Raw genomic sequence first — 72,089 nt, 5'->3', positions numbered from 1 at the left:
TAATTAAAGTATATAGTGTACACAGCACCCCCCCAACAGAGGTATTCATTAATAACTGGAGGATTCTTTAAAAAAAACATTTTTTCTATTATGAAAGATAATACTTAACTTTTTTGTATAATTCCTTACATTCTTTACTCTCTGCATGATTTTCATTTGGATTTTTTTTTAAAGATTTTATTTATTTATTTGACAGAGAGAGATCACAAGTAGATGGAGAGGCAGGCAGAGAGAGAGGGAAGCAGGCTTCTTGCTGAGCAGAGAGCCCGACGCGGGACTCGATCCCAGGACCCCGAGATCATGACCTGAGCCGAAGGCAGCGGCTTAACCCACTGAGCCACCCAGGCGCCCTCATTTGGATTTTTGAGTATAGTTGAGATGACACTGCATAAAGGATTGTGAAGCCTACTTTACTTTTTATTTAACAAACATTTTCCCCCAATTGTTATAGACTCATAAGAAAGATAATTTTTAAAGGTACATGTGGTATTCCACTGAGTGGATAGACCATAGTTAAACTACTTCTTTGTTGTCATAATTCCTCTTAAAAATTGTCTGAACTTAGAAAAGTGATTTTAAGTCCTAGAAGTAATAATAACAGCTGACGTGTATGGAATAGTGACTAGATGCCAAGTATTGTAAGTGTCCTGTATGTATTAACTCATTTGATCCTCACAGCAAATCTTACAAGAAGAGTACTGCTGACTTCACTGCTGTTTTGCAGGTAAGGACACTTGGAAGTAGACATGGTGAGTAACCTGCTGGAGTTCCCAGCTAGGAAGCGGGAGAGCAGAATTTGTAAATCTACATGCTCTGACTCCAGAACTTGAGGTCTGGACTTCCATGAGATGGATGGGCAAGGCCAAGGGCTCAGTTCTGAGCTGGAGTCATAGGTTCAGAGTTCAGGGATGAGGGCAGAGTGTTCAGCATGAGACAGGGAGAGAAATTCATGGTTGAAGCAAAAGAAAGTGGATGGGGAGAAAGAACGGAGAGGGGGGGAAAGGGTCAAAGAATGATGTGGGAAAGGCCAAGAGAACTTCCCAATTGTGGGGAAGCATAAAGTAGGACTTTGGAGAACAGGAATATCTACAGTGGGTTTTTAGCAACAGCTTTAATGAGATAAAATTGATGTAAACTGTACATATTTAAATTGCACCATTTGAAAAATTGAAACTATCACCACAATCAAGATGGTGAATGGATCCATCACTCCGAAACTTTCATCATGCCCTTCTATAATCCCCACCACTTAAGCAACCATGGATCTTCTATCACTATAGATTAATTTGCATTTTCTAGAATTTCATGTAAATGAAATCACACAGTATGCACTCTTTTTTCTGTCTGGTATCTTTCAGTATAATTATTTTGAGATTCATCCATGTTTCAAGGCATATCAACACTTTATTCCTTTTAATTTCTTAGACGTATTGCATTATATTGATACATCAAATTTTTTATCACTCACCTGTTGATGAACATTCAAGTTGTTTCCAGTTTGGGATTATTACACATAAAGCTACTCTGAATATCCCTGTGCAGGTCTTTGTATGGGAATATGCTTTCATTCCACTAGTGGAATGGCAGGGTCCTATTTTAGGTTTAACTTTTTAAGAAATTGTTTTCCAAAGTGGTTGTACCAGAAACTCTGAGGATTCCAATCTTTCCACATCCTTGCCAACACATGTGTTGTCAGTCTTTTAAATTTTTAACATTTGAAATGTAGTAATATTTCATTTATTTTGATTGACATTTTTCTAATAAAGTTAGTTGAGTATCTCTTCATGCATTTATTAACCATCCATGTATCTTTCTTGATTAAGTGTCCATTAATATATTTCCCTATTTTTCTTATTATTTTATTGAGTTTTGGGTTATTTATAAATTTGGATATAAGTCCTTTATCAGATATGTGATTTGCAAATGCTTTCTTCCAGCCTGTGGCTTGACTTTTCATTCTATTCACTGTTATCTTTTGAAGCAGAAGTTCTTAACTTTGATGTAGTACAATTTATTATTTTCTTCTATGGATCATTCTTTTGGTGTCATGGCTGAAAAAAATCTTTGCCTAACTCAGGGTCACAAAAGTATTCTCCTATTCTTTCTTCTACAAGTTTTACAATTCTACGTTTAAATTTATGATCCATTTTGAATTCATTTGCACACAGAGCAAGTACGGATCCAGCATCATTGGTTGAAAAATCATCCTTCTCCCACCAAATTGCCTTTGTCTTTTTGTCAAAATCAATTGACCATATATGTGTGAGTCTGTCTCTGAACTCTATTTCATTGATCCATATGGCTATCTTTATACCAGTATCACAATGTCTTGATTACTTTAGATTTATAATACATCTTGAACTAAGGAATTGTAAGTTCTCAGACTTTTTTCTTCTTCAAATTGTTTTGGCTATTCTAGATCCTTGCATTTCCATATGATGTTAGAATCAGCTTTTGTGAATTTCTACAAAAGAAACAAAAAAAGCCAAAGCCTCCTAGAATTTTGACTAGCAGTGTGTTAAACCCATACATCAATTTAGGGAGAATTGGTATTTTAATAATATGGTGTATATCTCTCCACAAAACAGATTTTTAAGTGTTACTGGTGTGCCTTCACTTCAGTACCAGTTTTTCAGTAAAGTCTTAAAGTTATAAATATATGCTCATAAATGTTTTGTGATGTGTGTATATGTGTGTGTGTGTGTTTGGAAACTGTTGAGAAGGCTAAGTTTCATGTTTTGATCAACATGGTAAGGGCCAAAGCAACATGCATGGAGCCAAAAGCATAGGAATATGGGAAGGTGTTCCTAAGAACCCGTAGAAATTTTTCAGTGGAGCTCCACAGGCAGTAAAACAGAAGTTATTATGTTGTGTTAGTATGTCATCATGTTATGGAAAGATATTACTTAGATCTCAAGGGCCAGAAATGCTTCTAGTGACATTGGGGTCATAGACTGAAAACCTCTTCCATGAGAAAGAAAGCCCCCTCACCACGTCACCTCAGATCTGGAATGACAAGTGATAAAAATCTAGCCATCACACTTCAGAAAATCTGTTTTCTGATTTCTCCGCATGAAATGAGGCCTTATAGCATTGGATCGCAACTCAGTTTCCTATCAAGTAATGATACCTGTGCACTTAGGTTTGAAAGCTTGCTAACTATGAAGTAATGGAAGACTTTGTCTTTTTTCCTCCTCCCATTTTTCTTTCCACTTATTTATTTATTTATTTATTTTAGAGAGACGAAGAACATGAGCTGAGGAAGAGGCAGAGAGAGAGGGAGAGAGAACCCTAAGCAGGTTCTCTAATGTGGGCCCAGATCCCATGACCCTGAGATCATCACCTGAGCCAAAACTCAAGTCAGATGCGAAACTGACTGAGCCACCCAGAGACCCCTCCTTCTTTTTAAATTCAGGTCCCTTTCTGATACATCGATTGATATAAAAATCTTGCATTCCCCTAACCATCATCCTTCCAAGATAATGGTATACCCTTGGAGGGTACACTCTTCTCACTTATAATTCACACAGAGTTGCACCAGATAGGAAGTTCACCTGTCTCTACTTGCTTCTCAAGCTATAGAGAAGACTATTTGACTTCTGACAGTTGCTAAATTTTTCCCTGTCTGTACTTTTTTATGTGGCCAGCCTCATTCTCAGCCAGGGTAAACATAGGACAAGAATTCTATTTTATTTTTGGTAATTCCTTTGCCTTGTGAGGAAATTTCTATAGCTACTACCTTCCTTGTGTCCATTAGGAACTGAGCCCCAGAATGAGAAAATTTATCCTCCAGTGAGGAATTTGAACCCAACCTCAAGAGAGGAGCAAAAATGAGCATATAGACACATCAACCACCAAAAAGAGAACTATCCTAGCCTATCTTCATTTTAGTCCCTTTCTTCTAGGAATGGTTTTGGGTACTTGCAAAGGAAAGCTTTCTTCTTGCCCTGAGTCTTGTGCAGAATATCCTTCCTTTAGGACAGGTGCTGTGGCATTCCTTGACAGTCCCCCTGCCAGGATCCAGAGCTTAACCTGAAGCCCACAGTGGAGCTGGATACTTGGAGTGCAGACCTTGGTGCTTTCTGAACCAAAACACATGAGGGAAGGTACTTCGTGGTTAATTCAGGGCTGTTGTCCTGACTTCAACTTATTCAATATTTGTGTCAGTGACTTGCCAGAGAACAGAAAATCATGGAGTTAGATAGTCAACGTGAGAGAAAAAAAACAGTGCTCACCCAATATTTGTTTCCCAGACTCCCTTGAAGTTAAGTTGGGGTCATGTGACTGATTCTGGCCAATGGACGATGAGCTGGGTTCCTCCTCCATCTTCTTGGCTTGGGATCCCTTTGTTTCCATTGGCCCTGCTGCAGGACAGAGGGGCAGCCAGACCCACACTGCACTTCATGGAAATGAGAAAGAAACCTTTTTGTGTTAAGTCACTGAGGTTTACGGTTTGTCTGTTAGGGCAGCTGCCGTTAATTTTGTCAGTGTAGTCCAGATTCCTAATGCGAGTGAGAAGCAGTCTCTTGGTGTAAGGCTGAATCAGGACCAGTCGGGCTGTCAGTCATCAGGTGCTGCTAACTAAACTGCAGGGAGCCAGCAGGGTCACCTTTTTCCTTAGATTTTTCTGAACTAAAAGTGACACTGAGCTCACAGACACCACCCAAACAACTATATCCAGAGGTAGTGGAAGCAGCCTTTCTGTGAGTAGATTAATGATACCTTCAAAAAAAGCATTTCAGGGGCACCTGGGTGGCTCAGTCAGTTAGGCATCTGCCTTCGGCTCAGAGTCCTGGGATGGAGTCCCAAGTGGGTCTCCCTGCTCAGCGGGGAGTCTGCTCCCCCCGATCCTGCTGCCCCTCCCCCTGCTCATGCCATCTCCCTCTTGCTCGTGCTCTCTCTCTCTCTCTCTCAAATAAATAAATAAAATCTTTGAGAAAAAATAAAAAGAAACAGGAGTAATCCTTCTAAACGAGATTCACCATGCTTTGGGGTGCAGATATGGTGGGGTAGAAACCTCTGCTAGTCCCCAGGCAGAGCCCAGATAGGCAGGCATACTGGTTTCCCATTTGCGCCAAGGGGTGGCATCAAAACCTTTCTGCCGGGGCGCCTGGGTGGCTCAGTGGGTTAAGCCGCTGCCTTCGGCTCAGGTCATGATCTCAGGGTCCTGGGATCGAGTCCCACATCGGGCTCTCTGCTCAGCGGGGAGCCTGCTTCCCTCTCTCTCTCTGCCTGCCTCTCTGTCTACTTGTGATCTCTGTCTGTCAAATAAATAAATAAAAATCTTTAAAAAAAAAAACAAACCTTTCTGCCACAGAGAGAAAGTGTGGCACTTGCCTGCTCACCATGGACAACCTCCAGCTCACTGCCAAGGAGGAGAAAGCAGTCTTCCTGCAGCAGAAAGACTGGAGGTGGTGTTTATCTGAAGCAGGGTGACATAATACGGTCTCCCTCAGAAATTACAGTGTGATAGGAATATCAGCGATGCTACCAAAAATAAGTAAACAAGTAAAGCTCCCCCTGGCTCCACACTCACCAAGATTTGCCTCACAGCCATCCCAAAGAACACATTAGGAGACTGTCAGGGTCGGGGTCCTCTTCAAGAGGAACCAATATTCATCTACGGAGAGAATTTGGAAGTTGCAGCTTGACAGGATTGCTCTCTTCTTGGAGCAGCAGTGACCCAATCTCTTTAGAACCAGTTGCTTAGGAAGCAACATGAGCTCTGGGAGAAAAGAACAGCACATTAGTCTCAGAGTGGCAAAGGTGGCAAAGGCATCCTTGTCGAAAAGAAGGAAAAATACTCAGGACGGTAGTCTGCTCACCTTAGAACTCAGGTATTTTAGAATTCTTTCAGTTTTAGGATGCAAAGAACTTTTGACAAGTTAGCCAAAATGATAGCCTGATGTCACAGGATCAAGCACAATTCAGTCAAGACAGCTTTGTGGTTCTGTCTAGCTGCCGAAGTTCATTATTGCTAAAGGAGACCAGTCCTGAAGGGGTCTCAGTGGTGTCAGAACAGTGCCCAGAAGAGCATGCTGCTTTCTGCTGAGCCACACTGGCTGGGTGGCAGGAGGACAGCGGTGGGCATGGCGACAAGAATGTTCAGGGAGAGCCAGGCTTGGCTGTGGCCTGTGGTAATCATCGCAGGCATCCTGACCCAGTCGATCTGCACACAGCCAAGGCAAAAGAATGTCTTATTATGTTGTCCACTGGCCCAGCCTTCTTAGGTGGTGACCAGCGTACCTCCCCTCACTGTGCCACCCCAGGGTTACCTGCTGAGCAGGGTATCAGCTCATCGGTGGGCTAAGAAAGGTGGTTCAGAAGTTGAAAGACAAGAATGGCAACAATAGGAAAGGCGTTCCACCTTGTTTCTTTCCAGAACCAATTTTTGTTTATTTATTAGAATAGATGCAGGTGAAGCTGCCAAAACCTTATAAAATATATTGACAGATGAAGTGATATTCTATCTGGGGTTTGCTTGACAAAAAGCAGGGGTGGCAAATGTTCACAGCAGCAATGTCCACAACCGCCAAACTATGGGAAGAACCTAGATGTCCATCAACAGATGCATAAAGAAGATGTGGTAAAAATATACAATGGAGTACTACGCAGCCATCAAAAGAAACAAAATCTTGCCATTTGCAACAACATGGATGGAACTAGAGGGTATTATGCTGAGTGGAATAAGTCAATCAGAGAAAGACAATTATCATATGATCTCTCTCATATGAGGTATTTGAGAGGCAGAGTGGGGGTGGTTGCGGGGTAAGGAGGGAAGAAATGAAACAAGATAGGGTTGGGAGGGAGACAAACCATAAGAAACTCTTAATCTCAGGAAACCAACTGGGGATTGCTGGGGGTGGGGAGGGGAGGGATAGGGTGGTTGGGTTATGGACATTGGGGAGGGTATGTGCTATGGTGAGTGCTGTGAAGTGTGTAAGTCTGACGATTCACAGACCTGTACCCCTGGGACAAATAATACATTATGTGTTAATAAAAAAATTTTTTAAAAGAAGCAGGGGGTGGAGTAGGGGGGCAGGGGGATGGCTGGGGGAGAGCTGAAGCAGTGATCACTACGAGCTGGTATTTGTGGAAACTGGGTGTATTCTTATAGAACGGCCGTCGGGCTCAAACAAGCCAATGGGTACAAAGCACTCAGCATATAGTAAGTGCTCAGTAAACAGCTGCCATTATCCCCACTTTGCACTTGAGGATGTGATGCTTAGAGAGCTCAGTAACCTGCCTGAGGTCACATAGCTAGGAAGCAGTAGAGCTGGGTCTTCAAATCACACCTCTGTCCTCTCAAAGCCTGTGTTCTTAGCCTCTCTCTTCTCCTTCTATATGTGTCTTTTCCCTCTACCCTTTTACATGTTTCTGTGGTTTACTCCTACTTGGCCCCTTTATTCCCTTGCAAAGTTGCATCGGCTTAATGCCCCCTCCTCTAAGAGCTCTGGGTGGACCCACATCTGGTTATAAAGACAAGTTTCTCAATAATTTAGTCACCTGACATTCGAGTGATGGACACAGAATGAGGTGCTAGGGTTGCGGGGGTCAAAGACCCCGCCGTCCAGGAGATTCCAGTCGCAGACAGGGAGGCTAATCAACAAAGAGGGAGCACCTGCCACATGCCCAGCTCTCTGGCAGGATTCTCGACCGGAGCACCAAGAATGTGGGCCATGCAAGGTCTCTCGCATTCAAAGGAGGAGTCCAGGGTAGCGGTGAGCTGGAGAGAGCAGGATGTGGGGTAGTGGTAGGCGAGCCAGGAAACGTGAGACATTTCGGTAGGTGCTGTTCCTGTGGTAGAGCCCAGGGCAGGTGCTTCAGAAAGCAACGCAGGGACACCTGAACTGAGTCTTCAGGCACAGGAAGCCTGGTGACGATGATGTGCAGTCTGTAGGGTCATGTGCAGCAGACACACTCGAGGCCTGGGGTCGTGCAGTGGGTTGGTACATGGGGCGGGGATATGTCTGGAGCCTAACATGTGAGTACGAAATGGCACAGTCCAGAGCAAGGTCACAGAGAGCTTCGTCTGCAGTTCTGAGGTGCCCAGGCTCTGCCCCGCTGGCCTGTGTGTTTCCCAGGGTGACGGCTAGAAGCTGCCCCAAGGACCCGGTTTTAAATAGGTGGCTTCTGAGGTGAAACGTGACAGGGAAGACAAGGCCTAGGGAGTGGGCAGAGACCGGGGAGGCCTAGGTCAGAAAGGTTAATGAGTGGAGAAGGGGAGTTTCCAGGTGGTGTAGGCCTTGTAGGCCATGGTAAGGACTTGGTTTTCCTCCGTGGAATGGAAGCTGCTGGAGGGTTTTGAGATAAACAATTCTGACTTGCCTACCAAACGCCCAGCACTGTGCTAGGCGTTCACATAAGCTACCTCATTTATCTTGTACATTACCCTGCAAGGTGTGGTATTCTCATCAGTTTGTGGGTGTGGACTTACATGACCTTCTCCAAGGTCAAATAAGCAGTAAGTTGCGGGGGCCAGAAAGATTTAACTTCTGTAAGCCCTGGCTTCAGCCTCTCTAAGGTAGGGATGCCTAAAAACCCTATACAATTATTATGAAATTCAAATGATAGTATACATAATAAACCCAATAAATGTTAGTTCCCTTCTTTGTCCCAAGGTCACACACATAATTAAGAGTAAAGGGAACACTAGGGGTGCCTGGGTGGCTCAGTTGGCTTAGCATCCCACCCTTGATTTCGGCTCAGGTCATGATCTCGGGGTCGTGAGATTAACCCCCACATGGGTTCCACATGGGTTCCACATGGGCTCAGCGTGGAGTCTGCTTGAGACTCTTTCCCTCTGTCCCTCCCCGCACTCATGTGCCCCCTGCCCAGTCTCAAATGCATAAATGAACCTAAAGAAAAGGCACCACTAGATAGGAGAGCTTCACCGAGCAGCACACCCTTCTCTCTCCTTTCCTCCCTCCCGTCTCTGGTTCAGTCTCATCTTTATACTGAGCCTGTCGGACTGCTCTCTAAGGCAATTTCCAGCTGGAAAGTACCTTGTTCCTTCTGCTTTGTCTTGGACGTTTGTTATACCCTCTAAATGGCCCATGGAAGGTTGTGCCCATGTTGGGGAGGGTTCTCAAAGCCCGATGGGTGATTTCGGAGGTTAAATGCCACTGTCACATTCAAGTTTGATTGCATCAGGGGTCTTGCCAGAGGGGCATGGTACAGGGAGTGCTTTGGGGAAGGTCTTGCAGTTCCTGAAGATGAATTTAAAATACAAAACGTCACAGCTCGATGCTGGAGTGATCCTGCCTCAAGAATGTCAGCTTCTTATTTCATAATTACCTTCTGACCTTCGCTGACTCTGACAGTTGTGAATCTTTTAAAAAAGGATTCAAGAATATTACCATTATGCAGTTGCCTGGAAACAGGGCCTAAAATACATCTGGCTTTAATAGAAGAGCTAAAATGAGTTTTCATTTTTTGGCATTGTCTCTCTTTCTCTTTTCCCTCTCCACTCCTCCCCCCATCACCCTTTTTTCATATTAACCACGAATTGCAGTGAAATTCCCCTCTAATCCTTTCTGAACTGTCCAAGGCCAAAATACTTAACAGAGGGAGCATTTTTCCATCACTGGGAGCTTTAGCAACACTGACTCGGCATTCTGAACCCTCATCCTTAGCCCACGTACACGCAGCCGGTATAGAATCCGTGTTATCAAACCCTCACCAGCCTCCCTGAGGAAGCTTTTGCCAGTACTCCTGGGAACACTGGGAGGAGACCGTACTCGTCTGCGACGAGCCATGTTCGACTGCAGGTTGCCAGATGGCTACAAGCACATGTTTCTGACCCATACAAACTTCTGTTCACCCCTCCCCGCCTCCAGGCTCATTCTCGCTTCCCCTTCTACCCGCTCAGCTCACCCCTGCACTGGGCAGTGCCTTTGGCTCAGGTCATGTTCTCAGGGTCCTAGAGTTGAGCCCCAAGTTGGGCTCTCTGCTCAGTGGGGACCCTGCTTCTTCCTCTGTCTCTCTCTCTGCTTGTGCTCTCTCTCACCCTCTGTGAAATAAATAAATAAAATCTTTAAAAAAAAAAAAATCAGGCCCTAACCCCTCACTCTGCCCCACTCAGCACCTTTATCTATCTTCTCTGTGTTATGCTCTCCAAAGCACTTACCATTGAAAAAAACCTTATACGTTCATGTGTTTTCCATTTCTCCCACTGGAAAGTAAACTGTAAGGACAGTGATTTAATTGTTTTGTTTTGTCTTTGCTGAATCCCCAGTACCTAGTAGATGCTTAATGAAAATCTGTTAAATAACCAGGTGGATATTACCTTCTTCCCTTCCTTCCTCTTCCAAGGTCACACACTTTATTAGATCAGAAATCTCTGCCCTTCCAAAGTATAAGGGGGGGAAAAAAAGAAAGAAAAAACTGTAAGGAAACATGAAACATATTTAAAGGACTCCAAGACCAAAAAACAAGTCCAAACCAGGACGAGTAATGTTACTGGGGCCCCTTTAATCGCACCCTTACTCCTTCCTGAGTTTGGAATATATGTTCACTGCACTTGTGTGTGTTCACATGGCTTGTACCCTAAGCACAAAGACACCTGCTTTCCCGAATTTCAGTACCAGTATCTGACTGACTAGTATGTGTGAGGCACCATGCTCTGGGCAGGACGATCCATGGGACATGCTTATAGCTCGGTGGCAGAGACAAAAGCCACCAGCCAATCTCAGTATGCTCTAATATGGTAAATGCTAAGAGGGAACCATTTCCTGGGGGCCCCCATTGGGAGTTCAGAGAGCACATCCCATACAGGTCTAAAAGAGCATGAAGAGTTAGCCAAGCCAAGCAGAGGCAGGAGCGTGCTCCAGGGATCAGGTTAAGCAAATGCCGAGTTACAAAACTGCATGAGGTATCCAGGGAACCACAAGGATTTTGTGTTACTAGACCAGGATCTCAGGATCTCTTCTTGCTATAGGAAGGGGCTTGGACTTCCCTCATGGAATGTGAAAGATCCAATTTGTTGTCAGATTGATCATCCTAGTGGAGGATGGTTCTAATCCAGGCTTGTTGAAGGTTTCTTACAACTATTAAAGCAAGATTTGGTGAGATCTTGGATGACACTCCGGGCTCTTTCCACTTGGGGACTGGAGAGGATGTAGACCCTTCGGGAAGCCTTGCAGCCTGGGGGCCATCTTAAAATCAGGCAGACACCCCAGAGAAGCTGGGCCATCTACTCCAGTCCATGGTCAGTGTACAGGCTCACCCCAGGTCTGGCCAGGCTCCAAAGCCCAGGTACATGAGTTGTAAAGTAACTTGAACATCAAATTCACCGGAGGAGACCCATGTGGACATGTCCGAGCCTTCTAAGTATAAAGTGTTAATCATCTAGGACTCAGCCAGCCCACTTCTCGGGTTCTCTAGACCAGAGTTTGTGAGATGAGAATCCACTCTTCTGCTCATGGCTGTTTCATTCATCCCATACAAAATGAAAAATAAACCAAACTTAAAATCCTCGCAAACATGTAACGATCAGGAGATTGCACATAACAACTTGGGCCCCAGCTTCTCTTGGGGGAAAAAAATCTGAAAACACCAGCCTGTCTTCCTATTTGGCAACAACTGGCTGCAGAGAAACAGCAGCTGCTGCCCACCCCCCACCCCAGGGCTCTGCTCCCCCCCGGACCGGACATGCCTTCATATGCCAGTCCCTACATGGGACTTGCCAGGTGACCAGAAGCATTCCTCATCCAAAATCATAGCCCCGCATCTCCAGTCTGGTTTATCAGATGACCAAATTAGCAAATTATTTCAAGACTAACAAGTTCCAATAAACTCTCTCCTGTTAATTACTCAGTGATAGTATTTGGCTGGATGTGGAAGGCATCTTGGAGAAGAGGGACATAAAAGTACTACAAAAAGGGGCAGAGGAAAGGGCAGTGTCAGGTGAGGAATTAGGGGAGGCCGAGCACCCCTGAAAATCAGAATTCTGCTTACTATTACCCAGCTCCTTAAAGACCACAAGGCTTGAAGGAGCTGCGTAAATGTAAAATGTGAGAGGGGGCGGGGCAGGGCAGGGGGAGGAGCTAGAACGGAATTAACATCTTAGCAGGCTGTGTGAGTTGGGTAGGGAGAGACTCCCTCTCCATTTCAAGCCTCAGGGACAAGTGTTTAAAAGAAAAACATTAATAGCCACGCACTTCTAAATTTTATTACTAATTAGAACTTAACATGCTTGGAAGTTTCGAATGAGGTGTTAAATGCAAAGTATGTTACCTTGGGCAGGGGTGAGCTTTTTCTAGTTCCAAACTACAAAAAAGTGAAGAGTAATGGAATGTCTCACCCAGATGGTTTGGCTCTTTGATATCTACAAACATTTTGAGAACACTTAAAATATTTTTCAACTTTTCTGTGCAGTTGCATTAGGTGATGACTGTTGGCTTACTTATTTCCTGTTTTGCTTTTCCTTTGCTCTCTCTCCAAACAACTTTTGGTTTGGAAGACTCGTGGGTTCAGAGTTGGACTTGCGGCATAAAAAACGTTGTGTAATAATGGAGACACACGTGAGCGCCAACAGGTGGTTTCATAATCTAATGCCTTGTGCTAAGCTCTGTTATCCTGCTGCTTGGCATGTATTCTGGGCTTGAAAATGGGTATTTTGAGGTGTGCCCATGAACCACATCAAGATGAAGCTCCGACCCCCCAAGGACGGGTTCACGGGGGCTCCGGCAGAGCTCCAGGGCCGTGCATGATTCCCACACAAGTGCAACCAGCTGGTTGGCTGAGAGCTGGTGTAACCGTCAGATGAACATTTTCGTTGCTGGTAGAGTAAGAGAAAACCAGAAAAGTCCGCTTTCTAGGGCCACGCTCTCTTTGCCCTGCACAATGAAAAAGAAACCTTGGTACTCGAAAGGTCTGGTCATTGAGCACTACACCGTGCAGGACACACAAGCAGAAGCTGGGAGAGGTGGGAGTCAGGTCAAAGCATGCCCACCCCCCGCTGGGTACACGAGGACTTGATTTTCGGTTTTGTGATACTTGGTAGCAATCTCACAAGAAATAATCATCTTGCCCTTCTGCAGAGTTCAACTGTCTGGCAAAAGTAACGAAGACTTAAAAACACTTGAAAGTTTGTCTCCTCGTCATCCTGATAAGAACTATAACCTAAGACTTTAACCTTGGAAGCTGTTGATGGTATAGAACCTATCTATCTGCTTTGCTTTATTTAGTTTAGCATCTCATTTAACATAATTACGCTTATTAATCCAAAGCTCTAACCCCGGGATTTTCTCCTCTCAGGAGCCCCTGCTATTTTATCCCAGAAACCTCTTGGGGAAACAGTGGTGGGCAAGCCAGGAAGCCTTTTCGTAGAAGAGTCATTAAAAAAATTCAACTAATATTGACTGACCACCTACTATGTGCCAGATACGCCTCAAGGCATTTGGAATATGACATGAATAAAAAAGACTGGATTTTAATAAGAGGGAGGAGCTGCCACTTTTGATTTTGCAATTCAAATCTGATCTTAGGTAGACCACATCAGTTGAAATTCCTGTATACACAAGAATCCTTTCACTTGGTTGTACAGGACACAGCTGAAAACCGAGCAGCCAGAGGATGCTACTTCCCCATAGCAGAATTATGTTAAATGGACCCCTTATGGGATTATTAAAACTTTCTTCAAAGTGTTCTCTCTCATGCTGAAGAAATGGTTTCTCTCATGCAAATGGTTTCTTCTCATGCAAAATACAGCCAATGACCATACTTGGAAAAAGTCAGATTGGGCTACCAAGAAATACGTAAAAAAATTTTTTTCCGAGCTTAATAAAATATATTAAATCTCAATTTAGTGGGAGACGGGTAAGCTGATCCTGGCAGAGCGCTATTCTCCCATTCAGAACAGGCTTCCATGCGGCAGTGTGTTTTGGAGTACTACAAGGAGTTGTGGGATTTGAAAGAACTGATGTTGCTCTAAAAAGTAAACAATTTATAGTTCCGTTTTCAGTGACAGGTACTTTCCTTCTTTTACTTTTGTGAGAACTGCTCCTTATTTTTTCTTTCAATAAAAAGGCATTGAGTTATTTCCAGCCCACATTCATAGCTGTGTTGTTATCTGCTTCTTTTTGTAGTTATTACGGGCTAGAAATTTTCAACTTGTCGCTACTTCTCAAGGACCTAGCAGTGGACTGTTTCTCTAATGTAAACGATTATAATAAAGCACTTTCATTTGAGTGCATTCATCGGAGGGGTAGTGAGGCTTAAGATTACTCCCTGTATACATCTACTTTTTAAAAATAACTTCTAAATGGGTAAGTCAAAGAATCGAGCCCCAGTCTGCCGTTCCTACATAACAAGAATTCCACCTCTGGTTCATTACCCACAGTCATGATTTTGTCGAGAAGTGATAATCAACAATCACAGTTTTACAGTTCTTTACACTAACACTTTATGTGACACTCCACACAGCGCTTTATAGTTAAAAATGTTTACACGCGTCATCTTTTAATTTAAGCAACTACACAACATTGTCCAGTGGATCTCATTACACGGACGAGAGTAGCTCGGCTGAGGTACTGGGCGTAATTAGCTCTACTACCAGCTGCGTAACCAGAGGCTCGACTGCCTCAAGATGGCACACACACGAGGGGGCGCAGACAGGCCCCAAGAGGTCTTGGTATTGTATAATTTTGTAATAAAGTTGTATCATATCCTATGAATTATAAAGGATTCTCATACAAATACATGGTGAGCATATATCAAAGATTTATTTAACTCATTAATGAGGGGACCAGCAGAATGACAAAGCTGGTTCAAAGAAGGACATGAGAAGCAAACACACACACACACACATGCAGTGGGAAACAGTGCTGGAGGAGACTGCCCAGGCAGCCGGAGGACAGGATGAGACCCTACAAGGCAAGACACCATAACTCTCAGTTACTTTTCTACCAAAAAACAAAACAAAACAAAACAAAAAAACCTTTGCAACTTAACAATCTTCTCTAAGGTACTTAACATCTAACTTCAGATGGGGCACCAGGGGGCTCAGTCGGTTAAGCGTCTGACTCTTGATTTTGGCTCAGGTCATGATCTCAGAGCCCTTGGATCGCTCCCTCCTTCTCTCCCTCTCTGTTTGCCCCTCCCCCTGCTTGTGTGCACATGGGCACACTCTTTCTCTCTCAAACAAATAAACCTTTAAAAAAAAAAAGTCTAACTTTAGAGGGACTGGGTCCTAGTCGCTAGTAAGTACTAAGTCAAAGTTATCTTCCCTGGAGCCAGGGTCAGCAAACTTTTTCTGTATAAGGCCAGACAACAAATATTTTAGGTGTTATAAGTCATCTGTCTCTGTCATAACTGCTCAACTCTGCTACTATCAGATGAAAGCCCGCGGCAGTAAGTAAGAGATGAGCTGGGCTGCACGCCAGTAGGGCTTAGTGACCTAAAGCAGGTGGTGGGCTGGATTTGACCTACAGGACATAGTCTGCTAATGCCCCTTTCTTAGAGCATCAGGTGATCCTCGGTGCCCAGTTAGACATCCTCCAAGTACCACCTTAAAGTGACCTGCAGTAGTAATCTTTTTGCTTTATTTTCAAGTTTTAGATAGGTTTTTTTAAACAGTCCCCAGGTCTTCAAACAATAAACCCCATGCTTTTCCCTCATGGCAAAGGAGAGCTACCTTGCTATCTCTCTGAGACACACTCAGTCTTTGGAGTTCAGTTAAGAAACCAAGTAAGACTCTATTAAAGATAGGACATTAAAATAAAAATATTAAGAACAATGTGTTTCTCAATTTTTCTCAGTCTTTGGTTTGTGTGGTGTGGGAAAACAGTCTGTGAACTAACTAACTATCCCTTTTCACTGCCTTAAGGAATCCTCATTAGGACCAACAGAAAGCCTAACGCTGATGGGAAATCACTGAGGCTTTGCGAAATACATGATGGCAGACACTCCCCAGATGGAGAAGCACCCATCTGGAGGCTTCATCATGATGGTGTCACGTGACTCAAGGGCACGGAGACCATGTACCACCTACAGGATCTCAGCACTTGTATTTCAAGGACTACCTACCTGGAAGATCCAAGACCAGCAGAGACGCCTGACTTTAGCCCACTCAAAAGCTTTTTCATTCAAGGTATGTTTAAAAAAGATGACGAGTTGAACAATCCTTCTTAATACAGTGGAAATTATCTGCTCTCTCGGGAAAACCGGTGTGTCCTGATTTCTGTTAAGTTGGAGTGAAGAGGCAGGCTCAGGACATAGGTCCGTATTGAGCTCATGCGGTCTCATCCGTAACGGGAGGTTGCCACAGAGCAACACACTCCTTAGAAGACCAGGTTTTGTTTAACTCAAGTATTTATGATACACCTACTGTGGGACAAATACCACGATAGACACCGCAGTTACCAAGATGAACACAACCCAGTCCTTATTCTGAAAAAGCTTTGTCTTATCAGGGGGCAAATGTAGTAAGTGCTGCATGTAATAAGGCTACATAATGCCAAATGCAGGAAATGCTGTAACGGGCAGTCTGAGGCAGAGGCCTCGGGCAGATGAGGGAGGGTAAAGACGACTGGGTGAACCAAGCTGAGGGGTCATGGCTTCAGCAGCGGCTCATAGACAGAGGGAAGCAGAAAGGCGTGAAGGCTCTGCTTAATTTTTTAACATCAAACCATGTCTAAAAATTAAATGACAAATCCTATATCCAGGTGGTAAGATGGGCAGATGAGAGTCAAAGGGAAAGAGGAATGAGGACAATGATTAGATGATTTCTTACTAAGTTTCTGCAGAAGTAACGCCTCTCACTACAGAGACCTTTCCCATCCACTTCCCTTCTCAATGGTCTCTGGTAGATTTAAATGGTCTTTTAACCCCCTGTTTCTGTTCTGTAATAACCACTCTGTGTCTGCAAGTGATCATGTCTTCCTCCTGCCAGATGGTTTTCTAATTTTTAAGTTTCTAGAAACTTATAAACAAAAGAAAATCTGATAACAACATCTTGATATCATGCGATGTGTTGACACATGAAAGGAATCCTGTTGTTGCTTAACCAAGATCATATTTCTATTCTTAAATATTTCTCTAATAGGAAACAAAGTTTGGGTATAATGTTTGAATACCTTTGAACAGTTTACACTTAGAATAAAGTTTCATGTACTATTTTTAGAATGTGCATAAAACACATTATTTCTTGTTTTTATAGAGTGGTAAGTTAGCCTATAAATAAGAAATCCACCTAACAAATTCTGATCCAAAATGTGGTTTGCCACAAAACTTCAGGGAGTTTAGGAGCAGGAAAAGCAATTAAAAGAATTGTAAAACAAGAAGAAAAAGATGAGAAAACATATAATGAATCTAAGTTCCCCCCTAAGAAAACAATTTTTTAAGCGAAGTGTAATTGTTCTGATAAATGCTAAATGACTAAGATAGAAACTACACAGATCACCATAATATTTAAATAGTCATCAAGAAAATAAGAAAGTTGTCCTTTAAGACAAAAATTAGACAATTATTTTCACAGTGAAAGTTAGGCAAAAGGTTTTCAAAATTCTTTGAATCGTTCACTTGGAAAACTAATTCAGTAGCTCTGAATTACATATGTAATTACAGGTTGGTTTTATTTGTGAAAACCAAATACAATATTAAGTGTTAGCATGTAACCAACAATTATACATACTATTATGCCAAAGGAAGCTGCCTTTCTTGATGGCAAAATGCAGAGAAATGTTAACTAAAATTACACGGCATTGAAAGGGAACCCACCATTATTCTCTCTGATTTTAACCAACTGTCAGGAAGAAAACTATTGGGAGTTAGAGAAGAAAACCAATGAACCATCATAATAAAGAATACACAAGAATCTTTCAAAATGCAATGTAAGAGCAAAATCCAGCCCTTCTTGAAACGTTCAGAACACTTAGAAGGCCAGTCTTCTCAGGCAGTAACGTGCCAGAAGCTAACCTCAAAGTAATGGTTACTGTGGTAGCTTTAAACCACGTCTGCAAGTTCTCTGACACCCTCTCTTCAAACGAGGGGCCAGAGTCAATGCCTCACTGCTCATGAGAAGAGAGGCAGAAGTGGTGCTGTGTGACTTCCAGAACTAGTCACGGACAGGATGCAGCTTCTGCCTGGCCCATGAGCAGCCCCGCAGGGTGCTGGCTCTCGGAAACCAGCCCCCAGCTGTGAGGAAGTCCAGACACTTTCACTGGATCACAATTCTGAAATCTTTATTGAGAGGCAGCGATAGTCTTTGAAATTAAGTGGTTTACTGAGCGATTAGTTTTGTTCATTTAATTATTGCTGTTGATAAGATACTCCTAATTTCTCTAGTTTCAGTCTGAACACGAAACTTGTACTAAGAAGATATGAGTTCTAGTACATATTTTCTCATTTGTCCTGTGGCTCCAGACAAGCCATTTTTTATCTCTGCCTTCACCCACATCTAAAAGGGAAAAATAAAACGTTTTTTAACCTAACTTACATGTAATTAGGAATAAGATTTAGGTGAAAATATCTTGCTAAAGTTGTTAGACAAACATAAGGTGAAATATGTAAGGTTTTATAATACTAAGTATTTTCTAATATTTGATTTGCTTTTTGTAAGTGAACCAAAATAACAGTTGCATACTTTTAGAACTACAAAATGCAACAGTTATGTAAGGTCAATTAAAGTGGTAAAGCTAATCATAATAACAAACCCTTTCACCCATGTTCTCATGTAATTACATTAAGAAGTAATAATTATAAAAATAGGTAAAATTTTGTGAAAATATTCCAATTTTTTCTGGCTTAGGAGTTCTTGCCCGCATCCACGGCTTGTCTGGCATCAGCCACAGCATCAGGTACTCGCACTGTCATATTGTCCATAGCCTTTGTCAAACAGATCTGGCAGCCCAATCGAGACCTGCGTAAGAGGGAGAAGTTACGGTTTAGGATCAAGTGTGTTACTATTCATAAGGCAATGCAGTTGACAGGACATTTTCCTACTCAAAGCAGTGAGGGTTTACTTACCTTTTAAATCTCCATTACATCAAAAGACACACCCAACCCTTTCAAAACTAGAGGCTACACGGAAATGCAAGCGTGAGACGGAACACAAAGCACGGTGTGCAGAAGCATGTTCGTCTTCGGTCTCTAGCATCGCCTACAACTACTGTGTTTCGGTGAAAGGGCTGACAAGCAATGAAATCATCATAAGGCACGACAACGGGGAAGAGAACAGAGGTTTGAGCAACACCAAGAGAACGATTCATCAATTCCCCCGCCCCACCACCGTCCTCTAAACCATATGGACAATAAAAGAAAGGTACCCTTTATAAAACCTTTAAAACAAGAAATTTGAAATAAATACATAGACTAAGTCATCAATTATCAGATGCATTTTTTGGCCACGTTTTTAATATCTCTGAAATGGAGATGCGTCTTAAAATCAACAGCATCTTACAATCACAGCTGCACTGGGAGGTGGCAGTCACATCGGAGCTGTGGGCTCAGTGACACTGTTTGATGGGCGTCTTTTCAACTGAGTTGTGGGAAGGGTGTTCATACTACATGTGTGAACTTAACTACCACTCAAAATAAGTCCAAAGAGACTATGAAAGTTAAGAAACATACATAGGAGGACATAAATTTGGCATTAGTAAGGCAAATATTTGTCACTGGAAGAATATAATTCCATTATCCTTTTTTTTTCTTCAGAATTACTACCAATTTTATTTGTATTTTACTTTTTTAAACAGTGACGTACAAATATATATCTAAATAAGTATAAATAGCTCTTTTAATATGCACAAAATGTCAAGTGATAACTTTATACCAGTATTTTAATCAGCAGTGTTTTTCTCTGTGAGGCACATAAAAACAATATATTAGTGACACAGTCAAACTGTCTACACTGTGATGGACTTCGACATGCAGGTCTTGGTCTCATTCATGTATCCATTCAGCATTTCCTGAGCATCTAAAGGCACAGCACTGAATGTCAGTGGGTGTGCAAGGAAGAGCACCTCACGTCCCTCCTGAACACACTGACGTGCCAGGGGCCGGGGGCTGTAAGGAGGCAGCATCGGGTTAGAGCCGACCAGGCAGGGGTCCAGAATCCAGCACGGCACATGGCCCGTTTCCTAACCCTGCCAGACATTAGTCTCCTAACCTAATCCTAAAGATGAAGAATAAGCAGGGTCCTCACAGAACTGCTCTGGGACTCAACTACCAGCGACAGTATGAAAGAGTGAACTTTCAATCAAACAGAAGAGATGAGACACATTTACAGATAATTAACATGTGAGATCGTGACCGATGCCACAGAGAGAGAAAGCTAGAAGGTCTGAGAAGAAGAAAGCACTTACTTCTGGCCAGAAAAGATGGCACTTAGAATGGGCTTTAAAGGATGGGGTGGATGTAATACTTAATAAAAGATAAAGTCATTTGAGGCAAAGGTACAGGGATTCAAGGCATATTTGAGGTCATATGGGTTTGCAGCCTGGCTTGGCTACTATGCAGGGAAGGTGATGGGCTAAAACAGCCACCAGGCCGCAGAGAGCTTTGAATACCAAGAGTTTAGGCTTTAACTAGTGAGCAATGAGGGACCACTGGGAAGTTTCTGAGCAAGGGAGTAAGTTTAACCAGAGGAAATACTGACTTCTGATAGAAATAATCCCCTTCTGCCAATAATTCATATTTGCTGATTACAAATAGCCTTGACCGTACTCAATTATGCCTTGAGCTCTGTCTGCAGAGCAGAAAATGTGTCAAGCCAATTTAGACCAATTCGTCCAACTGTGGCGAGTCCTAGAGAGACTGCTGGTTATTCCCAGTGTTCACATACAGACAAGATAATGCCAGTCTCCAAGGCACTTTTAATTTAGTAAGCAAGACAGAGATGGAAACAGCTGTCAGTGAAAAGGGGCAGCTTACGGTAAGTGCAGTAAAAGGACAGGAAGTGTGGTATGGGGACCCAGGGATGGTGGCTCCATGAAGACAAGGCAGTGGTGCCTGCAGCTGTTTTCTCCCCTCTCTCCTCTACCTTCTTGCTCTAGGTTACCCAGTGGACAAAATGTCTATACCTCCAGACCAGGAGACCAACCGCAAAGTGGCCTTGATTTCACCCTAAGTTCCACAAAATTCTGACACTGCACAAACCTTGACGGTATGTTCTCTAGTCCCCTTTGCCATATATACGTGACAGTGGAAATACACTAGAGGGTGTGTTTACTTTACTCCTAAGGGTTGGTTTTCAGTTCAAAGAAGTATAAGATCAACAACTTTGGGGCCCAATATAACCTATGCAAATCAAGGCTCTGTCATTCTCTAGATGTGCACACAGCCTTAAGCAAATCTTGTAATTACACCTTATTTTCCTGCCTATGAATTGATGATGATACTGCCTAACCCTGGAGGTCAGAAAAATCATTGTCAAGTACCTAAGCATGATAGTAAGTATCCAGCACATAAATTGATATTTTTACGATTACAATGCTAAAAACTATTTAATGACTGCTTTCTCCACCAGACACTAAGAGCATCACACAACACCCCAGCGTGGCAGGCACGATTATCATCCTCATCTTCCAACTAGAGACACTGAGGCCTCTGTGTCCATTACCCCTAGAAATCGGTGGCACCAAGGAATGACTATCACCAAATACGGACCCACAGGTAATTCCTGAATTTCTCTATCGACCATTAATTCCACAACTAGTTGGGTGATGCCCTATGGTGAATCAGGCCCTGGAGATACAGGAAAAAAGCGACCGGTAACATTACAGTAAGTGCTCTATGAGCCCACGTATCACCAATCCAGCAGTAATCACAGTGAAGAAGACTCTATAATAAACATTAAAACAATGGTGTTTTATCTTAAGAAATAAAGACATTTACACAGCACTTAACTTTAAAATACATACAGGAACCGAAAGAATTTCCTTGTTTTGGAACTATGTGGTACCCCCAGAAATCGTTTACATGTGGTCACTGGCTGTGAGCAAAATTATTTTCATTCCAGATGTGCCCCAGTGTCTTATAACTGCTACCTGTGACAAGCATTGTTCTCTTTCCCCACAACAGTCACTGTGTGCCTTCTGTGCACTACTCCCCAGCAAAAACAGGGGTCGACAGAGAAGATGGCACCTAAAGATGTGAAGGGGGATGGGGACGGGGCAGCTACCGTACACTTTGCTCTGAAGAGACCCTGTCTTCCCAGCTTCTCCTGCTGGGGATCAGTCTCACTGCCACCAGCAGGAAAATGAACCACCAAAGGGAATAAATGGATTCGTCACCTCTAAATAAATACCAATGAACTAAACATTTTTGTTAGGATTAAATAATATGGTTGACATTAAGGATTTAACAAAATTATGGTTATATAATATATACAATTTATGGCTATTATTATTACTATTATTTTTAATTTCTTAAACAGTGATTTTTTCATGAGGATCACCAAATTATAGTTAAAACCAAAGGCAACCTTAATTCAGTAATCCCTTATGATCTTGCCCCCCTGAAACAATAACGTAACTAGCTACCTCCTCTAACTCCAACTGAAAGACTAGGTAATTTTTAAAAATCAAGTATCACTCAATATCACTTATTACTATAAATCTGACTACTTTAAAGAGGAATTCTACCTATTGTTAATATCAAGAACAAGCTCTAATTAAATCTAAGTGTATTAAGATACACTTAGAAACAGAACTATTCTTTTTAATATAGTTACCATTATATATTGTTTCTTTAAAACTTCTGTTCTTGGGGCGCCTGGGTGGCTCAGTGGGTTAAGCCGCTGCCTTCGGCTCAGGTCATGATCTCAGAGTCCTGGGATCGAGCCCCGCATCGGGCTCTCTGCTCAGCAGGGAGCCTGCTTCCTCCTCTCTCTCTGCCTGCCTCTCTGCCTGCTTGTGACCTCTCTGTCAAATAAATAAATAAAATCTTTAAAAAAACAAAAAACAAAAAACAAAACTTCTGTTCTTTCAAGTAGGTTAAACTTCCCATGATAATTTCATCCAATTATCAAATCTGTCCTTCAAGAACACTATAAAAAGCATTAAATTGAATCCCAACTCATTAAATTGTGATAAATATTAATCCCTGGCATAAAAATAGATGAAAGAAGATTTATTAGGATCTAGAACTTATACCTCCTATACCTTGAATGGATTTTTTTTTCTTTTTTACTTTAGCAGAACGGGAAGTTTCATAAAGGCGAAAATTATAAGAGTGAGAACAAAAAGAAATATTTGATATTCAGAGTTTGTGACCGTTATCTATCTGTGCCAGGAGATCACTATTACATGTGTGGGTCTGGTCTCAGATAGATACAAACTACTAAAAACTTTAACTTCCCAGATTATTGTATAGCTGAAGTAGTCCTAAACTCTTACCTATCTGTTAGTCCGTAGGCCAGATCGAGCATGTCATTTTCCTCATCCGTGACTGCTTCTAGCTTCTCAAATATGTGCTCTTCAAAGATGAGGTGACAGGTGGAGCAAGCCAGGGTTCCCTCACATGCACCTAAGAAAGCAACAGACATTGAACACACTCCCCTACACTACACACAATTCAGATCTAGCTTGAACTGATTATGTCTAAATTTTAGAATCAGGATTAGCATACAGAAATGATAGGACCTTATTTCTGAATAATAATGAGATTTAGAGACAACCCTCCCCCTTTCCCATGCCCTCCGTCCCAAGTGCACACACACACAATTTGAAATCTTTCACATACGCTTTCAAAAAGGTTCTGGGTTAAGTGCTGTGAAGGGAAACACAAAAATCCACAATCCTAATATCAAAGAGCTTACAAATTAATAAACTCAGACATAGGGACGCCTGGGTGGCTCAGTTGGTTAAGCGGCTGCCTTCAGCTCAGGTCAGGATCCCAGCGTCCTGGGATCGAGTCCCACATCGGGCTCCTTGCTTGGCAGCGAGCCTGCTTCTCCCTCTGCCTCTGCCTGCCACTCTGTCTGCCTGTGCTCGCTCTCGCTTCTCTCTCTATGACAAATAAATAAATAAAATCTTTAAAAAAATAAAATAAAATAAACTCAGACATACACACATACAACGTGTGCATTTTTAAATTTATGTAGTAATTTATATAATAGCTATCGAAGTTATTTACCTTTATTCTGGAGAGCTTAACACAAATTTATGAAGCCTTATGCTATATAAGAGGAATGAGAAAGCAAGTAAACCCACGTCTAAATCAAATTAAATATTCCTCCCTCTCAATCACTCTTTAAAACTAAGATAGAATCAAATAAGTCATTTTAAGAATTATGTTGCTTTTAAAATAATAAGACTATTTCTCCCATCCTGTTTTTTTTAAGTTATGAATTTGACAGTTAGTTTCTGAGTGCCTCTTACATGCCAGGCACTGTGCAAAGGGAACTGAAAAGTCACGCAATCCAAGGAAACCACGACTGGCTCTGCTGCGCAGCATCCCTGTCCCACAGGTTCCCTAGCGTCTGCAGGAAAGCCTCCCAGCAAAGCTACACCGCGTAAGCAGGTCCGTCACGCGGTAACTTCTGCCGCTGACCCAGATCGAGCCCACACAGTCCCGGCCTTCTTTCCTCAGCTATGTTGAGGCATAACTGACTAAACTGTAAGCTACAGAAGTGTGCATCGTGTGATCAGCTCCAAGTACACAATGTGGAAGGATCCCCCCCGACCTAATTCATTAATACACCCATCTTCTGATATATTTATCACTTTTTTTTTTTTTTTGGTGAGAACAGTTCAGTTCTATGATCTTAGCAAATGTCAGTTCTATGACACATTATACATCAGTTACAGTCACCACGTTACACGTGACACCCTCACACCTTATTCACGTACAGCTCAAGTCTGTGTCCCTTCACCAACCTCTCCCTACTTCCCCAACTCCTGGCACTCACTTTTCTACTCTCTGTGAGAATTTCATGAACAGTTTATTTAGTCAATCTTTCTGCTAAACAATAGCTTTCCATATATTTGAGACTGCTCTTCCCTCTCCAAGCTTAGCACCCTTAGCTATTTCAAGTTTGTCGCACATACAACAGCTCTAAATCCTGTCCCCGGTCTAGCCGAGCTTATCTTCCAAAAACGGGGAGTCCAAAGGAGGATCTGATGAAACGGAACCATGCAGAAGCATTTTCTGGTTAAAATCCACCTGAAAATGTTATTCTTGCTTGTTTTTTAAATAATTTTAAAGCCTTTACACAACTGTAAAGATTATAGGGTCCTAGGAGTAACTTCGGTTTGATTTAGATTCTCTTTGGTCAATAAACAATACATAAAACATGTAACTATTATCAGTAACGAGTAACCTGCTTTATTTTCCCCTGAATGACTTAATAATTTTAACAAGAGTTGTTCCCTCATAATTTAAACATTTGTCATTTACACTTTATTATCAAAAAAAAATCAAGAAGGAAATGAGAGACTTCCTTAAATGTTCATTTCTACTAAATCTGATTTAAAGCAGTAACAGGACTGAGTAGAAGGAGACCACACAGTGAAGCCCGGGAGTCACAGGCGGGCTCTGGAGCCAGGCTCTCAGGCTTCCATCCCCGCATCACCTCAGTTCCCTCAGGAGTGACCCTACCACCCTCACATGGCAGTTGCAAGAATTACATGTGAGTGTTTACTTAATATATGTCCTTGCAACCATGACATACAGGTAGTAAGCCCAATACAAGTGTATTGTTACTGTTATTATTATTAATCTTGTATTAATATTGTTATGTATTAATACTACTATGGAAGTTTTAAGGAATCTTAAATAATTCAACTTTCTCTTTAAATACAATAGGAATTAAACACAAGAAGGTAAATGAATAGACTAAAGATCATATTGCTAGTTAGAGATGCGTCACAGCCTCAAGTAAGTTTCCCAATGTTGAAGATAACTAGTTCCTGTGACTCCATAACCTAAGTCACCTTACTTAAATACTAAGTATACATAATCTAATAAACATACACACAGGGGTGCCTGGGTGGCTTAGTCAGCTGGGCATCCAACTCTTGGTTTCAGCTCAGGTCAGGATCTCAGGGTTGTGGGATCAAGCCCCGCGCCGGGCTCCACGCTCTTCATGGAGTCTGCTTGAGTTTCTCTTTCCCTCTGCCCCTCCTCTCCACATGCGCGTGCGCGCTTTCTCTCTCTCAATATAAACACACACACACACACACACACACACATTGGTTATTTGAGCAAGTAGTTGACTTTTCTATTTTTGTGTAAATTTGGAACATTTCATACAAAATGTAAATGGATATATTTTACTTAAATGGGGGCAGGAGAGGTATAGATAGATCTTTATATCTGTATCTCAAGTTTAAAAGCATAATCTGTAAAAGAAAAAAACATATATGTTGAAATTCATTAAAATTAAAAACCTGTATTCTGCTGATGACATGGTCAAGAGAATGAAAAGACAAGCTACAGAGTGGGATACCTGTCCAATAAAGGACTAGAATCCCTAATATGTAAGGAACTCTCAAAACTCATGCTAGAAGAAAAAGCCAACAACCCAATTAAAAAATAGGTAATAGACATGAACAGATAACTTCACCAAAGAGAATATAGAGATGACAAATAAGCACATAAAAATATATTCAAGGGCAGCTGGACTTGAACGTGTACATATGCACAACTCTGGGCCACTCAGAGCTTTCTTCTAGTAGTACAAGAGAAAAATTAGGCCATTCTCCCAGATGACTTTGGAAAAAATGATGGCGATCCCTCCCCTGAAAAAATCCCCAGATATTCAACATCTTTAATTTTTGGAGAAAACGCTGGTGAAAACCGCAACACAATACCGCGATATGCGTACTAGAAACAAACTGTGCTGCGTCCACACGGGATGCTTGTCAGCAGTAAACAGGAATGAATTGTGGGCACGAGACCACTTGGATGAATCTCGGGCATTATACTGAGTGAGAGAGATCGCTTCTCGGCCTTTTGGCTAAGATCAAGTATACTGAGTGAGAGAAGCCAGTCTCAAAGGTTACGTACTGTAAGTTTATATTAGACAACATTCTGAAAAGACTAAACTACAGGATGGAGACCGCACCAGTGGTTACCAAGGGTTAGGGATGGGTGAGGGTGTGACCCCAAAGGAGCAGCCCAAAGGAATTTTGGGGGTGATGAAACTGTTCTGTATTGTGATTGCGGTGGTGGTTACACAAACTTATACTGTGTTAAAATTCATACAGGTATATCCCAAAAAGGCAAAAGTCAGGTGCTTACTAGCTGGAGGACTACCTTTAACTACAAGACCAAGAACCTACTAAATTGGAAGAAATAGCCATCATGAAATATTTTTTTTACGAGCTGAGAAAAGAACAAAAGAAAGGAATAACTTTTCTGAAATAGCCTCTTGTTGTTCTCATAGTTCTAGGCTCTTTTTAAAAAGATGTATATTTTCCTCCGAAGTACTTTTTTCAGAGACACATCTTCACTAGTTTCTGTAAGTCTTCCTGTTTTTTTTAAATAGGACAGATTTTTAAATCTAAAAAAAAAAAAAAAACCTCCTCAGATTGTCTTATTATCTTGGGGGTCTTATAGGATTGTTCCTTCTAATCGTGATTCATGAGGTCTTATGAATTGTAGATGCAGAATTTTTTTTTCAAAAGTGACACTTAGGGTGCCTGGGTGGCTCAGTTGGTTAAGCGACTGTCTTCAGCTCAGGTCATGATCCTGGAGTCCCGGGATCGAGTCCTGCATCAGGGTCCCAGCTCCACGGGGAGTCTGCTTCTCCCTCTGACCTTCTCCTTGCTCATGCTCTCTCTCACTGTCTCTCTCTCTCTCTCTCTCTCAAACAAATATTTTTTTTTAAAAAAGTGACACTTAGAGCACAATATGACCATTCTGTTCAGTACAATGTTAGCCATCTTAAACAGGCTGAGTTGATTTCATTCTGCGTCTAAGAGTGTCCGTTATATTTGATTTCTTCCCAGTCCAGGGAATAAGAAAAGCACACCTGTTGACAGACAAAGCTTGGAAGGGACTGTAAAATATGGGGTGATCACGAATATAGTGCATTGACGTAAAGAGTAAATACGGGACTAGAATGTATAATAGGAACTTAGCTTGCAGGAACCAAAAGTTTAATCTTCTGCATATACTCAACGTTTGTCAAATGCGTGTTAGAATCCTCTTCAGCTCTGAGTTTGGCAACTTAAGCAAGATGTGGAAACAATTGGCAAGTTTCCCGAGAGGGCAATGAAAATTATACTAGAGAATGAAAATAAAATCTTTAAGAGAAGGTTAAAAGAATTCAAGTTTCCTAGGGAAGAGAGTTGAAAGTGTAAGAAGAGCTGGAACATGGCTGGTGACTCTTCGTTTCATTTGACCCGGTGGTGCAAAAAGGAATTCCCAATTTTTCCAGAGGGATTTACCGGCTATATGAACTTTTCTCTCCTTACCAAGATGACTGAGACCATGTTGTACGCACCCTCCTCTTCCCTGGGCTTTTCTCACATTGCACCTTTCTGGTGCCCTCTCTACCATTTGAAACATTCTTATTTGACTCCCTTTCTAGGACGGGATCTCTCCTTGGCGCTCTCTACTTTCTTCCATCTTCTTACCCTCCCCCTGGTGAAATCCCATGGTTTCTGCTTCTGTCGTACTCATCTCAAATCCATCCTTTACACAGCCACCAGTGAGATCGGTCCAAAATAAGACATGCTGCATCACCTTCCTGCTCAAAATCCTTTAGCAGCTTCCCGTAACCCACTGCAGAGGTTCGCAACCACCATCTCTCCAGGGGCTGGACGTGGGAGAGGACAGGTGACAGACAGGTGTCCACAGCCCCTTCGCCACTCTCATCTCTGTGGCAGCCTACCACGAGAGACGGTTGGTTACCTGAGCATGTGAGTTACCCACCAGTGTGTTTTCTTCCTGCCACTCCCCCTGCTTATGCTCTCTCTCTCTGTCAAATAAATAAAATCTTTAAAAGAAAGAAAAGAAAAGAACATCCTCTCTTCATTAATTGCTTTCATACCTTGGCCATAGCTACAAAGTGGAAACAATCCAAACATTCCTCAAGGGATAAAAGTGTAAACAAAAAGTAGAACATCCATAAAATGGAATATGAGTATTATTTGGCCCTAAAAAGGAATGAAGTACTGATACATGCTACCACAGAGATGAACCTTAAAAATAGGATACTAATCGGAAAAAGTCAGTTACAAAAGACAACTTCTGATTCCATTTACATGTAGTATCCAGGAGAGGCAAATCTATAGATAGAAAAAGATGTGATCGTTTAAGGGACAGGAAATGGGGGGTTGGGGAGTCGTAGCTAAAGGGTATAGAATTTCCATTTGGAATAATGAAAATGTTTTAAAATTAACGTGGTGAGGGACTGAGCGCAGCAAAATGGACAACAAAGATGGGCCTCGGTCACACCCCACCCTCCACAACAACAACTTGGCACCATCCACAAAGTGCCTCTGTGGGAGCTGTGGGATCCGGGTGGGGCTGACCCTCCAGTGCAGCCCGAGGATGAGCTGTTTTGAGAAGATGCTGCCCAACAGGCCCACTTCCCGCGCTTCCAGCGTGCTGAGTTTGAGCTGAACTGCTAGAGGGCAGCAAGTGGCAAGGACATCGGCAGTCAGGGCTCGGAATCTATCAGAGGGATGTGACTCTTACTAACCACGACATGTGCTCTAGCAGGAGGCCCACTGAGCACTGGGGATGCGTCACCCCCAGATCTACCCAGCCCATGCACAGAAACCTCAAGCAGTCCACACGTCTCACCCACACATCTTCCTTCTGACCCTGTGGCCAACTCCCCAAGCACACTCCCAAGGGCATCAAGAGTGAGCTTGTGCAGACGACCAGGAAGCATGTGCATGAAGCCAGCCTGCATCTGCGGGCCTGGGACAGGCCGCCCTTGGAAAAGGGAAGCTGTGAGCACACAAGCTGGCTCTGCAGAACCCAGAGAAGGCGCAGAAGTTTAAGACTGTGCCACAGGAGGAAGCAAGCATGCAGGTAAATCCACTGAAGGCTCCCCAAAGCCTCAGAATCCCTAGCAGGGCTGACAAAAATTTCCCTCCCAAAGTCGGTCCATGAAGACTAGACGAGGTGACTGCCACTGCAGATGTGAAGACAACACCATGAGACTTTGAGGAACATGAAAAATCAAGGAAACATGATGCCACCAAGAGAACACAATCATCTTCAAGTAACTGACCCCAAAGACAAGAACATCTGCTATTTACCTGATAAAGAATTCCTAAAAACTGTTTCAAGGAAATTAAATGAGCTACAAAGAAACATAGAAAGACCATCAATGAAATTGGGAAAATGATGCATGAACATGGTTAAGTATAACAAAGAGCCAGAAATCATAAAAGAGAACCAAACAGGAATTCTGGAGCTGAAGAGCACAGTTAAAGAAATGGAAAACGCGACAGAGACCGTCCACGACACAATGGCCCAGGCAGAAGAAAGACCGCAGATTAGAAGATAGGACCTTTGAAATTATCCAGTCAGAGGGAAAAAAGAAAAAAAGAATGGAAATGAGTAAGAAAGCCTATGTGATCTGCTGGTGTTTTAACCATCAAAACAAACAATCCACAAATTCCTGGAGTCCCCAGTGGAGAAGAGAGGGAAAAGATGGCAAAAAGCTTATTTTAAGAAATAACAGCTGAGAAACTTCCAAAATTTGGTGGAGTTGGACATGCAACTTCATGAAGCTCATAGGTCCCCAAACAAACTCAACTTGAAGAGATCTTTTTCAAGAAACAATATAATAAAACTGCCAAAAATCAAAGACAAAGAAGGAATCTTAAAAGCAGCAAGAGAAAAGCTTGTAATTTACAAGGAAATCCCCATAAGGCTATCAGTGGATTTCTCAGCAGAAACCGCAGAGGTGGGGCGCCTGTGGCTCAGTCAGTTGAGTGTCTGCCTTTAGCTCAGGTCATGATTCCAGGGTCCTGGGATGGAGCCCCATGTCGGGCTCTCTGCTCAGTGGGGAGCCTGCTTCTCCTGCTCCCTCTCCCTCTCTTGCCATTCTGCCTGCTTGTGTGTGCTCCCTTTCTCTGTGTCAAATAAATGGATAAAATCTTAAAAAAAGAAAAAAAGAAACCATAGAGGCCAGGAGACACCAAGATGACATATACAACATGCTGACAGGAAAAACTCCAACCAAAACACTCTGACAAAGTTGTCCTTCAGAAATGAAAGAAAGACAAAGACTTTCCCAAAAAAGTGCTCTCTCCAAAATAAGATTTTTAAAAATAATAATAATAAAATACACTTAGGCGAACAAACATTTCAAATAAAACTTTTTACATTACTATGTCCACCTTTCAAATAATCAAAAATATGATATATAAAAAATATATATAAATATACATAAAATATGATTATCACAGATGATAATCAGACTTAGGGACACATTATAGCCATACTGGTATTAGCCCCTGGCGCCAGCACTTTATCAGTCATTCTTGCCTGGTTATATAACAATTTTCATGAACTTCAAGGTATGCACACTTCAGTGCTGCTTTTATTTTGGTGGCACTCTGGCTACTGATTAAGAGTTCTCCTAATTTAATAGTAATACGTATCATGACAGATTTTTGGCTTTTGTCATAGCTTTTTTGTCACATCTAAATTCTATTCCAAAATAACTGATTTTCAGATGCATTTTTCAGCACTAGCACTTAATGAATGCTTGGCTGAAACCATTATAGGCTTTAAAAAATATTAAATTATAACCAGAATTTAAAACATCATCACTACAGTCAACAAAACCACACCAACATTCTGATTTCTATAAACAGCAGTCAACATGATAGTGTCTGAGGATGGCATCACTTTAGCTACAATAACAAATGTAAAATTTACAGTTGACACAGCCTAGCTCCTGGAAACTATGGGATTCTTGATAAACTTTCGGTTTTCACAGTAATTCTGATTTTACTAGAGTAAGACCCTTACCACCGTTAATCTACAAAATTTCAAGTTCACATAATTTCAAAATTACCTTAAGAATAAGTAAGTATGGCTATTGGCTAATCTCAAGATTGGTAATAAATAAAATTTCTCCAGACTGAGTTTGGGTTTTGTTTGGTTTTAAGCGGGGGGTGTGTGGGGGTGTGGGGGGTGTGGAGAGAATCTTAAGCAGGCTCCAGGCCCAGCGTGAAGCCCAACACAGGGCTCAATCCCACAATCCTGAGAACATGACCTGAGCTGAAACGAAGAGTCAGACACTTAACTGACTGGGTCACCCAGGCACCCCTGGCTTGATTATTTATTTCTTTTAACAAAATTCTTGCCATAATATTAATTCCCAGAAAAAAGAGATCTACAGACTATTGTTCTTTTTTTTTTCATGTAATTTGTGTGTTTGCCAATAGGAAAAAGATCATTTTGCGTACATGTGCGCACATTTGTATCTTATATTAAGACTATTTTGTGGAGAGATGATGCTAACAAGAAAGACTGCCCACTCAACCTAATCCCTTTCCCCCCAAATGTCCAGAGGATAACTGTACTATTATATATTAAAAATATGATATTATATATTATATTTAAAATATGTTAAATATATATATATTATATTAAAATAAAAATATGTAAGTATAAAATCTAATTTTCCAGAGTAAAGTTTGATCTGGCATAGCCAGTAATGCAGTATAACAACAGGGAATCAAAAAACATGATAGGAATAACATATAGATTTATGTGAACATGATCAGGATCTCCCAATTTGAATAATTTCCCTCAAAAGAGACATGAAGGAAATAGATGATATAGCAGGAAAAAAAAACAAAACAAAACCAAGGTCTGAGGTAATAAACTAGGTCGTTTGATCAGAGAGGTATAGCTGCCCCCTAGTGACGAAATATTATAATACACTCTGAAAACCGATCCTCCAAGAAATATAGATCAATATAAAAGTTGGAAATAACAACAAAAAGAAAGTTGGAAATTACACATGCTTATAAGTGTGTTACTTCCAAAATTTACCATTTTTTTCCTTCTTACTCATATATGCTCATTACTTCATACAGTGAAGAATAAAACAGGAATGATTTTATCCTCCATCGCAGGCTCTGAGGAGGAAGCAAATGAAGGAACAGATACTTAACAGGTTGTGATACATGCAGTGAAAGACAGAGGATGCTGCGGCAGAGAATAAAGGGCTCAGGGCAGAGAGAGGAGTCCGACTTTGGCCTGGGTGGTTGGGCAGAGCGTCACTGAGGAAGTGACATAAAACCTGAGCCGAGGCAGATGAAAATCCCGTGTACAGGAGAGAGGAGAAAGGAGAGAGGGGGTGTCCCAGGCAAGAGAAACACGTGAAGTGTGTATGACGTCTCAAAGCAAAATTTCTGGGTGAGGTCAGCTCTTGAGAAAAGGCCAGTGTGGCTGCAGTGAGAGAAAGAATGGTGAGAAATTCGGGAAAGGAGGAAGGGCAGTGGGGCTTCCTAGGCTGGGGCGAGGAATGTGATTTGTATCCTACGCGACACGGGAAGTTACTCATGCTTTGCAGTCAGGGGACGTGCCTGATCACCCCAAGTGCAGGCTCAAGAGCGGGAGCAGGTCCGCACAGTTCCCAGCGGGCAGCGGCCAGCCAGCCCCAAGCAGTGACCGCGGGGAGGCGGACAGGCGTATGTGGGAGGCACAGCGGACAGCGGCTGCTGACGGCACCGGAGGTAGGGGGCAGAGGAGAAGGAAGAGCCAAAGACACTCTCCAGTTTCCAGCTGAAACAGCTGAGTGATGCTCACAGAAGGCAGGTGAGACCTGAGGAAGAACTAGTTTCGGTGGGGAAGAAAAAAATCAAATGCTATTTCAGTATGTTGACTTTAAAAGGCCTGTGCAATTTCCTAAGAAGAGATGTAAGGTAGAAAGTTGGATCTGTAAGTTCCAGGCTCAGTGGAGAGGGGAGCTAACAAGGTAAATGCAAGAATTTATGGACATCAACATGGGATTTGGGGTCACAGAAGGGATGAGATCACCCAGGGAGAAACTGTAAAAAGGAGTCTGTACTTGGTCAGCCTCCCCTGAGTTGGGACTACAAGGGCAACACTGAAAAAATCTCCTTATTCTACGTTAGGAATCAACTGAACACCTGCCCCAGACTTCCTGACTTCATTTCCTTCATCTTTATTCTAGAAAGTGGCTCAGGCTTAACTCTATCTTTCGTGAACCTGGTTTAGCTTATCGTAAGTTTATATTTACATGCCCAAATTTCTGGACATGTTCAGGTCATGGATCTTTAAAGTTTCTCTCCAGAGACCACATAAGTGAATGCAGAATTCCTGTCAAACTACTAAAGACTGTGACATTAAATTTTCTATATTCCTAGAGTAGCAAGGGGGAAAGATTCTTCAGTGGTTGCCTCAGCGGGGTGGAAAACTTTTTTTTTTTTTTAAGATTTTATGTATTTGAGAGAGAGAGAGCACAAGTGGAAGAATGGGTAGAGGGAGAAGCAGGCTCCCCATTGAGCAGGGAGCATGATTTGGGGCTCGATCCCTCATGCTCTGAGCTGAAGGAAGACGCTTAACCGACCAAGCCACCCAGGCACCCAGGGAAACCTTTTTCAATGTATTCTTGAAGTGCTCTGTAATGAACAATGAACCTGTATTAATAACCATGCTAACAACAGTAGCTAATGTTTACTTTAAGCACTTGCTTTGATTAGCTCATTTGATCTTTTCAGAAGTCTCATGAGGTAGATACTAACATTATTCCCACTCTACCCTCAGTAAAACAAGAGGTTAGGTACCTAACCCTAGGTCACAAAGCAGGTTACTCAGCAGAGCTGAGAATCAAACCTACGCACAAAAATTCTATTCTTACCCAACCAACTAATGGCCTTCAAAAACAATTTTTTTTTTATTGTGACTCAGTGTGAACTTCATTCTACACCATGACCCAATACACATATACTTTGTAAAATAGCTCAACAAATAGTTCATGAGATAATACCCTTGCAAAAGATCGTGTGTTTTTATATATTCTGTTCTTTCTGATTTCCTTAAAATGCTTGTTGGAAGCTACTAAATTGGTTTCATGATCCACTAATACTTGCAACCTGCAGTTTGAAAATCATCATACTACAATACATGGTCATTAATGATGATATATCTTGGGACGCCTGGGTGGCTCAGTTGGTTAAGCAGCTGCCTTCGGCTCAGGTCACGATCCCAGCGTCCTGGGATCGAGTCCCGCATCGGGCTCCTTGCTCGGCGGGGAGCCTGCTTCTCCCTCTGCCTCTGCCTGCCATTCTGTCTGCCTGTGCTCGCTCGCTCTCCCTCTCTCTCTCTCTCTCTGACAAATAAATAAATAAAATCTTTTAAAAAAAATGATGATATATCTTCAAATTTTTAAATTTTTTTTAAGATTTTATTTATTTATTTGATAGAGATCACAAGTAGGCAGAGGGGCAGGCAGAGAGAGAAGGAAACAGGCTCCCTGCTGAGCAGAGAGCCCGATGCGGGGCTCGATCCCAAGACCCTGGGATCACGACCCGAGCCGAAGGCAGAGGCTTTAACCCACTGAGCCACCCAGGCGCCCTTTTTTTTTTTTTAAAGATCTTCAAATTTTTAAAAGATACCTTGAGGTGTTAAGATCACAATACTTATGCTTGCTTTGATTTAGAAGGAATTAATGGAGAGCAACTCAAGAAAATTATCTACTGCAAATAATGCATTTAAATGCTTTGAGAAAAGATGTGGCTTCAAGTAACAGAGGTTGAAACTCATTTAAGTAAAGGTTTAGTTTTCATTTTTATGATTTTTTTGTCAAATGGCACATTTAGAGAGCTTTTGCTAACCAAGAAAACAAAAAATACCTCATCAGAACACAGGCAAATAATTTGAACCATTTATAAAACAAACTCTACTAGGCAATTCTATCCCTAGAATTTATTGTGAGATTATAAAACATATACATAAAAAGTATTTCTGAGGATGTTCACCTTAAGTTTATTTTGAATAGCTGAAAATCGGAAGCCACCTAAATGTCCAAAGAAAGAGATGGATAAGTCATGGCATATCCATATAATAGAAAAATATGCATTGTATTTATTTTTTTAAGATTTACTTATTTTTTTGAGAGAGAGTGTGTAGAGATGCTGGAGGGGCAGGGAGAAGGAGGGAGAGAATCCCAAGCAGACTCTACACCAAGTACAGAGCCCGACACGGGGCTCAATCCCACGACCCCAAGATCATGACCTGAGCCAAAACCACGAGTCGGACACCCAACAGACGGCACCACCCAGGCCCCCCCCAACTTTCAAATGATGTTTACAAAAGAATACTTAATGTCAGATATTCTCTCATAGACTATGCAATGGGGGGAAACCCAACGCGTTTAGAACCAATCTTTTTTTATGCAAGGGAGGCACAGAACTCAAAACTCCAGCCGAGACTAACTTTCTCAGAGAAACGATGGCCAGGAGAGGCAGGGCAGCAGGGCCGGTCACTCGGCCGACCAGCAACACCGGCTGCAGATGCCACATGGCACACCCAGCGGTATACCCGCCGCGCTCACACCTCCTGATTTCCAAGAGATTTTTCTGAGCTTAAAAATATTCTTGCTTTTTAAAATCCTATTTTCCAAGCACTTTGACTTATACAGTCTCTACTCCTCGACTAACGGCACAGGTCAGGGCGATTGTTGACCATCTTAGGCATTAGGTCACGTTCAGCTTCCATCCCAGTTTCCGGTCTAGGGGTGGATTCCAGCACCATGCCGTCACCTGCTGAGTTAGTGAGCAATGCCGTGGGATATTCTGATTTCCATTTTTTTCAATAGCCTAATAGTCCCAAGTCTCAGTGCTGCTGTCAAAGAATAGGAAACACTTCTGTTTACCTGCTCACGCGGCAGCCCCTCATGGCATTAGTACAGAGACAGGTTATAATTCACCACGACTGTCAGCTTTACAATTAAGTGAATCTTTTTTTTGCTTTTTAAGATTTTATTTATTTATTTGACAGAGATCACAAGTAGGCAGAGAGGCAGGCAGAGAGAGAGGAGGAAGCAGGCTCCCTGCCGAGCAGAGAGCCCGATGCAGGGCTCGATCCCAGGACTCTGAGATTATGACCTGAGCCGAAGGCAGAGGCTTTAACCCACTGAGCCACCCCGGTGCCCCAAATTAAGTGAATCTTAAGAATGTGGAGACAGTCACACATTTCAAACACTGTGTTGAGTACGAAACTTCAAAAGTTTCATATTGCTCTTATTTTATCTAATTCGTGTCTGCATAAAATGTAACCACAGTACAGGTTTTAAAAAGCATAGTAATGTCATTAGCGGTTGCAGAGATTAGAATAATGAATGAATTTTTTATTTTAAATGCTTATTAAATTGTCCAACATTTTCTACAGTGAAAATGCATTGATTCTTTAATCAGAAAAAAAAAAGTTATTTTCTGTGTTTATACAGACTTTCTTTCCTACCCGAATTTTTTTTTTTTAAATACAATTTTTTTTTTTTTTTTTTTTTTTTGACAGAGAGAAATCACAAGTAGGCAGAGAGGCAGGCAGAGAGAGAGGAGGAAGCAGGCTCCCCACTGAGCAGACAGCCCAATGTGGGGCTTGAACCCAGGACCTGGGATCATGACCTGAGCCGAAGGCAGCGGCTTAACCCACTGAGCCACCCAGGCGCCCCCCGAATTTTTTAATTGTAGTAAAATATACATAACATAAAATCTACCATCCTTAGCCATGTTTAAATATATGGGTCAGTGGCACTAAATACTTCATTATGTTGTACGACCATCGCCACCAGCCCAGATTCTCTCCTCCCATTAGTCTCCGGCAACTTCTGTTCTCTCCTGCCTCTCTGAATTTGCCCCCTCTAGGTAGCTCACGTACAGGGAGTCCCAGAGCACTTGTCCTTTTGTGTCTGGCTTACACGCTTAGCACAATGTTCTCACGGCTCATCTGTTGCAGCTGATATCAAAACTTCAGCACTTTTTATGCCTAAAAAACAGTCCAGTCCACATATATACCACATTTTGTTTATCCACTCATCTGCTGGTGGACGTGTGAGTTGTTTCCATCTTTCGACCACTGTGAACACTGGTGTACAAGGATCTGAGTCTCTGCTTGCGAATCTTCTGGGGAAGCCCCAGAATGGCACTGCTGGATCACACAGTAACTCTGTTTCCCTGAGGACCGGCCAAACTGCCATCCACAGCGGCTGCACCGTCCCGCGTTCCCAGCAGCCCCACATCAGACCCCCACTTTCTCCTCCTCCCTGCCAACACCTGTTCTTCTCCCTTTCTTCTGACAGAAGTCATCCTGATGGCCCTGAAGTGCTATCCTCATCACATACACAGATTTTTATATAATGAAATAGACTAGTGCAAATATTTTTTAACACTTTCCTAATGTCATAATGTTCTGAAGACATAATATTGACTTAAGCATTATGAAAGTCCTATGAGGGGAATACTATTATTGCCCTCATTTGATTTTTAATGAAAGTGAGGCACAGGGAACACCAGTGACTTACTCAAGTCACAGTAGTAAAGTAAATCACTGCATTTACTTGGAGCAGTTAAAATAGAGAGAAGTGGAATAAAGATGAGAACCTCACCATCAGATCAAGAAGAGACAGCACACTGTCTGTCTGAACATCTTCTAGTTATCTTTCTCAGTGCATTCTGAAAAATCGAAAGCAACCAAAAACATTGTGTTTTCCACTGATAAGCATCTACCTATGTGATTATATACTGTAAATGTTACTTCTAACACACACATACTGTACTTTAGAAATGCCATCACAGGGGCGCCTGGGTGGCTCAGTGGGTTAAAGCCTCTGACTTCGGCTCAGGTCATGATTTCAGCGTCCTGGGATCGAGTCCCGCATCGGGCTCTCTGCTCAGTGGGGAGCCTGCTTTCCTTCCTCTCTCTCTCTGCCTGCCTCTCTGCCTACTTGTGATCTCTGTCTGTCAAATAAATAAATAAAAATCTTTAAAAAAAAAAAAAAAAAAAAAAGAAAGAAATGCCATCACAGACTCACACAGTTCCTGTTGTTAGATATTTAGGTTGTCTCCTCTCAGTTTTTTCTTACAGACATTTTTAAGACAGGTAACCCATTCACACTGTTCAAAACTCAGAAAGCATAGAAAGTTGTAGAATGAGGGGCGCCTAGGTGGCTCAGTCAGTTAAGCACCTGCCTTCAGCTCAGGTCATGATCTCAGGGTCCTGGGATGGAGCCCCACGTTGGGCTCCCTGCTCAGTGGGGAGCCTGCTTCTCCCTCTGCCCCTCCCCCCTGGCTTGTGAGCACACGCTCGCTCGCTCTCTCTCTCACTCACTCCCTCTCTTTCTCAAGTAAATAAATAAAATCCTTAAAAAAAAAAAGTTGTAGAATGAAAATCTTCCTCCTACCAACAGATAAGCACTGATATTTGGTTTTAAGACTCCTTCCAGAGACTTCTTAGAAAGAATATATAATATCCCATATAATATCCCATTGTATAACTTACACACTAGCCCTCTATTGATGGGCATTTGGTTGTTTCAAATCTTTTGCTGTTACAAATATCTCTGCAGTAATAGCCCAGTATATAGGCCTAGTGCATACGATCAAATCTGTGGAGAAATGTATAAAAATCAATTTACAGATCGCAGGCTCCACATTAGCTTTCTCAGAGCTCTCAAAAGCTCAGCTTTCTGAAGGGCATGAACAATGTCTATCATTTCATTTACATGTCCCCACTCAGAGCGGCAATGGCCTCCACACATTCTGATGTGAAGATGCCAGAGAACCTCCATGTTGTTTCCCTCAGCATTCTGAACTTCTGTAACAGCTGGTGTAACGTCTTTGTCCAGTCAAGTCTATCGCCTCGGCCTCCCTCGGGAGAGCTTCAAGTGTGGGCCACACTCTCCCATTTCTTTTGGTGCTTGAATTTTTTTAACTGAAAGTGGACACTGGAGATAACACGATGTAGCAACTATGGAAATGAAGGTCTCCACCCTGTGCTCCAGGTTTGCTGTTGCTCCTGGTGACTTTCCTGTTCTAATTCTCTCAAGTCTGTCTTCCTGGTTGTGTGCGGCCACTGAGGTCTCTGCTCAATTAGCTTAGTGGTCAGCAGATGCCCGAGCAGGGTGTCCTTCAGTGCTTGGACCCAGTGAGTCTTCTACCCTTTGCTGACAAGCTTGGGGTGGGGTGTGTGTATGTGTGTGTGTGTGTGTGTGGTGTGCTCCCCTCAGCGTTCGAGCAGCCTACATGTCTGTCTCAGCCCTCACCGTGCGGGACCTGACGGGGAGCCAGGGTGAGAGGCTAGGATGCTGTCACATCCTTCTTGGGCATGAGCAGGGTCCTGCACGTGTGCATGGCCCTTCGAGATCCCCAGGGCATTTCAAAGCCCGCTACGGACATCTCATTCCCCACATCTTCCTTTTAAATGTTTGGCCGGGCTCGTGCTTGCCCAGCTGGGGTGTGAAACAGCTGTAGGTGCCTGTTCCAGACTGAAGGCGCAGGGACAGAGCTCCCTGCACAGAGCAGTCTCGGAGGCAGGCCAAAGAACGACTCCCTGGGATGGAGCTTTCCGGGGAAGCTGTAGGACTCATGGCCGCATTCTGGAGATGGGACTTCCCGAGGAACTGAAACCCCACCCGCCCCTCCGGCGGCTGCGAGGCTGCTGGGCTTCACAGCTCCGGTAGTTCCGAAGCTGCGGAGTCTTAAAGCTACTGCAGGAGCGGGGAGGGGATGAGGGAAGGCCAAGTTAAAATGCCACAAATGCTACTGTTCTTACCAAGGTCAGCGCTGGGCTCAGCACTTCACTTCCGATAGCCCGTTTAATCCTCAACAACCCTGTGAGGCCGGAACCTTTATAATCCTATCTCACAGAAGAGGAAATTGGGACACACGGATTTTTGAGTGGCTTGCTCCAGGTCTCACGGCCAGTAAGAGGCGTCTTAGTGCTGGTTTATGAACCATAATCTGATTCCACAGTCTATTCTCAATCACTATGTGCTGTACCACTTTTCATTTGTGAGAGAAAAATTCAGAGAAACTAAGTTGAGTTAAAAGCATAGCTGAATGCGGGGTTGCCTGGGTTGCTCAGTCATTTAAGCATCTGACTCCTGATATTAGCTCAGGTCATGATCTCACGGTTGCAAGTTCAAGCCCTGTATTGGCCTCCGCATGCTGAGTGTGGAGCCTATGTGAGGCCTACTTAAAAAAAAAAAAAATTTTTAAAGATGTAGCTGAATGAACTCATGAGGAACACGAATTATAAATTTTATAGAATATATATTTTTCATAAATTATCAATGAGTTCTTTCCCTAAATTAGTCATTCTTTTTTTTTTCTTTTCAGCATAACAGTATTCATTGTTTTTGCACCACACCCAGTGCTCCATGCAATCCGTGCCCTCTCCAATACCCACCACCTGGTTCCCCCAACCTCCCACCCCCCGCCCCTTCAAAACCCTCAGATTGTTTTTCAGAGTCCATAGTCTCTCATGGTTCACCTCCCCTTCCAATTTCCCTCAACTTCCTTCTCCGCTCCATCTCAACCATGTCCTCCATGCTATTTGTTATGCTCCACAAATAAGTGAAACCATAAGATAATTGACTCTCTCTGCTTGACTTATTTCACTCAGCATCATCTCTTCCAGTCCCGTCCATGTTGCTACACAAGTTGGGTATTCATCCTTTCTGATGGAGGCATCATACTCCATAGTGTATATGGACCACATCTTCCTTATCCATTCGTCCATTGAAGGGCATCTTGGTTCTCTCCACAGTTTGGCGACCGTGGCCATTGCTGCTATGAACACTGGGGTACAGATGGCCCTTCTTTTCACTCCATCTGTATCCTTGGGGTAAATACCCAGTAGTGCAATTGCAGGGTCATAGGGAAGTTCTATTTTTAATTTCTTGAGGAATCTCCACACTGTTCTCCAAAGTGGCTGCACCAACTTGCATTCCCCCCAACAGTGTAAGAGGGTTCCCCTTTCTCCACATCCTCTCCAACACACGTTGTTTCTTCTCTTGCTAATTTTGGCCATTTGAACTGGTGTAAGGTGGTATCTCAATGTGGTTTTAATTTGAATCTCCCTGATGGCTAGTAATGATGAACATTTTTTCATGTGTCTGATTAGCCATTTGTATGTCTTCATTGGAGAAGTGTCTGTTCATATCTTCTGCCCATTTTTTAATATGATTGTCTGTTGTGTTTTTTTTTTTTTTAAGATTTTATTTGTCCATTTGACAGACAGAGATCACAAGTAGGCAGAGAGTCAGGCAGAGAGAGAGGAGGAAGCAGGCCCCCCGCTGCGCAGAGAGCCGGACATGGGGCTCGATCCCAGGACCCCGAGACCATGACCTGAGCCGAAGGCAGAGGCTTTAACCCACTGAGCCACCTAGGCACCCCTGATTGTCTGTTTTGTGTGTGTTGAGTTTGAGGAGTTCTTTATAGATCCTGGATATCAATCTTTTGTCTGTACTGTCATTTGCAAATATCTTCTCCCATTCCGTGGGTTGCCTCTTTGTTTTGTTGACTGTTTCCTTTGCTGTGCAGCTTTCGATCTTGATGAAGTCCCAAAAGTTCATCTTCGCTTTTGTTTCCTTTGCCTTTGGAGCCATATCTTTGAAAGAAGTTGCTGTGGCTGATATCGAAGAGATTACTGCCTATGTTCTCCTCTAGGATTCTGATGGATTCCTGTCTCACGTTGAGGTCTTTTATCCATTTTGAGTTTATCTTTGTGTACGGTGTAAGAGAATGGTCAAGTTTCCAATTTTCCCAGCACGATTTATTGAAGAGTCTGTCTTTTTTCCACTGTATATTTTTTCCTGCTTTGTCGAAGATTATTTGACCATAGAGTTGAGGGTCCATATCTGGGCTGTCTACTCTGTTCCACTGGTCTATGTGTCTGTTTTTATGCCAGTACCATGCTGTCTTGGTGATCACAGCTTTGTAGTAAAGCTTGAAATCAGGTAACGTGATGCCGCTAGTTTTATTTTTGTTTTTCAACATTTCCTTAGCAATTCGGGGTCTCTTCTGATTCCATACAAATTTTAGGATTATTTGCTCCAGCTCTTTGAAAAATACCGGTGGAATTTTAATAGGAATGGCGTTAAAAGTATAGATTGCTCTAGGCAGTATAGACATTTTAACAATGTTTATTCTTCCGATCCAAGAGCATGGAATGGTCTTCCATCTTTTTGTGTCTTCTTCAATTTCTTTCATGAGTGTTCTGTAGTTCCTCGAGTACAGATCCTTTACCTCTTTGGTTAGGTTTATTCCCAGGTATCTTATGGTTCTTGGTGCTATAGTAAATGGAATCGATTCTCTAATTTCCCTTTCTGTTAAGTCAGTCATTCTTAACCACAGTGTAGATCTGAACCCTGTGCAACTTTTTACAAGTCTACCTGCACAATTTTGTCTCTCCCTGTACTACTTAGGATGGAAGGCAGACGTCTGCATTTTTTAAAGTTCTGTAGAGGTTCTGAAACTCAGTCCCAGCCAAGAACCACAGCATTCAAATAAGAAACTCCTTAAAATTAGAACTGTATCAATTCTTTCTGGGACAGGTGTTCACACAGGAAGGACATCTCTTAGGAAAAATGATAGAAAGGCAAAAGGAAAGGGAAAAGCAGAGGTTTTGGGGTTAGAGACTTGAGTCCTAGACCTCCTAACTGCTCCATGTATGACCCCAGAAAAATTAATTTCCTTGAACCTCATTTTCTTCATCTATAACATAGAAGTTTTTAAAAAACAAGTCTACTTCTTAGACTTGTTACAAGAACAGATAACGTATGCTGGAATGTTGTTTGCACTCAAATGGCCGTTGTTATGATTAACCTGAACTGATGTTAGATGTAAGAATTCAGCAAATGTGAGTGAAATAAGTCAAGCAGAGAGAGTCAATTATCATATGGTTTCACTTATTTGTGGAGCATAACAAATAGCATGGAGGACAAGGGGAGATGGAGAGGAGAAGGGAGTTGAGGGAAATTGGAAGGGGAGGTGAACCATGAGAGACTATGGACTCTGAAAAACGATCTGAGAATTTTGAAGGGGTGGGGGGTGGGAGGTTGGGGGCACCAGGTGGTGGGTATTGTAGAGGGCACGGATTGCATGGAGCACTGGGTGTGGTGCAAAAATAATGAATACTGTTATGCTGAAAAAATAAAAAAAATTAAAAAAAAAAAGAAAAAAAAAAAAAAGAATTCAGCAAATGTGACGCACTGTCAACTCTGGACAAAATCTACTCTGTGAGGCACCTGAGCAAGAGCTCATAATCTCATACAGGAGAGAGGAATCCTCCCTAAAGAGGAAAACCATGATGAGCATTAACATAGGCATTTTTTTTTTTTTTTAGATTTTATTTATTTATTTGTCAGAGAGCATGAGCACAGGCAGAGGCAGAGGGAGAAGCAGGCTCCCTGCTGAGCAAGGAGCCCGATGTGGGACTCGATCCCAGGACGCTGGGATCCTGACCTGAGCCGAAGGCAGCTGCTTAACCAACTGAGCCACCCAGGCGTCCCACATAGGCATATTTATTACATGAAGGGAAAACGGAGGAGACATAATTCTGATCTGGAAGGGCTCTTCAAAGTGCAGAGTGAACAATGTCTTGAACGAATCATAGTCAGATATACTCCTTGGGGCTTTCCTGCGGACCAGTGGTTCACAAACTTTAACATACATCAAAATCACAAGGAGGACTGTGAAAACACATTGCTGGGCTCTACTGCAGCCTTTCTGATTCAGAAGGTCTGGCATGGGGCCTGAGGATCTGCATTTCCCAAGTGACATGATGCTAATGGTAAAAGGAACCCCCTTTGAGAACCACCACTCCAGAGAGAGAGAGAGAGAGAGAGAGAGAACGAGCTTGAGCAAAACTGCCAAGTGAAAGACTGCATGTCTCTGAGCCATAGGAAGGCAGTTTCTGGAACATCTGCTTTGTGTGAGTCAGTAAAGAATACAATCAGAGCAAGACATAAAAACTTTCTAACTAAAACACTTCCTTCTCTAACAAGAGGTAGATAAACTGCCCTTCCAGGCAGGGGAACGGACATTCAAGACCATGTGGTGATGCAGGTTAGCTGGACGTGTTGCGGTGACTATTCTGTAATACATACAAATATTAAAACAGTATATGACACACCTAAAATGAATATAAAGTTAAATGGCAATTATAGCACAATAAAAATAAAATTTAAAAAAGGAGTAAGTTACTCAACTCACTTAAAATAATGCATAAGCTCTATCAATACAAGAAAGCAACAGTCAAACCCAAACTGAGGGACACATTTTATAAAATAATGTACCAGTGCTTTTCAAAAGTATCACGGTTGTGAAAAACAAGAAAGGACCAAGGAAATGTCACAGACTGAAGGGACTATGGACATATAATACCTAAATGCAACATGGGCTCCTAGATTGAATCCCAAAACAAAAGACAGTTGGAAAAACCAGGAAAATTCTATTAAATCTCAAGTTTTTGAGTAACTGAGTCAACATTAATTTCTGGGTTTTGATTACTATACCACAGTAATGTAAACTGTTAACAGTAAGGGAAGCTTAGTGAAGATTATATAGGAAAATTCTTTTCTCTAAATTGAAGGTATTTCCAAATATAAAGTTAAAACCAAAAGACTAAGTCAAAATCTACTCCTCTGTGATATGACATTCATGATCTCTAACCTGGTGTCTTTCAACTTCAGTTGCTACCCCCAGCTTAGTGGCACACAAGTCATCATCAGTAAGGGAATGAGGCAACAGACTTCGGGGCACATGGTTAATTCAACGTACAAAGAAGAGAAATGCAGTATCACTCATATTCTTTATAAATGAGAATTTAACACTATCACGTCCTGAATTTTAGTATTTTACTTAGCATGCTAAAGGTTAAAATTCTGCAAAAAAGCGCCCAAAAGTTGAACCCATTTAATGGTTTCACTTATAAATTTTAAGGAATGTCCCATACTCACCAAAACCATCAATATCTAGATTATTTTCGATCACAACATCCAGGAGAGAGTCACCAACTTTTCCTTTGGCTGTTAATGTCTCACCATCACGGTTTATGAAGTAAACTGTTATTTTATCTTCTGAGCTGGAAAGGAAGCAGTCCTTTATTATTTTTAGTCATTTCAAGGAATACTTTAAAATATTGTTTTCAGGGGCAGCTGAGTGGCTCAGTGGGTTAAGCCTCTGCCTTCGGCTCGGGTCATGATCCCAGGGTCCTGAGATGGAGCCCCACATTGGGCTCTCTGCTCAGCAGGGAGCCTGCTTCCCCCTCTTTCACTGCCTGCCACTCTGCCTACTTGTGATCTCTGCCTGTCAAATAAATAAATAAAATCTTTAAAATATTGTTTTCAGGGGCACCTGTGTGGCTCAGTCAGTTAAGCGGTTGCCTGCGGCTCAGGTCATGACCCCGGGTCCTGGGATCAAGCCCCGCATTGGGCTCCCTGCTCTTCAAGGAGCCTATTTCTCCTCTCCCTCTGCCTGCTGCTCCCCTTGCTTGTACTCTCTCTGTCAAATAAATAAATTCAATCTTTTTTTAAAAAACACTGTTTTCAGAGCCTGTAAGGCCAAAGAAAATAGGGTGTGCGTCTATGGAGGTGCACCCACGCACACAAATATGTTTTCTATAGTATTTTCTTTCCTTTCCACAGTTTGAGAAAAAGACATCACAAAGCTGAGGTGTGTCTATCTCTCCACCTACCAGAGAGGAAGCTCTACCCACCATTTTAAAGGAAAGAGCAACCACATTTCTATTAAGGCCACATGTTGTGTCACCCCAAGGGTCACGGTCATAGGTCACAGTCACGTGACAACATTTAGCAATCCTCATCAGTCATTACATCTATGTTGCTCTCCCACAGCTCTCTTAAAAGCAACGTCTCTATGTAACATCCCTAAAAGACGAGAGCATGGTCGTGGAGCACTGGAGAAAGGCCCATCGTTCTGGGGTCAGTACGACACCCGTCACGCAGGTGTCTGGTAGGCCCTGTGGCTGTGAGGCAGCAGTCCGACTGTTTTCTGAGCATTTAAACATCTCACTTTGCTCCTCATCATGTACTCAAAAATCAAAGGGACTAGAGTAGATCTGTGTTTGTTTGAATCCATGGGAGGATAAATAAAATGCCTCCTTACGTATTTCATTACAGGACATTATAGTACCCACCAGAGTTAGCTGACCGACTTAAAGCGCTTTCGCGTCTCACAAACATCACTACACAATCTGGGAGAAGAAATTCTGTTAGCAACTAGAAGCTTGTCATCCATCATCAGTCATTTTTAAATTTTTGCCTCACAAATGAAAAGATGTACTTCAGCTGAAAAGAATTAGTTGCAATTTTCACTACCGCCAATAGATGGTAATAATCCATCAAAGAAAACTTTTGTGTAAGAAAAAACCTAGAATTACAGGATCCCAAATTATCAAGTCCAATTATCTTATTTAACACATGAGGCAACTGAAATCCCCTTTCAGATAATGCCCTCCCTGATAATTCAATGCTGAAAAAAGAGAACTGTATGAATTAAAAATTATCACCTATGTATGTGTGTGTGTCCCCGAGAGAGAGAGAGAGAGAAAATGTCCCTCCAAAAGGGACAGTGCTCTCCAATTCTCTTCACAGCCAGAAAGTCCTTTTGAAGTAAGTACTCCTGAACATTAGTCCTGATTTTGAACTAGGTAACCGCCGCCTCTCCAAGGCAGAGTGGCTGCGAACGAGGATACTCTGGAGGCGGGGCGGACTCCGCTTCTGGGGTTATTCCAAGAACACAGACAAAGAAAGAATGTAGGAGAACTGACCTCAGAGATACTCAGGACACGGAAAGAGAAGGTTCTGTTGACCATCTGTACAAGGAAGACTGAGAAAGATGGAAGAAACAATGTTAAGATCTGCAGCTCAGGCAAGGAGGGCTCTAGTTAACCCAGAGTTCACAGAGATGGAGCAGCCTTGGGGAAGACGGAAATGAGTCCAAGTCCACACCTATTTTAATTGAGCTAAAAGAAAAGAACCAGAGAAGAATGTCCAGAAGCCAGATGGAAATACGGGTCTGAGTCCAGCACCGCAGTCTAGGGATCTGACAAGGACAAATGCCCGGGAGCTAAAGGCTGCAGGAAGGACAACAGCAACAATCCCATCCCGAACGTGCACCACTGTAAGCCAGAGGTTTTACCACTGCTGTTCTTCTGGAGCATTCTACTGCTAAGCTTACAGCACGGAAATGTGACATCAGACTCCTCTTCTATAAAATCAGGGTAACATGTAAATTCCAGTTTTAACAACGGAGGCAAAATACCTAACACAGAGGAGCGCTCAACAAACACAGATTCACAACTTTAAGGCCTCAGTCCTTTTGTTGCTGAAAAGCCTAAAGGCCTATGTACTAAAGGCGTAGAGTCCACAGAAAAAAACCGCAGAGTGAGAGCAATGAAAGGTCTGCTGAAGGCCCGCAGAGGAAGCAGAAACAGGAGAGGAAGGGTAATCTGCAGTCGACAGAGCCTGGAACCCAAGAATCAGATGTAGGCTGCAGCTGCGGCTCTGACACACGCGCGTGAGATGACCGCAGGAAGCCGCCCACTTCCTTGCTGGGGGACAGGGAGATGCAGGCAACAGTGACTTCAGCAAGCCGCTGAGACCATTCAAGGAAAGCCTGTGGAAACTCTGTTCCTTAAAGCATCATACACATGTACGTTACCCAAATACCTTTCTCCATCTGCTATTAGTCATTGGTATTGGTGGGTTTTATATTTTCCCCCCAATTCTAAGAACTCGCCAAAAGCCCTGAGCTGTTCCTCAGGGTAAGAATTCACGCACTGAGAAATACGGTCCTTCTAAACCTTCTACCATCGTCAATTAGTCAGTCAGCACCACACGCATCTCTTTTCTTAGTTTCTTACCTTTTCCTACTGCCATTTATTCTGCTCGGCCACAGATGTTTTAAGGAAGCTGTGAGGGGTGGCCATGTAAGTTTGTGACAGACTTCTCCTAGGGAGGGAAGTGATGGCTGCTGCCCACCTTTTTACATGGGGGGGGGGTGCCTGGGGCATTTGGTCCAGGGAAAGGGCCCCTTTTAGGGCTCCCTACTTCCGTAGCCATCCTAACTCTTCCAAATGACTCCTTGGGCTAAAGAATTATCAATTCTTTTTTTTTTTTTTTTTTGAAATTAGGTGGGTTTTTTTTTTATAAAGATTTTATTTATTTGACAGACAGAGATCACAAGTAGGCAGAGAGGAAGGCAGAGAGAGAGGAGGAAGCAGGCTCCCCGCTGAGCAGAGAGCCCGATGCGGGACTCAATCCCAGGACACTGGGATCATGACCTGAGCTGAAGGCAGAGGCTTTAACCCGCTGAGCCACCCAGGCGCCCCAAGAATTATCAATTCTTATGGTGTTTGCTAAACACCTAGTTTGCCAGCTACTTAACATGAATTTGTATCCCCCACTCCACCTACCTCCCAGGATTTTCTTGACAGTGAAGTACAAGTTTTGTGATAGCCCTTTGGAACCGAAATCACAACAAAATATGAAGTATTGTGTCAGGGTATTTTGGAGCAAAAGGACTTTTTCAACTCTCAGTTATTGATAACTTAGCTACATGCACAACTTCCCGAGACGGAACTACAGCCTCTAGGCTGCTCTGTCCAATGGAACGTATCTGCACCAGCAGAGATGTTCTGTACCTGCGGCGTCCAATACAGTAGCTGCTGGCCCCACGCGGCTGCTGAGTACTTGACATGCGGCCAGTGCAACAGGAATGCTGAATCTTTTCACCGAATTTAACATAAGTTATCTTAAATAGCCACATGTGGTTAGTCATACCCAAACTAGAAAACACAAGCCTCAGATAGCAAGACTTGGAAAATCTAGCTGTAGCTCCAAAGTCTGCAATACAAGGCACAAGGCCATCCACTGAAACAGGGCCAAGGTGGGGAAAGGAGGATTATGAGGGAATAGAACAGATATGCTTCCTTTTAAGACAATTTGTCTAAGCAAGTTCAAAGTTAGTAAGTTTAGGGGAGATAATTCCCATTTACAAAAGCACTCGTGTTCCCTTTAAATACTGGTTTTGTGAATATGTTCGATATATATCCCAATTTATACACGGTTTTTCAAAAACGCATCCACAGCAGAAAGCAAGACAATCACATGTAGAGAGGTCAAGGAAATAAGGACAAAGTAATCTGCCTTGCCTTCTCCATTATCTCCCCCACAGTCCATGAAACAAAGATTTATTGAGCACACTCTATGTAACAGGATTAAAGGGGGCAAGATGATTAAGTTCTAGTCTCTCTGTTCTTGGGGAGCTTATCAAGGAGAAACCAGATAAGGCAGTGGACAACACTCTGCCTCCAGTTCTTGCATCCTGCTGGGGGACAGCAAGGACCTGCATTACAGACGGCCCCACCACACCGCTGCACTCTGAAATGATGAGTACATTTTAACTCTGTGACATCGCAGGGGGCTGTGTCTTTGAAAAACTTATGTGCCCAAGAATATAAAACTTCACCATATTTGGGGGAAATTTTTTCACTTCAACATTTAATACAAAACACAACACTGTGGGCCTCAGTAGCTACAGTTCACGGGTGGCATCCCCTGAGCCCTCCCCAATTTGCGAGGCACAATACTACCTGTACTACCTGACTTAGTCTTCAAATAACTGTACGACGCCGACACTAGTGCTATGCTCCATTTATAAATGGGGAAACTGAGGCCTACAGTGATGAAGGAAGTTAGGCATTAAGCCCAGTTTAAAACCCTGCCTTGCCAACCCAAGGCAGAGCCTTTTAGCCCCGTACCAGCTCGGAGAGCGGTCAGGGAAGTAGCGGGAACAGAGTGGGTGTATTCCAAACAGACATTCCTCTGCCAGAGAACTGGAAACAGAATGTCCCAACAGGGCGGGGGAAAGGCCCAGGACGAAAGCTGCTGGCCAGGACATCCGTGAGGAGCATCTTATGAAGGTCACCGCAGGCTCCGATCAAATCAAAGGTCAGCGCCCAGCCAAACCCCGGGAGCGGGCGGCGGCAAAGCGCACGGCTTTCTGGAGGACCCCGGGAGGCGCGGGGAACGGCAGAGCCTGGGTCCCGCGGCCCCGATTCCCGCAGGCGTCGGCGGGACACAAGGGAGACAGGCCCGCAGAAGCGCTATGGGCTAGGCGGGCCGAACGGCGAGCGATCGCGGACACCCCCGGGACGCAGGCGCCTGAGCAGAAGAAGCGGAACGAGGCAGCCCACGCCGCCCCGCCGCGGCGCCCGGGACCCCCACCCGCATGCGCACGCCGCGCCTCACCTGCTCCGCGCCGGCGCCGACACGCTCAGCGTCCGGGGCAGCTCCCCCGCGCCGCCGCCCCGGCCCGGGGCCGCGCGGGGTCCGGCGACGAGCAGCCAGCGACGGGCCGCGCTGCCCAGGGCTGCGGAGGCGACGCGCAGGAGCCGGGCGCCCCCCGCGGCGGCCATAGCCGGTGGTCACGTAACGACCGGAAGCGACGGCAGCGTTTGGCTCGGCGACTGCGAACAGGCCGCCGCGCCGGCGCCGGACGCCCGGGGGTCCGCGGGGAGGAACGCCGCGGCTGGGGTCCCGGCGAGGGCCTGCTCGGTGCGGCGACCGCGGGCTGCGCGCGCCTTCCGGGTGACCTATAAACCCGGCGGCACCCCGAGTGCGGCGCCTCCCCCTGCCGGTTCCCACGCCTCCCGGGCGGGTGTGGCCTCTCGGGGGCGGGGCTGAGCGCGGGGGCGGTGCCCCTCCCGACCAGGTTGGCCTGCACCTTGCGGCTCCGACCGCGGTGGGCGCGCCGGAAGCCCGAGCTGTGAGAGGCCGGCGACGTCGCAGGGGAAGATACCGTAGAAAGACCTGCAGGTAAGGAAACCACCACTTCTGTTTCGCCCTTCTCTCGCCTTCTCCCCGTTCAAAACAGAACAAAACCCAGTGTGGGCGATTATCATCCTGGAGTTCAGATTAGGGAAAAAAGGGAATTCTGGGCATTGTCAAACAAGGACAGTAGGAAATTTCACAATGCCAACAGACGTGATACACAGAGGAACAGTTATGATTATAAAGGGATACTGGAGAAAGCCGGTAATAATTCAGGGTCAATAAATGCTCGTTCAGCCCATGAAATCCATGAGTTTGGAAAGCTTTTGATGAACTGTTTTTTTTTTAATGCTTCTACAAAATGCAAGAAAGATGAACTTAAAAATACCCGTTGTCATGATTGATACGTTGTGGTGGAAAGAACGTGGGCTTTGAGGTCAGAAATAGCGATGTTCAAATCCAAGGTCTGCCACTCCTGAGCTCTGAGACCTTGGGGGAATTATTGTCAAGGATCAGCGTTTCCAAAACCCTTAAACACTGATAAGATGTTCCAGTCTCCAGGGCCATTCTGAGGGTTACAGGAAAAAAAAAAAAAGTACAAGGAATGGCATAATGCGTCACAAATCTTAATGTGATAGCTTCCTGGGCCCCCCTCCCTAAAGCCATTTTAAAGATGCCAAAGGTCAAAGTCAAGTGGATATTGCAGATGTGCTAAACACAATAAAAGATACTTTAAAAATTAATTAAATGAATTAAATAGTTATTATTTAAATATTTTAAAATTTTAAAATACTTTAAAAAATATTCAGAACAAGGAAGTCTAGACCTGAGTAAAGTTTCTCCAGACGTTGTGTGCTGGGCCTTGAATCTGATGGCATAGAGAAGGCAGTCATTTGGCTCCCAAATTGCTTAAATCTTCCCATAAAGAGAGAAATTTTCAGGCTGGAAAGGGACCACAAACCCAGACAAGTTAGTCGGAAAGAGAAGGTTGTAAAAGAACAGTTAAGTTTTTTTGTATATAAGATCAAATCTTTCGATTGAGATGAATTCATCTCTAGGAAGAAAATGGGAGGGGCGGGGAGTACAGACTTTCTTCTGTCAACAAATCCAGTTCAGCTGGGTTATGGCACATGCAGCTTTGTGCTTCGTGTGGTAGTGTGTATACATTGTTCCACTTAGAAACCCCCATGCTACCAGCCACAGGGCCTGGAGCATATCAAGTGGGCAGCAAATATTTGTGAATAAGTGCATATTGTCATGTAACTTCTGTTAGTAATCACCACAATTCATGAAGCAGTTACATGAAAATTAAAGATGGAAAAAATGTTCTCCAGATTTTCAAAGATGGGTAAGGCTTGATCCCAAAGATTGCAAATATCTATTCCGCAGGATTATAGAGGGGATTTATAAACATGTGGTCTCTGAACACAGATTTAAAAAGCAATATGGAATTACTGAGGAAGAGCTTTTGCTTATGTATTTGTCCATCTTATAAAACTCCTGGGGCTCCTGGGTGGCTCAGTCGGTTGGGCATCTGCCTTCGGCTCATGATCCTGGGGTCCTGGGATTGAGCCTTGCGTCGGACTCCCTGCTCGGCGGGGAGTCTACTTCTCCTTCTCCCATCCTCCACCGGTGCTTGCTTGCTCTCTCTTTCTCTCCCTCTTTCTCTCAAATAAATATAAATTAAAAGAAAACTCCCATCCCCCCGGGCACCTGGCTGGCTCGGTCCTTAGAGCAGATGACTCCTAATTTCAGGGTCATGAGTTCAAGCACCACCTTGGGCATGGAGTCTATTTAAAAAACAAAACAAGGGACGCCTGGGTGGCTCAGTTGGTTGGACGACTTCCTTCAGCTCAGGTCATGATCTTGGAGTCCCTGGATTGAGTCCCTCGTCGGGCTCCCAGCTCTGCGGGGAGTCTGCTCCTCTCTCTGACCTTCTCCTCACTCATGCTCTCTCTCACTGTCTCTCTCTCAAATAAATAAATAAAATCTTTAAAAAACAACAACAACAACAAAAAAACAAGACAAAAGAACCTTGCACCCTGCCATCTTTCACTCCTGTCAGAATCTTGAAGCTCTTTTCAAATTCTCTTTTTCCCATGAAGTTGTGCCTGTTTATCCCAACAGATAATGTTGCCTAAGCCCTCTGTCTGTTCTTGTAAAACTGACAGTACCTGTTATTTCAAATAGAATAACGTTCATGAGGGGGCTTCGCAAACTGAAACGTGTCATAAAAATTCAGAGTCGGGGGGCGCCTGGCTGGCTCAGTGGGTTAGGCCGCTGCCTTCGGCTCAGGTCATGATCCCAGGTCCTGGGTTCGAGCCCCGCATCGGGCTTTCTGCTCAGCGGGGAGCCTGCTTCCTCCTCTCTCTCTGCCTGCCTCTCTGCTTACTTGTGGTTTCTCTCTGTCAAATAAATAAATAAAATCTTTAAAAAAAAAAAAAAAAATTCAGAGTCGGTGTTTGTTGAGTACCTGTTCTGCACTTCGTGGTACCGTGTGCCCCATCTCACATACTTTGTGGAGCCCGTCTAAACAGAAGCCCCCCCAAAGTCAGGATGCTGTCTTAGTCACCTTCATATTCCCAGCACCCGGCCCATTGCCGGGCACAAAACAGCCATTTCATAATGTCCCCGTTAAGAGCTGTATTAGGAACTTCCACAGTGTGTATCTCATTTCCTGATCACAGCAACCCTGTAGAGTAGACGTGTCTTTAATCAATAAGTGCCTTTGATCGAAAACTATTTATTGACATAAGCAGTGCATTGATCACCAAGCTAGTACTAGAGACACAGCAGTGAATAAAATCATCCCTGCCCTCTTATTTTATAGATGAAACTGAGGTGCCCAGTGGTGGCTTTCTTGGAATCATACTGCTAGTGAGTTGTAGATCCAAAGTTTAAATCTAGGTCTTCCTGCATAAGGCCAGGGCATAAACACAAAAAATGATATTTTTATTTTTAGTATATTTTATTAAATATTTACATATATAATTTTATTGTATGTGTGTGTGTATATGTTCTTTTTTTGAGACAGAGAGAGAGGGACAGCGAGAGTGAGGGGCAGAGAAAGACAGAGAATCTCAAGCAGGGTCCGTACCTAGTGCAGAGCCCGATAAGGGGCTCGATCTCATAACCCTGAGATCATGACCTGAGCCGAAATCCGGAGTCAGACAGTTAACTGACTGAGCCACCCAGGTGCCCCAGTTATCATATGTCATTAATATGTATTTACATGTCACATGTAAATGTGACTGTATTCAATAGTAGATGCTTAAGATTCTACACGGTCCACATCATTTAGGGATAAGGTCAGCAGTTCTCTGAATTTTTTAAAAGGAGTACAAAATGCGACCTGAGTATATTTCACCCCAAGAAATTACTCTACCCCCAGGTATTTATTGCTAAGGCTGATGATATTGGTGTGTTTCCTAAATTGAAAGATATAATTGGTATTTAAATTAATTGCCCTTCCTGTCTGTAGTCTTGTCTTGCTCTAAAACATCCTGCGTACTGCTAGGAGGCTGATGCCGTTAAAATACTCATGATAGGATTGTGACACCTGGGTGGCTCAGTTGGTTAAGTATCTGCCTTTGGCTCATGTTGTGATCCCAGAGTCCTGGGATGGAGCCCCGCATCACACCCTGCTTCTCCCTCTCCCTCTGCCACTCCCCCTGCTTGTGCACTCGCACTCTCGCTCTGACAAATAAAATCGTTAAAAAAACACTGATATGATTGTGTTACTTTCTTAATGAAAATCCCTGAATGACATTTCATCCCCGTTTATTAACAGACTAAAACAAACTGCTCAGCTGGACACACGGCTCCCCTCAACCTCTGCCTTCTACTGCCTGTCGGTCCCGCATTGTGCCCTCTTCCTTGCAGGTTCTGTTGGCTGCCTGAACCCAGCTGACTTAGAGCTGGCCTCCGGGACTCCAATCCTTGCAGGAACCATTCTCCGACATAGGCGCCTTTGGGAGCCTTTCACATTAGAAATCCCTCTGTCACAGCTTCAACTTTAACTGTTATATGCAAATAAGGCTTGGATCAAGTGACTCGGTCAGTTTCTGGTCCTGTTTCTTTGTTAAGATTACTTTTTATATACTTTCTAACTTTTTAATATGTCCTTCAAATGTTAATAGTTGGTTGTCTTTTTGTTTGTTTGTTTTTGGTCTTTTAGCTGCTCATGATGAATAATTCACTTGGGGTTGCAAAATGCTGGTGTTCTAACCCTGTCGTTCCTTGTCCATTGATCACCCGTGCTACCCTATAGACAGATTGGCCTTCATACTCCTACAGACAGATCTGAAGTAGAACCTGTATGGGAAACGCAGGATAAATACTTCAATGTTTCCCTTTATTCATCTGCTATACTTAGAGTTTATTCATGTTCTCTCTGTATTCAGAAGCTCGTTTTAAAAAGTTATAATCGTCTGGGGCACCTGGGTGGCTCAGTTCGTTAAGCATCTGACTCTTGATTTCGGCTCAAAATCACGATCTCAGGGTTGTGAGATTGAGCCCCTCGTCAGGCTCCGCACTGGGCATGGAACCCGCTTAAGATTCTTTCTCTGCCCTCCCCACTTTATTTTTTTTTTTTAAGATTTTATGTATTTATTTGACAGACAGAGATCACAAGTAGGCAGAGAGGCAGGCAGAGAGAGAGGAGGAAGCAGGCTCCTCACTGAGCAGAGAGCCCGATGCAGGGCTCGATCCCAGGACCGTGAGATCACGACCTGAGCCAAAGGCAGAGGCTTAACCCACTGAACCACCCAGGCGCCCCTGCCCTCCCCACTTTTAAAAAAGTTATAATTTTCTAATAAATAGTATATTTCACCTAAATTTTCAAAAATCTGTTGGCATAAACCTTTTCCCTAGTGTTATCTTTTTAAAAAATTTCTGCTATATCTATAACTACATTTCTTAATTTTTATATTATTTTCTGAGTCTTTCGTATTTCTTATATTATTTTCTGAGTCTTTTCTCTTTGAATAATCATAGCGAGAGTTTGTTTATTGGTCTTCTCAGATAACAGCTTTGGCCTGATTTTTCTGTGCTATATCTTTGTTTTCTAATCTTATCCTTTATTTTTAAGTGGTCTCTACACCCAGTGTGAAACTCAAATCCGAGATCAAGAATCACGTACTTAACCTACTGAGACTTCCAGGTGCCCTTATTCATTTATCTTTATGATTTGTTTCTTTCTACATTCTTGGGATTTACCTGTTTTTTTCTTTTTCTAACTTCTTCATCTAGATACTTAGTTTATTAATTTTCAGTTTGGTTTTTATAAGAAGTATTTAATTTCTCGAAGTATTTAAGTTTCCTCTAAGTAGTGTGTTTGGTTGTGTCAAAGAGTTTAAAACGTAATATTTTCTGTATTACTTGGTTTAAATATTATCAGATTTCCATGCTGTTTTTCCTCTGATGGTGAGCCATGTGGAAGTGTCATAAATGTGTAAATATACAAAGGTCAGAGGTCAGTAACACGGCAGAAGCAAAGATCAGTGAACCTGAAAACACAGCAATAGAAAGTTTCCAGAATGACATTCAAAGAGAAAAAAGACTAGAAAACCGTAAGACCCTGGCATCATTGGCCTGTCAGACGATATCACATGGTCTAACACACTTCTGTTTGGATTCCCAGAGGAAAGAGAGTGAGACTGAAGCGAAGATGTTTAAGACCTTCTTACACCAGCAGAAATTCATAGAGCTCCTGCTGTCAGACTCCCAGAAAGAACTGCTTGCCACAAGGAGGGCGTTTACTAGGCAGCTTCTGATACGGCTCTGCTACCCCATCTGCATGGTGTGACCCCCCCACCCTGAGCATGGGCCGGACCTGGTGATCGCGTCTGACAAATAGAACACAGCAGAAATGATGCGGTGTCCTTTGTGCCTTATGTTTCCAGAGCCTGTGAATTGTGTCTTGCTGGTTCTCTTCCTCTGTTGCCTTCCTTGTTTACATGCTTTGGTGAAGAAGCTGCCATGTTGGGGACCCTCACATGGCAAAGAACTAACGACAGCCTCTAGCCGACAGCCAGCAAGACACTGAGACCTTCATCCAGTTATCCAGTCGTAAAGACGGGAATCCTGTCAACAGCCATTTGCGTGAGCTGGGAGGCAGCTCCTTCCTCAGTGGAGGCTTGATGTGACTGTGTCCCCGCCCAACACCTCGACCATGGCCTCTGAGGCTCTGAAGCAGGGGGCCCAGCCCAGCCGCCCCAGATCCAGAAACAGAAAATAAACGTGGTTCCCGTTCATTCCACTTTGGAGCAATTTGTTAGGCAGCGATAGATAGCTAATATAGTGTTCTTCGAGAACAGTGAACTTGAACCCAAAAGGAAGGACTAAGAGGCAAGAAGAAATGATAAGCAGAAAATTAGCAACCATGTGGGTAAATCTTAAGTAATAATTGGTTGTAAAATAATAACAGCAACTATGGTCTCATGAGAAGAGAAAAATAAGAGCAAGGTAGAATTCGTTATTGAACCAACATGTAATCAGTAATAAGACCAAAAGTGCTACCGACGCAATCTTCTCTCCCTTTCTTTTCCGTAACAGGATATCTTGTGTTTTAGCTGAACATGTGTCTCACCAGCCAGAGGCCACACTTCCCAGCTGCTCATGCAGGTGCATGTGTCCCTGTAACAGCTTTTGCTAAAGCCCTGCGTGTAGAAGTGATGTGTGCAACCAGGTAGCCTTTTTAAGGGGAAGCTCTGTGTTTTCCCTTCTGTCCATTTTCCTCTCCCACTGGCTGCAAAATGGCAACAACCAGGGGGATCACGTGAGATGCAAACACAGAAGCTAAATCTTAGAGATGACAGACCGTCAGACTGGGTCTGCCAGCCTGGGTTCCCTGTGACCGCGTGTGGCAGAGTTGCCTCCCAGCATTGGTGCTGCAGCCCCTGCTCTGCGAGCCCAGCCCGTTCCTGAAACGCTTCACGGGAGAGCACGGGAGAGAACTTAACACCGATGCTGCGTAAGATATTTACTTGAAGAATTCTTGTTACTGCAGCATAGCCTCGATCCTCACAAATACATCCTTAAAGCTCCAAAAGAAAGAATGAAAGAAGGGAAAAAATAATTTAAAGCTTGTTTTTTTTTTTAAAGAATAAAATGAAATCTTGAAAATAAGTCCCAATATATCAGAAGTAAATGGATGAAATACACCAATGAAGAAGTAGACTTTCGTTGAGGATGCGGATATTCTGATTCTATGACATTTGAAAGAAATGTATCAAGATTATAAAAGGTATAAAAGGATAAAAAAATACAATCAAAAGGTAGTTTGCCCTATTGCTGTCCAATTAAAGGGACTGTATTTAAATCCAATTAAATAGACAAGGGAAAATGCATTATAAAGGATAAACGTGGTCACTAAAAAAATGCTAAGCATTTAAATCAATTTGGAATGTCTAGCAACTCTAAACTTACAAGTATCTAACAACATAGCATATATTTATGAATATAAATATATTTACATAATAAAGGTATTATATAAATAAATATAAATATTTTTATCTATATGAATAGATAGAAAGTTTCTAATTGGATTTACGTGTATGTTAACTACCCTGAGATATTTACAGACTTCTGATACTTAAGTGTTGGCATATTTTGTTTTCAGGACTGTACTGTAGTAGTGGTCAGTAGCATAGACTGGTAGTGCTTTAATCACACTATTATAATTGAAAAAGACTCACTGCACAATGTTAATTCATTTTCATTCAGTTTTAAGTTGGAGAAAATGGCCAGAAATTCTTTCAACTCTACAGTTTTAAAAAATGCAGTGTAGGATGTGTTTTTAATTTCTGAAATTTGGGCCAAACTATTTCTTGCCAAAATAGTTTCCAAAGTTCTCGTTTCACAAGGCATGAAAGTCCCTCAGTGCGCTTAGACACCTATGTGTGAAGCAGAGACAGATTGAGCATTGCCCTTGAGTAATACCAGTGACTTGATTTTCCAATAGCTCAAATCAAAGATCATTTGATTTGCCAATAGCTCAAAAGTCTTCTTTAGCCTCGGGCCTGGACTAAGTCCTCGTAAATGTTTGTAGAACAGCAGTTTGGCGTATTGTGCATAAGGTCCAAGCCAGGAGAATATATGGTTTGTGGAACTGTTCATTCACAATGTGTCACTTTAAATTTTTTTAGTACAGAACACTCAGTAAATGGCCAAAAGCTCTATGTCTTTGCAAAAGATTGCTACCTTGATGTAATCTTTTGCAGCCATATCAAAATGATTATCTTACTATTCTGTAGGTCAGATTTGAAATGGGACTCCCAGGGCCACATTCCTTTATAGAATCTGTAGGAGAGAATCTGTTTCCTTGTCTTTTCTGGCTTCTAGGGAGCCACCTGGAGTTTTTTGTTTGTTTGTTTCCCTTCATTTGAGAGAGGGTAAGAGGGAGAGAGTGAGCACGAGCAGGGGGAGGAACAGAGGGAGAAGCAGAGTCCCTGCTCAGCAGGGATCCTGTCACAGGATTCCATCCCAGGATCCTGGGATCATCACCTGAGCTGAAGGCAGGTGCTTAGCCTACTGAGCCACCCAGGCACCTTTTAAAAAAAAAAAAAAATTCCCACCTGCATTCTTGGGCTCACTTCTTCAAGAAACCAGTCAATATCTGGTCAGCTGGTTGAGTCCTGATATCATCACATCCCTTGAATCTTTCTTTCCCTTTTAAAACATTTATTTATTTATTTTAAGTTATCTCTATCCCCAACGTGGAGCTTGAACTCAGGACCCCAAGATCAAGAGTTGCATGCTCTTCTGACTGAGACAGCCAGGTGCCCCTCCCTGAACTTTCTTTATCATATCTCTCTCTTACCGCAATAGGAGAAATTTTCGCTTTTAACAACTCATGTGATTTGTTGGGGCCCATCTGGATGATCCAAGATAACCTCCATTCTCAAGGTCCCTAACTCTAATCACATCTGAAAAATCCCTTTTGCCATATAAGGTAACAGATTCGCAGGTTTCCAAGAATTAGGGTGTGGCCATATAGATGGGCCATTATTTTGCTCACACATTTGAGTTTAAATATCAAACAAGTTCAGCATTAACATTAACCACTGGAGGAGCCTTTCCATCATCACTCCTAATTTCTGGGCTGATTCTGATCACTGTTCATTAATTAAGGTTTCAAGATTTTCTTCAACATAAAGAAGTAATACGTATTATGCCTACCATTGTGCCTACCAAAGATTTTGCAGTCACTGGAATGTATTACAAGAGAATAAATATGGTAATAGCTAACATTTATTGAGTGCTTACTCTACTCCGATACTTTTCTAGGTGCTTCACATGTTTTGAGTTATTTAATCTTCACAAAAACCCTGTGAGGTGGGTATCAGCATCATTACCATTTTACTGAGGAATGAAGTTTGTTGAAGATTCCATTTAAATTTGGGGCGCCTGGGTGGCTCAGTGGGTTAAGTCACTGCCTTCGGCTCAGGTCACGATCTCAGGGTCCTGGGATCGAGTCCTGCATCGGGCTCTCTGCTCAGCAGGGAGCCTGCTTCTCTCTCTCTCTCTCTCTCTCTCTCTCTCTCTGCCTGCCTCTCCGTCTACTTGTGTTCTCTCTCTGTCAAATAAATAAATAAAATCTTAAAAAAAAATAAATTAAATGAAGATTTAGGGTGTTACCAAAAGAAATGATACCAGATGGCCTTCAGTATAGTGGTTTTTAGAATATACAAACACAGAAAGTGTACCACATATTTTATATTATGTTCGGTCAAAAATGAACATATTCCCCTTTAGATCTGAGAGAGAAAATAGAATGGAATCTACACATTTTCATTTCTTTGAATCTGAAAGAAATGCATGTGCCGGTGTGTGTGTGTGTGTGTGTGTGTGTATGTGTGTGTGTGCACGCCTGTGTACATGATTATGTGTGAAGAAAGAGAGTGACTCAGCGTGGAAAGGGGTTTCTTCAGTTCTTTTTTATCTTGTTCCTACCATTTTTTCTCTGTGATGTCTGTTCAGAACATTAAATGTGTATTTCACCCTTGGAATTAATATGCAGATATTCATTTGGAATTGTTAATATGCTGGTGTTGGGGAAGAAAGATTTACTCTATCTCTCAAGGTTCTTCTGACTGATCTAAGAGTTAAACTGACATGCAATAGATCAACAGGAAAAAGTCAAATTGAATTTTGTTTTACAGGGAATCCACAAAGACATAAGATTCCAAAGACAGTCAAGTGAGATATATATAGATAGATAGATAGATAGATATATACATACATATATATATATACATACATACATATACATATATATATATATATATATATATATATATATATCATCCTGAACTAAGGAAAAGGGGGTAAGGGGTCTGGAATTTCAGAGGCAAAGAAAGCGGTCCACCAGAAGATGAGAAAGAGTAAATGTTTGGGGAACAAATGTTTTTCCAAGGCCATTCAGTAACAATGAGACAAAGAGAGGACTTTGATCAAACAGACCTTGCTAGGCTGTTCCCTGTTAACCATACCCTGTTCATATGACAACGTGGGTATCTATGGTGATGGTTCTCTTCCTAGAGCAGGTCCACGATCTAAATTCTTTTAGACAGTAAGATTTCATCCTGAGTCTTTTAATGAAGAAGCTTGAAATAATCAGCATGCCAGAATGGCATATTTGGGGCTGGCTTGCCCTTGGTTCCTGCACAGACCAGACTAGAATAAAAAACAACAGTAAAAATCAGTTAACAGTATTGTGGGATAGGTTAAAGCTAGGCTTCAGTAGGGCAGCAAGTGATTTCTTTGGATTAAGATTGAGTAACTGGAGAACAATTGCCAAATTTCCTTAGATGATTGACTTATAGCTTTGGGTTACTAAAAATTGTTTTTGTTCTCTTCCAATGTCAGTCATCACTTAACAGGAGTTTCTAAATATTACTCTGCTGTCTAGCCTCAGATTTGGGGTCTGCTGTGAAGAATCCATTTTCCATCAAACCTTGCTTTAAATTTTGACCAGCTTTTCAACTTCCCAACTCATTTTAAAAGCTTCATCTTTGAGCAAATTAAAATCACTCTGCCTCCCATTTTCCGTAACAGATAAATGGTCTGTTAAATAAAAATCCAGCACTTGACAGCATGATGTTGGTGAAACCATGGGGCAGCAGGCACTCTGCTATGCTCCTGGTTGGTGTGTAAAATGGTCTGACTTCCGTGGCGGGCAATATGATAATATTCATAATATTACAAAAATCGTTTACCCTTTAACCCACGAATCCCACTCGTGGGAGTTTGTCCAGTGTGTGTAGCTATATAACATAAAATGATGTGTGCACAGTGTTACTTATTAGCATCACTGTGTGTATTAGCAAAATATAAAAAGTATCCTTCATTCAGAAATTAAATGAACTGTGGTACTACCCTGCAATGGAATAATACGCAGCTGAAAAAAAGTAAACGAAGCTCCTAGTGTGCTGAGGCACAGTGATTTCCAAGATGTATTGTGAAGTCAGATTATGTCATTCTGTCCCCAGCTAGACCCCAAGACCTCACCTTTACTGCTCATCTCCACCCACTTTTGTCCCTTAAACTCTTCCCAGCGTAACGTGTATCTTACCTCAAACTGAGGACACCCCCCACCCCGAGTCCCTCCCCACAAAGCAACCCTGATGGAAACCGCAACTATCCCTTCAGCAGTAACTCCTCCCTGGAGGGAGCACTCCAGCAGCCCAGATCACCCAGACGAGTTTGGGCTCGACACCAGATTCACACCTGTCCAGATGGACCACGGAGAGATGGACAGGTACCTTTTACCTCATTACCATACTGAAATCTCCACCCAAGGAGGAACACAAGCCTCATTTACATAACCTACAATTTATGCGACTTCTAGGCCTGTGTCCTTTAGGTCCTTGTGTGACCTCACACACACACTTCTCCCTACAATAACTGGGCTCCAGGAAATACTCCTCCTAACCCTACATAAAAGGAGTCACGGAGAGTCACGGCTTTGGAAATTCTTCCCCGGATCCCCTTACTTGCTGCAAATATTTTTCTTTGTCCAACAACTCCATCTGGTGTAGTTTCTATATGTGACTCACCAATGAGCGAACTCCTGTTGGTTCAGTTTCAGTTCCTCTGCTCAGAGTACATGAATGGCTTCCCAGCTCATTCAGTGCAAAAGTAAGATACGATGGCTTACGAGACCTGGTAGGACCTGTCCCTTCTGCCTCCCTGACCGCACTTCTACCTCTCACCTATTTCTTTCCTGCCCCTTTTCATCAGCTCTTCCCTCTGCCTGAAATCAGGCTTTCCCTCCAGACAGCTACATGCCTCCTTCCCTCACTTTCTTTAGATGTCTCTTCAAAGGTTACTTTTTTTAGTGAGGCCTTTGCAAACCATAAATAGCAACTGCCCACCCCACTTCCCTATGTCCTCTTCCCTGCTTTCTGTGCTGTACAGCATTTATTGGCGGTCTCACACATTTTCTTTTAAAGATTTTATTCATTTATTTGAGAGGGGGAGAGAGCAAACGAGAGCACAGGAGCAAGGGGAGGGAGAAGCAGGCTAGGGGCTCGATCTCAGGATCCCGGGATCATGACCTGAGCCCAAGGCAGACACTCCACCAACTGAGTCACGGGGTGCCCCCATCTCACACATTTTATACTTATTTGCTTATTGTCTGTCTCCGTATCCATCCTTCCCCCACCTTCCAGGACATACTCTTCAGGAAGTTAGCAACTTTAATGTACTCCCAATAAGAGTGGAGTAAATCCTCTGATTTAAATAAATCAACGTTTGTCCATAGGAAGCATTTAATAAATATTAGCTGAAAGGATTAATGAGCTGAAAAAACTCACCCCTAGACTTGAGGGTAGAAGTAAAGTGAAACACCCAGAAATGCAAATCCAAGTGTTAAAGAAATATGTGGAGAGCCTGGTGGGCCCGATGTCCCTGGAATAAAGAGGTCACAGGGACCAGAAAGCCATATAAGCTATGTGCAAGACCCAGGTCAGCCCCTGGGATTCTAATAGTGGTAATAATTATCAATGGCAGTTTGCCAGAAAGGCAGCTTTTGCATATTGAAAACAGTAATTGAGGATCAGTGAAAATCGTTAAACAACAAAAATTCAACTGCGTAGTTTAAAAGATCAAATTGGCTTTATTGAATGATTCACGAATGGGGCAGTAGACCATCTAGCAAATAGAAAGGAGCTCTTTTGAGCTGCGGAAAAGAAAAGGTTTTTAAAAGAAGAGAGGGAGCCCAAAAGAGGAAAATACTAGCAAAGGATACATTGTTTCAGGCAATGTCCCCCTCCTAAGGGGAGCAGAAGCTCTATCAGTAAATTTCCAAGTGCTGACCAGGAAATTCATGTTGGCCAAGAAAGGGTACATGCCTGGGGGTTGAAACTGCAGTTAGCTTAGGCATAGTAAGTCTTGGTTTATGTATTCACATGGAGCCCTTAACTGACTCCATTTTTTATTAAGATTTTATTTTTAAGTAATCTCTACATCCATGTGGGGCTCAAACTCACGACCCTGAGATCAAGAGTCACATGCTCTACTGCCTGGGCCAGCCAGGCGCCCCATAAGTGACTCCCTTTCAAACCTATGGTTTTCTTTTAAACAAATGGAAGGTTGCAGCTTCTATAAGCCACACTAGCCAACGTAATTAATTACTATTAAGGGACACTGGAACTTCCCTCCAAAAAGGCAAATGTGTTCAGAAGGAATGATCAGAATCCCTTTAAACTCCTTCTGCCCGGAAATAGAGCTTGACAGAGTCAAAACTAAGTACCGTGTTCAGGGAAAGTGTATTCTGTTTCCACTTCATTGGAAGATTGTGGACAAAGCCGTAATAGACAAATTTAGGCAGCACTGGTCGTTTTCGCTCAGTAGATGGAGCCAGAGTAGAAAGGAAACAGTCTAGCAGTTGCGAAACCGCACAAAGAGGGATTTGAAAGTGGGACTCCTCAGTGGATTCCAGCCCCTAAGACCCCATTAGGCAGCCACCCGGGGGCTGGTGCCTGTCGCCAAACGGTTGACCAGGGAGGTGGACAGTCTCTTTCGGAGCCGACGATGTTCGTGCCTCTGCCTTGAACAGCTCTTGGCTCCGCTTGCTCATTCTCACGCTTCGGGTGGCAATGAAGCCTTCCGTGGCTTTCCTCGCAGAGAGAGGTCCTCCTGCAACCCCGAGCCACGCACCCCGCTTATTTACTCCTGGGCTAACCAACCTCTGTAATTACACTTTGTTTCCATGATTATTATCTGCTTTTCCTGCTGGAATATAAGTCCCGTAACCGCGGGCACCGGACCTGACCGTCCCCCAACCGTGTGCTCAGCACCCAGCAGACAGGCCTCTGCACATGGCGAACATTCGGGAAATATCTGGTAAACGGATTAATTGGAATTCTGGGTGGTATGAAGTGCCAGGCACTTTGCCCAGGTTTTCACATACGTTTTCTCCCTTTTCTCTCATGAGAGAAATATTTACTGTGGAAAAGCTGAAGCTTCAGGAGGGCGTATACTTTGTCCAAGGTCCCATAGCAAAGCTGAGAATTAAAACCAAGTCTTCTGATTCTAAAATCTCTGCTGGCACCTCAGAACTTTCATAAACAAACATTTTGTAAAGCAAGCGGTAGTGTGTTACGGTAAAGTTTCCACAGGAGAGCCATGGGGGAAAAGTAGGAGACGCCAGGCAATTGCCCGCAGCGCTCAATTTTGTGATCCGACCTTAGCTTGTGTGCCAGGCACTGCATAGAGTTCAAAGCGAAGTATGCTTTCTGAGACTGGATGCAAATTTAGAGGAGAAGACGTAGGCTCTTCTCTTTCTACCTCCTCCTCTTCTTCTTTGTCCATAACTCATGCTTCCTTCCAGCTGACCTGCTCCTTTCTCACTCTCTGGGCACACTCAAGAAAAGGCAAAAAATTAGACTGTGACTGTATGATTCCAAGAAGGAGGATCCAGTGTTGGACAAGTGTAAGGTAGTCACACTTAGACAAAGAGGGACACTTAGAAGGTATGAGAAGTAACAAAATAGAATGTAAAAATATCCAGATCACCCGTAAAGAAGGATCCGGGATCCTGAGATGGAAGTATATGTGGGTGGGAGACAGGGCATTCAGGAGTGGAAGAGAGCAAGACTGAGCAATAATGAACCACATGTAAAAGAAATCATGTGAAATAGAGAAGCAGCTTGTGACATTAGTGCTCAGGACAAAATGTGATTCAAATTCTCTCATTCCTTCAATAATATGAGTGTCACAATTAAGACTAAAACTAACAAGCGAATACAAAAAAAGACCCAGCTTGAAATCTCAAATTTTTAGAAATAATACTCGGTTTGCATCTCCTAGCACTGCTATACAGAAAGTGACTCGTACTTTCAAAGTCCAGAAAGGAGCTGAATTACGGTGCTTTAATGCAAAACAATTACCCTGGCATACTCCAAGTTTTCCTTAAATAAGTGGAAAGAAGGCCATGACGGAAAAATCCTCAGTCATAGTCTGCACAGAAGCCCCCCGGGAGGCAATTGGCTAACTGCCTCAAGGTGTAGCCAAAATGGGGTGAAAACGTGAACACGTTGCCCTTGTTTATCAGGTTCATGTTGAGGACCAGCCAGGCCTTGGTCCGTGGGAAGTGTGATGGAGTCCTAGCTTGCCGCATAGCAACAAGGTAAGCCAGTGCACTGTCTCATCCTGCTGCCTGAGGCGGGGGTGTTCTCATCAGGCCGGGAGTGATTCTGGGGAGGGGACGTTCTGTTCTCCATGCACACTCCAGAATCCAAAGTAAGCAGAGGCAGCTTCTCTAAAATGGTATCTAGTTACTACTTTTCGTTTTTTTTAAAGATTTTTAAAAATTCATTCATTTGAGAGAGACAGAGAGAGGGCGAGCGCAGAAGCAGGGGCACGGGCAGAGGAAGAGGAAGACGCAGGCTCCCTACTGAGCAGGGAGCCTGACGTGGAGCTTGATTCCAGGACCCTGAGATCATGACCTGAGACGAAGGCAGAGGCTTCACTGACAGAGCCAGCCAGGAGCCCCTTGAATGACTTTTTAAAGGGAGGAGGAAAGCCAGTCTGGCAAGAGGAAGGAAAATTTAAAACAAAACAAGATTAGCCCTCTTCACAACACAGTTTAACATCTCAAGCAGCCTCTTAAAATGTCATCGCAGTATTCGTAGCCTTCTTCCTGTAGGTGGCAGCATCTGCGTTTTAGGGGACACCCTCAGTCTGCGCAGCCTGGAGGATCAGGTCGACAACAGTGGTTGGATGTCTTACTTTTCCTTTTCATAAGAAAAAAATTCTTAAAAATGTTTATTACATTTATAAAATGCATGACTTTGGAAATGTTCCTGAGTATTGTGTTCAAAAAGCAGGTTACCAGTTTGAAGGGATGTGAAGCAGGCTGGAGAGAGAATTCTGGACATGAATGTGGACAATGACTTGTCTCTGGGTAACAGGGCAGTTAGTAAGTGAATTGTTTTTCACTTGGTACCTTCCCAGATGGTCTCCACTGAGCATGGTTTTTTCCAAGACCTTGTTTCTCCTCTTGCTGTCAGCCTCCTCGGGCCCCGGGAAGCCGGAGATGGTGGGGGCTTGGGCACCCAGACACTTCTGATCTCACCAAGCTCTTCAGTGTCTTAACTGTGGAATGAAAATAATGACAGAGAATGGGACTCTTGAAGCGGAGCTTGAGGGGTAAAGGATCTTTGTAATCCTCCCCAAATCCAGAAGCAGATTTACTGTGAAGCTGATAAAACTTAGACTTCAAGGCCTGCCCCCCCCCTGACACTGATCCCTTTCAAAATGTTGTATCCCACTCAAATTCCTGATTTTGAATTACAGGGCCCAGAAATGACCCCATTACAGAACCTACCAAACCCAGATCTCCCATTGCCAAAGCACACCAAAATACTCTTGGACGACTTCTTTGCTATCCTTGTGTGAGGCAGTCTAGCTCTTATGCATTGAGGGGGTTGGGGTGGGGTCCCCATAAACTCCCCACCAAAGTGGGAGGCCAAGCCTCAAGCACCTTGTACCTCATTACCTAGCGTGCGTCTGGCACATTTGAGGTATCCGGAAGCCATTTGCAGCACCGTTAAATGGCAGTGAATTTACACGGAGAAGTCAGTTTGCCTAACCAGTTTCTTACTCATGGAGCCGCTGAGGACTAGGCCTTGTGGCCTTCTTCTGGTGACCAGGAGAAAGGGTGCTCTGTCCTACGTAAACAGGGCCATGGAGATGACCTTGTGGCCTTCTTCTGGTGACCAGGAGAAAGGGTGCTCTGTCCTACGTAAACAGGGCCATGGAGATGACCTTGTGGCCTTCTTCTGGTGACCAGGAGAAAGGGTGCTCTGTCCTACGTAAACAGGGCCATGGAGATGACCCCCATCCCCAGACGAGCCCTGGGCGCTGGTGAGTGGATCTGCCGAGTGAGTTTTCATCGCGGTACAACGCAGGTAGACTCTCTCCCAGGAAAGGGCTCTGTCTCCCCTCTTTGAAAAGATGCATCGGCATATTTGTGACACAAAGAGGAAAACAAATCTAATTATATGACCTAAATCTCTCAAACACAAGAAAGCAAATGGACATGGGTTACCAAATGAGAAGAGTGAAGAAAAATATCAGCTGCCACGTGACCCCGCCCTTTCACTTCTGGATATGTACACCCAGAAGGAAGGAAGGCTGGGACACGGATGGATGTGTGGCCATGTTCATAGCCACGTCGTTCATAACAGCCGAAAAGCTCAAGTCACCGGTGTTCATCTGCAGATGAGCAGATAAGCAGAATGCGGCCTATATATACAATGGAGTAGTAGTCAGTCCTTTTTTTTTTTTTTAAGTTTTTTATTTATTTAAGTAATCTCTGCACTCCACAAAGTCAATGACCCTGAGATCGAGAGTTGCATGGTCTTCTGACTGAGCCGGCCAGGCGCCCTGGAATAGAATTCAGTCTTACAAAGGAATGAAATTAACACACACTGCAGTGAACCTTGAGGATATTACACGAAATAAGGCTGTCACAGAAGGACAAACAAATACTGTAGGATTCCATCGATCTGAGGTACCCAGAGTAATCACGTAAAGACAGAAAATGGAATGGTAATTGCCAGGGACAGGGGACAGGGGTAAATAGGGCGTTGTTTAATGGGTTCAGAGTCTCAGTCTGGGGAGATGAAGAGTTCTGGAGACGGGTGGTGGGATGGTTGCACTACAGTGTGGTTGTACTTGATGCCAGTGACCCGTACACATAAAAATGGTAAATGTTATGTTATTATATATTTTATTATGATAAAAAAGCACATGCCAAAAGACCAACCAGATGGAACAAGGAATTAATACTTTATTTTACCAATATCTTAACAAGACCGGGTTGATTATCTATTACAGAACTGTTCTCAGGGCGCCTGGGTGGCTCAGTGAGTTGAGTTTCCCACTCTTGGTTTTGACTCAGGTCATGATCTCAGGGTTGTGAAGTCAGGCTCCGTGCCCAGCAGAGAGTCTGCGTGGGATTCTCTGTCTCCATTTCCCTCTGCCCCTCCCCCTTTCTCTCTCTCTCAAATAAATCTTTATTACGGAACTGTTCTGTAATATAGATGTGAATTATTTGTGAATGTTAATTGCTAATATCGGATGAAGCCTTACTAGGTGTCAGGAACTGTGCTAAGGGAATTTTCGTGTACATTATCTTAATTCTCAAACCCAGGCTGTGTTGGTACAGGTACTATGTTTATGGTCATTTACAAGTTCAGAAAGTTAAGACTTAGAGAGTTTGAAGGCATTTGCCTGGAGGGCAGGATTAGTGCCTGGTGGACCCCAGATTCAACCTTGGATTTACTACTGGGAAGCATATTGCTAATTTCAGAGTTTGGGGTCTATTTGGCTTTTTTTGGTTTGTTTGGGGGGTGTGTGGGGTGTGTGTGGTGTGGTGTGTGTGTGTGTGTGTGTGTGCACGCATGAGCACGCTTAAGGATTTACTTACTTATTTGACAGAGAGAGCACAAGCAGGGGAGCAGCAGGCAGAGGGAGGAGCAGGCCCCCCGCTGAGCAGAGAGCCCGATGCGGGACTCGATTCCAGGACCTTGGGACCTGAGCCAAAGACAGATGATTAACCAACTGAACCACCCAGGTGTCCCTGTTTCTTTTTTTTTTTTTTAAAGATTCTATTTATTTTTCAGAGTGAGCACAGGCAGACAGAATGGCAGGCAGAGGCAGATGGAGAAGCAGGCTCCCGCTGAGCAAGGAGCCCGATGTGGGACTCGATCCCAGGACGCCGGGATCATGACCTGAGCCGAAGGCAGCTGCTTAACCAACTGAGCCACCCAGGCGTCCCTCTGTTTCTTTTTAATAAACATTTTTTATTTTTCATTTTAACACTTGCTTAAAGAATTTCTAAGGAAAGGAATCTGAATCAGGAGATTCCAAATGACACTGATATACCTGGAGAATAGAAGAATAGAACAGCCCTTCTTTCAGCATTATGCCTGAAACAATGCCAGGAGGGGGCGCCTGGGTGGTTCAGTCAGTTAAGCAGCTCATGTCTTATCCTCAGGGTTGTGAATTCAAGCCCTGCCTTGGTTTCCACACTGGGTGTGGAGCCTACTTAAAAAAAAACATAAAGCGGCCCCTCATATGCACCACGGAGTTGGGGTATTAAAGTCGAAATCCAAGGGTGGGGGAACTGGAAGAGCATCGATGAGCAAATATTCCATTATGGATACAAATTTTTTAAACTTTTTTGTTTTCAGGTTTTATAATTGTAATTCCTGACACAGTGTTCAGTAGTAAGTTTTTTTAATAAGCATAAACTGGGCAAAACACTGAGACCAACTGAAGAATTCAGGGATTGTATTCTGGTGATTTATAAAACTGTACCTTCCCCCAAAGGATTGACTGGACGTGTTATTGTATCTTTTTAAATTGTGTGTGTGTGTGTGTGTGTGTGAATACCTCTCCGACATTCCACATCCCCATCAGAGTAACAGAAAAGATTCTTTGAAAAGAGTGAGATTACAGCACAGGAAACAAGAAAAAGCTTCATCAGCAAACCAGAAGTTTTGAGAAATTTCTGAAAGAGAAAAAGCAGATAGATGACTGATGAGAAAGTGTAGAAAACAGTAGGCCTGGGCACAAAAACTGAGCACGTGTCTTCCCAAGGGGGCCCCAGAGGGAGTGCCTGCCCAGAGGACAATACGACGATATGATGATGGGCTGTGGGGCCATCATCAGTGGCCTCATTAAGGAGCAGGATACAGTCCTCCGCACAGCTGGGCCCCTTTCTCCGACCTGCGTAAACAGAGCTTCGCAGCTGAGACTTTGCCCTCGGGCTGAAAGCCAGCGCTGTCCTCCAGAAGGCAAGCTATCAGCTCACAGAGCTTTCTTGGTGAGGGTTGTGTGGTCTGGAGGGGATACTGAAGAAATTCTTTTTTTTTTT

The 72,089-nt window shown here is 43.2% G+C and overlaps 1 protein-coding gene across 1 annotated transcript; it reads right to left on the bottom strand.

Annotated features, from left to right (window-relative positions):
- Positions 1–14,702: 14,702 nt before the first annotated feature.
- Positions 14,703–51,526, bottom strand: FDX1 (ferredoxin 1). The gene is made up of 4 exons (XM_047690441.1): positions 51,176–51,526; positions 45,860–45,984; positions 23,340–23,469; positions 14,703–18,862 (listed from the first exon to the last, which is right to left on the bottom strand). Exons 1-4 carry the CDS (start codon positions 51,340–51,342, stop codon positions 18,748–18,750), a joined length of 537 nt encoding a protein of 178 aa, XP_047546397.1. The 5' UTR covers positions 51,343–51,526; the 3' UTR covers positions 14,703–18,747.
- Between the last annotated feature and the right edge of the window lie 20,563 nt (positions 51,527–72,089).

Source organism: Lutra lutra, chromosome 10, assembly GCF_902655055.1.
Source record: "Lutra lutra chromosome 10, mLutLut1.2, whole genome shotgun sequence".
NCBI lineage: Eukaryota > Metazoa > Chordata > Mammalia > Carnivora > Mustelidae > Lutra > Lutra lutra.
This window is presented reverse-complemented; position numbering and strand designations above follow the sequence as displayed.

Coding starts and splice junctions, on each gene's coding strand:
- FDX1 (XM_047690441.1), bottom strand. CDS start 51,342: ATGGCCGCCGCGGGGGGCGCCCGGCTCCTGCGCGTCGCCTCCGCAGCC. Junction 45,985..51,175: donor TCGGCGCCGGCGCGGAGCAG/GTGAGGCGCGGC, acceptor CTTCCTTTCCAG/CTCAGAAGATAAAATAACAG. Junction 23,470..45,859: donor TCTAGATATTGATGGTTTTG/GTGAGTATGGGA, acceptor TTGCTTTCTTAG/GTGCATGTGAGGGAACCCTG.